Genomic DNA, 72,089 nt, shown 5'->3' on the forward strand with positions numbered 1-72,089 from the left:
GAGGAGATACTTTCAGTGTATTAAGAGGTACCTCAGGGGCTAGATATCTTAATAAACTAAATAAGAATTTAACATTTAAATTATAAATAATGAAGTTTCTTACTCATTAATGTTACAGGGAGAGGAGATTGTGCAACCCTCCCCTCAGCCTGTGGCATCCACCTCTGGGCTCACAATAAAACAAGGGGTAAAGATTTTATAATTTCTAGCAGTCCTATGTCTGCTTTTATAAAGCAATTATTTCCAAGAAAGCATAAGTGAATGATGAACCCAGTACACCAACATAACTGTAAAGTCTATCTGACTCATCTCTGTTGGTTGATAAACACCTCAATGTCCTATTAATACAGGTTGGAACCGACAATGTGAGGGTCCTTTATAAAAGAAATCTAGAGCTGGATAATCAGAAAATAGAGCTGGAAATCAAGAAACAAAAACTTGAGCTCAAGCAACTGGAATATTAGAAAACGGTAAATGTTTTATTAAGCATGATTGACACTGTATACTTCCCACTTATATGTTCCCAGGAACGGAAGAACTTTACAAAATAATAAAACACATCTTGTGATTGGTGTTTGTTTTTTTTTTTTTTTTTTTTGTTTGCGTTAGATAAGTGCGTGGCTTCATTTGGTCTTACTTACATACGGTTTAACAAGATTGCATATGTAACGTATTCCCTCAGCTGAGAATCTATATCGCTCATAAAAAGTATCGTCAGAAAACGCCAAAGAAACACTCCGGTCTGGATAGACTCTCTCCCTCCAAAGAACATCTCCAACAATTCGGGCAACTAAATCCGGTGGGGCCATCAAGGAGGATGATCAGTGAAAGGGTGGCGCTTTTTATAGTCGACTTTAAAATGAAACTCTGAACAAAAATTGGTCCGGACCAGATTATGTTTGCAGCATTAGTTGCCATGGTGATATAGACATCTTAAAAGAGAGCCACCTTTGTGACACTTCGTGTCACTTACACACTCATGTCGCTTCGTAGTACACTCTGGTCTCCAGCCTCAGTCGTAAATAGCACTTGCAGGTGCATTCACTGGCTCGTCAGCTGACCGCGTAAAAAATATGCATAAAGGCAAACAATCCAATGGTCTCTGGTTGTTTTAATGGTTGCTTAGTTTTTATTTGACTTTCAAATGTTCATGCAAGGTGGTTAGATAGTTAGAAGGGGTAAATTATAATAAAATATACACGCAGTGGAGGGTTAGTACACTACACTACTGAGTAAGTATACTCTTAACTCAAAATAACTGAATAATAAACTTTTTAACAACTAAATTGTTGATTGGGTGCATTTTGCGTATATGGATTAAATTTTAGTTTCCCTTCAAATTCGGTATTCAGTGACTGTCCAGGGACGTTGATTATATTATCTCCGACAGTACGTGAAGGCAACCTAGATATCTAACCTTAGCAAATCGCATCCAACGGAAACCAGCTCATCGAAAGGGTAGAGAAGACAAGATGGCGGAGTGAGTGGGCTGCGCTTTGTATAGACCGTTGTGACCCTTTAAGTTAGTCAAAAAAGGCAGAAAAAAACTTAAAACATTTGAGAGAGAACGATAGCATCGAAACTGTGATCGAAACTACACAGTTTGCCCCTCATCACAGAGGAGATACGGAGATTTTTTTTCCCGTGGCGGTCCTTGCGACAGCGTTAGCTTGATGCTAACGTTAGCCAGCGTTCGATACGACTAGGTGCTACTCCGAGGTAGCTGAGTGGTTGTCGAAGGCCGGAGGTTTTAAGGATTTAGTTGTGGATGTATACACTCTGTTGACACGGCGTTCCGTGTTTGTCGGATGAGGTTTTACTTTAACGCAGATTCGTCGTAGCCACACGCCTGTCATTAAAAGGAATACCGATCGGAAAAATATATTTCCCAACTTCACTGCCTCATTCGTTGTTGTTGAAAATCAAAATTTAGAGCACCAGCTAATCCACAAATACCCTCATCAACACCAAGTGGACACTCAGGTCTCTGTATGTTCTGCTGACAATCGTGCCAGTGTGCCACACAGAATTTCCTTAAGTGAATCGGGAGGAAATCATCTTTTGTGGATATTATGGCGAGCAGCAGTGGCTCCAAAGCCGAGTTCATAGTCGGTGGAAAATACAAGCTTGTCAGAAAAATCGGATCGGGATCTTTTGGCGACATTTATCTGGCCATCAACATCACAAATGGCGAGGTAATTTACACATACATCTAAAATGTCAGGCGTTCTTGAAGAATAGTTTTTATTTTTCACACGAGCACAGTCTGATTGTGAAGTACCTGAGGCATATTGCAACATAGCTATGTATGTATGTTAGCTAGTCTATAGCTATCAAGTCACTGTATTGATTTGCCTCAAGCTAATGCCCAATATGTACCAGGACTACAAGAAATTGCAAATAATACCGTTGAAGTGTTTTATTCATTTGTGCTATTTTTAGGAGGTAGCTGTAAAACTGGAGTCACAGAAAGCCAGACATCCACAGTTGCTATACGAAAGCAAGCTGTATAAAATCCTTCAAGGTGGCGTCGGGATCCCTCACATCAGGTAAGGGGTGACCTTTTGTACGTCGTGTTGTATTTCTGAGGGTGGTTTGACAAACTCATCAAGCTTAGTAGAGCCCTTGTCTTGGAAAATATGGTACTTCATCTCGAAGTGGCAGCAGGCCTGCTAAGCAGCCTTACACGAAGTCGATTCTACTGGATAAAATTTCCCTCAACCTGCAAAAATCGCACCACGTTTTCAAATTGATTTCGCTGTACTTTGTAACACAGTGTTCACACCTAATATACTTTTATCTTGCCTACCAGCTGGTGCGGCTGAGCAACTATGTCGTTGGAAATGGCCGCTCCTCTTTTGTTGTTAGTTCCCAACATGTCTTCCTCTACCCTGTTAGAAAATGGCGGCGGAACACAGAAGCGAAAACAACAATCTCAGCTCGATCGTATTGGTGTGTTTTCACCGCGCTATTCCACTCCAACATGTATGATCCGGCTTTACACTGTAACTGGCAACGCAAATTGTTGTATTGGACTACGAGTCGGGGGTTGGGTGTAGCCCCACATGTGAGAAGGATGGAGGCAGTTTCTAGAACCACAGAATATATACCTAATGTTAGAGTTGGTGTGCTGTTTCAGATTTGTTTTTGGGTTTTTTTGTTGGTTTTTTTGAATAACATTTATTATTCAGAAGTAGATTTATCTCTTCAGACCAACTGATGGTACTTTCCCCCATGACATTTAGACATCTGGTCAGTTATTGATTAATAGAAAGTGTATGCGCTTTAATTTAGGACAGTAATACTGACCACTAGCTGTGGAAAAGTGGAAGTACTGCAAGCAAATTGGTGTGGCTCTGTGCACACTAGAACAGGAAATTGTATATGAGAATGCATACATAATTTGTGCAGGTTCATTATGCAAAAAACTGATATGAATGAAGAAACTGTATGTTCATATATACTGTTTCTCTTGTGTGCTCATTTTCAATTTTTATTATCCACCAAGTCAACATAAAGTATAATTTCCTTAATCTTAATCAATTTTCAGTAATTGTCAGTCCCTTCACTGCTACAGACAACGTATGAAAGAAATCACTAAAATTTTGTCGAACCAATGCTTAAAGAAATCAACAATAATTTAAAATCTTTAATGGAATTGTAAAACACCTACATTTAGTTGCAACATGAACATTCTGCAGTGTGAAAATTACATATAGCATTTCTGGCGAACAATTTAATTTCAATATGGATATAGCAATTTGTACATCTTCTCTATGTATTTGAAAGATGACTCACAAATTACAGCAACATTACCACATTTTTAAGACATGGTTAAGACCTGATTGAAAGGATGGTGGTGAGAAAGAAGCAAAAATATGTTTGTTTGGTTTCTTTTTTTTTTTTTTTTTTTTTTTTTTTTTTATAAAGCTGGTTAATGTTGTGGACATGTATGATCATATACAGGACACAGTACACTAGGCTCTTAGCTGAATAGAAAATCAGGCATGGTAACTTGGTTGAATCCTTTCTACATGCATATCTCTTGAATGCCAGTTGTACAACTCTAAGTTGAGCATACTGAAGAGCACCAGTGCTAGTGACTTAATAGACTTGTTGTAGGGACCAGGAAATAAGTTGATTATTACTCTGATTCATAAGAGCAGGGTGTGATCAGGCAAGAACAAGAACACAATGAAAGATGTTCATAGTGTTTGTCTGAGATATTGGTGAGCACGTTGTTTTGCAGACCTGTATTCAAACACTGCCATTTGCCCTTTGTATTGCTGCTTGCTGGATAGAAAATGGCAAGCCTTTGTTCCTGACCACATTTCCTCTGAATCTACAATGATCTATCAGCTGATGCTTGGAAATCACTTGCGATTGTGGTTATTTGCCTCCTTTTTCCTTTGCAACTTCAAAGGCACAACATTTTTCATTCTTAATGTTGAACAAGAAGGGCCTGCTCATTGAATTTTTATAATGGGGTAGCTGGCTTCATGTTCCAGTAGTCTTGTTAGAACCTGCCAAACCTGATGATCCTGCTGCCCTACCTCCATGCTTACTTCAACCTCATAGTTTCTGCCATGTCCCCATGCTTGGTCTTAACTGAAGTGACAAGATTGTTTTAATGTAGTAAAGTGGTTAATATAATTATAATGCTATAATTTGCAGAATAATCTGTAGCCTGTGCATAAATTTGACTGAGGTTCCCATTCTGTGTTTGGAATCACTCACTTTGTAGTGTATCATGTAGTTTGCTCAGCAACACTGTCCAAATGCATATGATAAATATTATGGATGAGCAAACATACCACTGTCTGTATCTGCGTCCATATCTGTTCAACCATCTATATTATCTGTATTCATATTCAGAAGGGACGGGGTTCAAACCGGAAGTGGACGTGGTTTATACAAAAATTTTATTTTTAAGCCTGAAATTGATATGGGTTGTTATATTTATTGTAAGCCTCAATACATTTTTATTTAGAGCTTTGTACATAGAATAGAAAGAAGGGGGGGGGCAAATGAGTTTTTCATTGTACCATTTTTCTCCGGTAAAGGTAGTGTGTAAAACACTCATCTGACATGTTGAAATAATGCTTTAAGCAAACTACTGGACAGTGTCTATTTATTTCTTTATTTATTTATTTTTTTTAATTATGCCACCGATTGTGTTCCCGTCCAGTGGGCGTGGCTTTTGGAGTATAATGTGTCTCTGTCTCCATCACAGGATGCCCTGAGGAGGATTTTCCTTCAGCCCGAGCTCGGATATAGACTCGTATTATTTGTATTTATTCATATGGTACTCGTATTCGTCAAAATTGCTATATACGTACCGGAGGTTCATGAAAATAGCAGCTTGAAAATAATACTGAAAGCAAAGTCTGGCAAGTTATTTTGTAAAGCGTTTTGTAAGTAAGCAAGTGTTTTTACATAAAATTTAAGCACTGTGAACTGTGGCATGGTGTCTTTCTGCATTGGCTGTGACACTGTAAATCAGGAACATATATAATTGTCAAATCACTAGTATCAGTTAGTGCCATCTTGGCTGTGAAAATACACCCTCTTTAGGATAACTTCTTGCTTGTTTGCATTGACTACCTTAACCCAGAGTACTAGACAACAATATTGAATTGTCTCCAAGTGAGGCGGTGTAATAGAATACAATGACGTGTGTGTGTAAAACAAACAAAAAAAAGTCAATTGCAGCAGAGTTTATATAGTATACATCAGGGCACTTTAAATATACAGCAGGTCTTGACCAAACTTTATAAAATTATTTAAAGAGACCCAACAGATCCCTCCAATGAGCAAGCATTGGGCGACAGTGGTAGGGAAAAACTACCTTTAAGAGGCAGAAACCTCAGGCAGAACCGGTTAGGAGAGATGGGGGGGCCAAAGTCATGGGAATATATTTTTACGTGGTTAAGAATTCGTAAAAGATAGTTGAATACAATGTAAGATTTAAATTGCCACAATATAATCTTACATATCTGCATTAAACAATGAAACAGTGTTAATAAACTGTTTGAAATAAGCGTTCCATTGGCCGTAGGTCACATGGATTTTTTGTTTATTTATTTATTTATTTTTTGCAAGTATAGAAAATTATATTTATCTCAATTACTTATAATTCCTCATTAAAATGTTGTCCCTGTGCATTTTGTTAGCTTTTATCTCATCCTGTGGTTGTGATGCACACTAACTGACAAGAAAAAATTGCTTGATAAAGATTCTCAGTCAGCTGACAGTTCTTCAATAGATGATTAAACTCATCTACTCTCAAGGGGCTGCCCTTAGAGAAACTGCTTTACACTTCTGTGTGACGTCTAAAATGTTTTTGTGTTGAAATTGGCAACTCTATCCATCTCCACTGCTCTTTGCTTAGCTGCATGTTGTTGCTAAGTGTTGTAAATCCCTCTAAAAACCAACAATGGGCAGATACTGTTTCCAAAAATTAAAAGTTGGGCAAAATATCATTGTTTAAAAACTGAGTTACGATGTCAGTGCTTGTGTTAACATGGAGACTAGCTCTGAGCTAGAGAAGCTGGCCCCAACATCTTTACTGTGAGTTTGGATGTTTGACACTATTGATTTGACCTGTCCTCCTCAGGTCATGTACTGTGTTTAAATGTGGAGCAGTCCATGATACAGTCCTGACTGACATTCTCTAGTTTACCCTTTTTTTTTTTTCTCTCAGAACTTTTGTGAAATTAGATAATTGTTACGGTCTTAGTGCTTTAATTGTTTAACTACTATTTCTCTTGAATCAGCGATCTGATGGGTAGATCTGTTCTGATCATCCACTTCTGACTCTTATCCCAGGGTCTTAGGTCAGCTTATTCTGAGATGGCAATAACAACCGTATCCCCCTCCCTCCCCCTTTCTTTCCTTTTGATCAGAATGTTGTCGCTGGTCTCAGGGCTTCTTAGAGAATGCTTTACTGGTAGATGTTCTACATGGATTTACTACAGTCTCTCATTCCCCTCAGCACTGTTAACTTGTATCAATTAACTTTTGGGTGCAGAGGTACTGATTTAACAGTCTCTTGGGGTCTTTTAATAAACGACTTGCACAGTTCACTTTTTAATTTTGTTCATTTGCAACCAAACTAGTTTCAGTAAATGTACATAAAGTGAACAGATAAGTTTCTTTTTTCTCTCTCACTCTCTAAATACATGTTGGTTCAGAGAACCTGCATAAAAGGCAACCTCATTTCTTACTGTTGTCACCAGGTGGTATGGCCAAGAGAAGGACTACAATGTCCTAGTTATGGACCTGCTTGGACCCAGTTTGGAAGATCTGTTCAACTTCTGTTCTCGCCGCTTCACCATGAAGACGGTCCTTATGCTGGCAGATCAGGTAATGACACACACATATACCTATCTCTCTAATCTTCAGAAACAATGAACATTCCAGAGGGGGAGTGAAAGAGTCCCAAAAAAATTGTATGAATGGTATTTCATCTTCTTTCACCATTGCCTCACTTAACTACATGTATAAAGAATACCTGAGAAAAGTAAACCCTGCAAACCATGTAAATTGACAAATGCACTTTTAATGGGTTCACTCACTGTTTATATCTAAGCAATACACCACATCCTGGAGTGGTGTATTGCTTTTATAAAACAGGTACCAATAATGGAAATATGAAAAAGGAATACACAATCTATTTCACATTGTTTTATTTAATCAGAAATGCATATTATCCAATAAAAATACCCCACTGTGGGGGGAAAAAAATATGGCCACCTCACTGAAATTTTACCACAAACCTCTTTTCATCTTCAGATGATCAGCAGAATTGAGTACGTGCACACAAAGAACTTCATCCACAGAGACATCAAACCAGACAACTTTCTCATGGGCATTGGTCGTCATTGTAATAAGGTAAGACTTGTTTAGATCCTGACCATACTGTAAGCATGGTCTCTGAAGGTCTGAAGAGCTGTTGGCAGAAAGCTGCATGTCAAAATGGCCATGTTAACACTGTGGTCTTTGATTCAAGCTTACCCACAAATTTTGTCCCAATAATACTTACCTCCCATGGTGATGTCATTTGTATACCTGCCTCTTAAGAGTCTTTTCAAGGTGGTGAATTGACCCACCGCCTTTGCTGCTCAAGACAAAATTGGTAATTGGTTCTGGTCCATGGCATGTTGTAATCCTGCAAACTGTATCAAATGTTGCATGCTCACATTTCCAACTGAAGGCAAAGCAATGACGAACAATAAGGGCTATAACCTCATCTGCAAAATTGTCTTTGAGAAATGCTATAACTATAGCAGCTTAATAATAGCTCTTAGGGTACTGGACGATCTGGAAATTTGTGAATTCTCTTAAACGATCTCTTTGAATTCAGCTTTCATTTATATATATATATATTTTTTTTTTAACAGTCTTTGAAATTTTGAATGATCAATTCTGTGTCCTCCTTGAAGAGTTAATTTACATCAATTTGTTCCAGCAATGTTTATGACATAGGATTTGTGATGTCCTTTTGCATTTAGTGTGGTTCAAGTGTTTCACCTCTGTAGATGGCAAAACGATGTTTCCTTACATGTCAAAATAACCAACAGCGTAGTACTGAAGATATAATGTACGATGTACTAGACTCATTGTTGGGGAGATCAGCAAATATGAATTATTGCTCTTTCACAAATCCAAATAAAGCTACACTGGTGTTAGATAGATGTATTTCAAATCAATTAATCAGACCTGGTTTTGGTACCTCCACCCGAAATATGTCAGGCTAATGGCAACAAAAATATTGACATTTACCTGATATTATCATTAAAATCTATGGTCACTACATGATTGCAGTGATTGCATTTATGTAGGAACAAAATACCTGTTAAGTACTCTTAACAGCAGCGTGCAAAGCATTCACACTCTTTCACTATATTGCAGTCTATTGATAAAGCAATGATTATCAATCATAAAGTTTGTAACTGCATTAATAAATAAAAATTGATATCTCACAGAAGTATTCTGACAAGTTGCTGAAACTCCTGAAGTTTAGCTCAGGTTCCTCAGTGTCTATCATTTGAAATGTTACTGCATCTTATGTCAATCTCTATTAAACTCAGCTGTGCTGACCATTTGTGTATATCAGGTTTCACAGATGACGGTGCAAGTCAAAGTCAAAACCATGTGAGGAATGGCTACAAATCTCAACCACAGGATTGTGCTCAGATGTATTGAAGATTTCTTTGCGCTTATAGGCAGTTACTCTTGAAGGTGCTTTCAAGTAACACATTGTAAGCACAAAAGCTATCATATTTCAAAAACTCATGGTTTAGCAAAATTTTAAGCATTTGTTTGTCACAAAATGTAATTATAATAAAATATGACTGCTAAGGTGTTCTATGCTTCATGCCTATGAGGTATAACTGAACGAAAAGGTGGACTTTTTATCTACAGTTGAACTTTGTCTTACAGCGCTACAATAGCCTTAGTAAAGTGCTGCTGGGAAAAAATACAGGTAACTTTGCCATCCGCAGATTAGAATCTGAAACATGTCCACACAGTGCTTCTAAGATGTTTTAGTATCATAATTATTCATTCTGGACCGTGCTGCTGGCTATTGTCCTTTACTTTTGTAACTTAGCAACATTAACGTTAGTTGTTTTGATGATCAGCAGGGCTGAAGTTAAGCTGCAAACTTTAAAGCACCCTCTATTGGATCACATGGGAACCACTTCAAGTAGTGTGGTATGCGCGCAGAGACTGTGGATTACATGTCGAACAAGTTGTTACATTTTCAGTATGAACTTTGGACCCCATTTTCAAATGATGGTTCAAGTAAAAAGTGACATCGTAAGTAAGCATTGTCTCTGAAGATCAGTCTAAATCCAAAGTTAGTTTTAGAAAATGGACCCAACATCAATTATTTCTTATTATCCACTTTAGGGTGATTAGGTTAAAAAAAAAAAAAAAAAAAAAAGAACAGTTTAACTAGTTTTAACTTGTATTCTCAGTTGCTTTTTGTCAACTGAGAAGAGTTTGGTGTAAAAATTTAACATCTTACAGTGAGGCACTCTGCCGAGGTCCTGTTAGTGAGTTCCACATAATCGCCCCTCATCATGCCGATAATAGTTCTGATGTCACCCAAAGGTTGCAAAGTCCAGTTTCTTGGTCTTTGAATCTGTATGAAGATCACTGATACCTGTTTGACAAATCAACTTGTTTTTCTGTCGTTATGCCTTTTAATAGAATTGTGTTGATGCTCGGAACCAATTAAACCCATCATTGGATGAGGCTCTGAGTCTTAACTGTGTGCGCATTAATGTGAATGTGAGATTAGTTCGTGCAGCACTGTAGATGTTTTTTTTAGTTTTTTTTTTTGTTTTGTTTTTTTGTTTTGTTTTGTTTTGTTTGTTCTTGTTTTGTTTTTTTTTTAATAAGGGATAGAAAATAAAACTATTTGCAGAAACTGCAGAAACAGCACGTGTTTCGTGACAAGTGTCAGGCCCTATGTGTTGAATGGCATCAGCTCTGGCAATCCATATTCTAGAATGGCCTGATGGGCCCTGGTTGCTGAAAATTTACCCTTGTGAACAACTAAATGTAGACGGAGCTGACCTGTGTGTCAAGTGTGGTTTGACTGTGTATAAAGGATATATAGAGGTATATTGTTATAAGAAAGCTCTTCAAATGTCTTCCAGGTTTTGTGTAATAGGAAAGGGAACAGAGCTGGTTCTCTGAGTTGCATGCATGTAATGACACTAACAGATTGTGACAGTGTGGCTTACATGCAGTCTGCTGGTTTGGTTTACACAGCTCATGGCTCAAGTCTGAGGAAAGCATTACACTTGGTAACTTAACTATGGAATAGCACAGAACATACTATAAATTGCATGAAGGAACAAAGTTAAAATCATAGCACTTAGCACTGTAGTAGTCTTGAGTAAAGAAACAAGGGTTTTCCTCTAAGACACAAATGTCAAACTGAAGGCATGCTTGCCACATCTGGCCCAGGATACAATTACATTATATTATTATACGAGACCATTTCATTTGTCAAATTATTAATAACCTGGTAGTATGACTCGCCTGTAATGCTCATACTACTCATCCCATAATGCAGCACCACAGCAGCCGTGTCAAACAATAGGTTACCTGTGAACAGCCTAATTCCCTCTTCAATGAGAACACACCATTGGAAGTTTACAATTAACAGTTGATATTGGCATGGTTAAGCTAGCAGCAAAAAATGGTGAAACAAAAAATTTACTTTGAAAACAGAGGCTTTCAAAACGGAGGAACGCAGAGTATATATCAAATGATAGTGGAGCACTAATGTGGCCACAAGTTTTCGCTATATATTTTTATGGAGAACCCCCCCCCCCAACCTAGTCGCGATGTGGAACCCCTCCTCATGGTAGAACAAGGCCAAATATATATTTTTGGGTTTATTGTATACGAAATGGATGATTGTGAAAAGTATTTTTATTTTATTCTTTTTCGGATGTTAAAAATGTCTTAAAATGTTTAAAACGTACTTTTTCCGATAATATCCTATTAGTTGAAGATACCGATTAGTATTATATACCAAACTAAAGATGGGAAAACAGGCTTTCAAATACACAGAAACGTGGACATTAATGACTCAATGGCCAAGTTATTTGCATGTGAATTAGGGTAACCTATAACATTATGGTTTTGTTGAAACTTTTACTTACTTTTCATTTACTGCATACAATTTTTCAAAACTGTCCAAAATATAATATGTATTTGATAGAGAAATGTCTCAGCATTATTTTGATACTATACAACATCAATGTGACAGAACACAGTAAGGGTAATAAGCCATTGAACTGACCACATGATTTTTATAGGTTTTAATAGTTTTATTTGGATCCCCATTAGCTGCAGCAGCAACAAGAAATTACCAGCAAACCAAAAAAAGGTAGCATAGAAAAAATACAGGGGAAAAAATGGTGCTCCGCTGTCTCCCGACTTTCCACTTCCATTCCCACTAGAGTAAGGGGGATAGTCTCTGGGTAGGGCTGGGCAATAAAACGATAAATATCACAAAATAACTTTTCCTCGATAGAAATGTAAGACATGGTTGATAGACCAGTCATGCAGCTGGAAAAGAGTTACAGCCACGTCAGGCTAGGTTAGCATACACATAAAGAGAGTAGATGATGCAGCCAGCTTAAATGTTAATGTTAAATGTTTTGGCCACCAGTACGTTAGCAGTGGGAGTGAAATACATGAAAATGTTAACACGAGCAACAGCACCCCAGAAGAAGACACCCCAACAGACACAGCCCAAGACTCAAAACACGAGGACATTGTCGAGAAGAAAGGTCTGAGGAATTCGGTAGTGTGGGAATATTTTGGCTATTTAAAGCCTGCAAAGAAGCAGAGTAGTGTGCACTGCAAATTGTGTCAAGCTTTTGACTGGTCAGAATGGAGACTTTTCTATTTTGTATTACCTATTTTTGTAACTGACCAAAGAATTTGGTAGTTGGTTTGTGTTCTCCTGTAAGACTTGAAGCTTCTGACTGGTCAGAATTAAGATTTTAGTTTATTATATAATCATTTTATTTAATTGAAATACAATAAAGGTCTGTATTCCATATGTTCAATTTCTGACAGAAAATAAATAATTAAAACAATATTAATGTGGTAGCTTCACATCTCACATAGGAATAAAAAGGAACCTTTAAACTTGACAGAAATTATTTTATTTATATCGATTATTGATATCGGCTGATATGAAATATTGTGATAGGATTTTGTTCCATATCGCCCACCCCTATCTCCAGGATTCTGTCCCCTTTGCTGGTCTCACTTTTCGTATTTGATATACCCTTTGGCTTATTTAGGTGCTCCTCATTTGTGACAGTACAGGCAAAGCAGAATGGAAGCAGAACCTCACAATAAGAAACTTCGCTTGAACACAAAACAATGTATTCTTTGCTTCAAACTGCTGACGAAAGGCGGTGAGATTGTCAAGAACCCAACCCCGGCTAGATTGAGGACCATATTGACTCTAAGAAGCGCTAAGATGAAGTCTATTAGTTATTATCACCCCTTGAAGAAAAACTCTTGTCAAATGAGTTTCATGTTAGCTTCCACAAACTTTGCTGTGAAAAGCACACAAGCCCATCGCACACATACATGTTTAAAGAAACAGCAGATGAAGCTGGGCCATTGACAGAAAGAACAGGCCTGTTACAGTGACAATAGTAGATCTGATTCCTGTCCCTTTGATATATTGCGTTGCTTTGTGTGTGGGGAAAGGAAACACGAAGTCTAAAAAACTGACAGGTACTGGTACTGGGCAGACAACACGACAAGAGATTTTAGAAGTAGCAATGAGGACAAAGGATGATGCTTACCTGTTTGCATGACACATGGGTTAGCATACAAACAGGGAAATGTTCATACCAATACTATTTAAGGAGTAGTAGTAAGCTTTTGACTGCAAAGAAAACCTGCATTCCTTCAGCATGTCTTATGAGTCAGATACCAGTTGTGAATTTGGATGCAAAGAAATATCCCCATGCCAACTCATCTGAATCCAGCTGGAGATGGAATAGTGAAACATCATCACTAGAACTGGTGTATTATCTGAAGGATGCTGCTCCTGTGGAAGTGAGAGACTTAACATACAGTACATAAGTACTGCATGGACAATGGCTGCGATGCAAATATGTCAACGCTCAGCATTGGGTTTGCACTGTACAAACCACTGTTGCTGTCAGGGATTTGAAGGTGGCAGCAAACCTGGGTCAGCACATAGTGCGAGTGAGAGTGACTGTGATGATTCAGATTGATATCACCCCAAATTATCACCTTCAACAATAGTATATAAGTTTAAAAAAAAATGTTGTCTTGGTATTTTATGCATCTTGTGTGTTCCATGATGACTTTGAGTGAGGGGAAAGTTGAGAGAGAGCGCAGCACCATGTGGACACGGTTTGACACATCCAAGAAATGGCCACATATTTTCCAAACACCCCTTACAAGTTCAAGTGATAATTTCTCCAACTCTCATCAATAAAATTGATCTTGTATGGTATTCAAATAATACTAAAAATATTTTTTCACAACCCTCCATTTCGTATTCTAGAGACCCCACTGAAACTAAAGAATAAGGTTTGGCTTTGTTCTACTGTGGGGAAGGTTAACTCCCATTTATAGACCTCTTTAGGGAAAACCGCCACAGCATTATAAATTGTGGTTTGAATTTTGGCACTTTGTGCGATTGAGTTTGACAGTCCTGCTCTTATAGTTGACGAAATGTCAATGTGAAGAGTCTTAATCAGCCATCTTTTGACTGTTCAGTTGAACAGACTGGATTACTTCAAAAAGATAGAGAATGACACAAAAGAATATAACATACAAAGAAGTCACCTGTTTTCTTTTTTTTTTTTTTTTTTTTTTAATCAATATCCAACATGACTCATCATTAGAAAAATGTAATGGGACGCCCTGGAAATTCTCCTACAAGAGTACAGGGGCGAAGCTGCTACTTGGGGAGCTTTTTTTCCGACTCCTAGCCCCTGTCTGACTGTCATTCCCTCCTCCTCCCTCTAACTTTACTGTCTCTACTGCTGCCATTGTAATAAATTCAGATAACTAAATGAATCATAAATGTGCAAAGACTTTGAACAGTCAACCAGAAAAACTATTAAGTCATGCCTAGCTCTAAAGAAAATGCACCTGTGGCCATGACTTGATGTTTCTACTTCCCCTTGAAAGTAGCAACTCATCGTTTCTTGTGAGAACATCGCTGTGTTACATGTGTTTATATTGCAGCAAAAACACAAGGCATATTCTATATTTTTGGATAAGTATTCCCTGACATTCTATCTGGTGTTGGTTTTTACCAGATGTGATTGTGAATGTGATGCCATCAGATTAGGCTTGGGGCTCAGTATGTTTTTGGTCATGGTTTTATGAAACTTGTGTGGGCTGTGTGGTGTACAGCAAAATTTAAATACATAACTAAAGTTTGCTTTGGGATCTGTCCCTAATTACTGTGTACAAGGTCCTGAAGTTGGAGCTGCTGATGTTTGAGTTGCTTATTTCATAGCCTAGTATGTAATTTTTGTGTGTGTGTACACGTACATTTTATGTGATTTTTAAAATACTAAGCTCTGTACTGTCCTACCATATTATTCCATCTTTGGAGCCTTTGTCCGTTTAGAAAAGTAAGGAAAACTAGTTAAAGTTTTGGTGAGAGTTACTTCATCAGGTCACATTCACTGACACGCGTACACACACTAACTTTTTTCCAATAATAACCCAATTCAATGGCTTTAACACAGCATTTATACCTTTTTGGAGCAGACAATAAAAGTTTCTCATGTAAACAAGAGACAGGAACTATCCTTGTGTTGCGTGTGGTGCCCTGTAAACAGCTTGATTAAAATATCACCCTTAAAGACCTCTGAAAGCCTTAGTCAGATATTTAATATGAATTCTTTGTTTTGCTAGTGGAGAAAGGACAACCACTGGTTTCTACCTATCTGCTGTCCGCCTCCTGTCCCCTAGGTCTTTCCTGAGCCATGGTGTTGCCTGTCTGCGCTGGCCCTTGTCTCTGTCGGACATGATATACAAGTTTTAACATCTCCACATTTCCAGGGACACTTTTAGCCTCTTGTTGTACAAGGTTGATCGTTCCATGGTCATCTTGACAGAAGCAAATCAGATTTGTGGTTTCTTCTGACCTGATGGCCAGAATGGTCAACATCTATACCACAAAGATTTAAATGGATTTCTTCGCCTGTGTAGGTCCAGTCTTGGATGTACAGGAGGAGGTTTATCCTAGTTTTACAGGACACTTGTTAGTTGTATCAAGGGGAACAAACCCCATGGGTACAACCAGAAGTGCCTGTTGTACTCATGCTAACTGTGACTAAAGGTGGATAGAGGCTGTGTTTTGACCCCTGCCCCTCTACTGTCTGCCCTAGTGTTTAGACTCGTCAGTGGGGAAGAGGAAAAGAAGCTTGGCTGTTAGCTCTTCTCAGGACCCATCTTTCTCAGGATTAAACCAGGTGTGACCTTTACCACAACACCAGCTGCCTCACAACAGCAGTTGTTGCTTTGCAATCATATCTAACTACACTGGTTTGAAGTCAGTCAGACCACCAGCACCCATTTGCACTCATAATACCTAAGGCATGTACTCCTCCACCCAGTGTGCACTTTATTATAGTGGGAGTCAAAAACAAATTTTCACTGCATTGCCAAGGTCATAGCTACTGCCCTTATTTGTCAACAAAGTGTCCCTGTCCCTTTTCATTGAATGGCTTCTTTTCCGAATTAAAATGCCAGTTCCTGTCTCTTCGATGTGGCTTTTGCTCTAATTCAGTAATTCACATTTAAACTAAAATCAAATCTGATATCATTACTATAAGCTATTCCTTGGATGGTTAGGTTGCAGTCAAACTATGATTTTAAATTGTGGCACCTAGAAGTGATCTTGAGCGAAATCGTGGACAAATACTCTTTTGATAGCAATGTTATTAACAGCTTTAGAGAAAACCATTAATACTGATGATATTATCTCACATTGTACATTAACTTTTTGTAAAATATGTGAAAGCAGTCACACAAATATATAAGCATCCCATCTGGTTATCGAAAGAAAGATAAAAATGAAAATGCTCAGAATGGCTTGATTTCATTGGTTCAACAGTGTTTATTGGATAATGCCAGAATTTAGCTAATATAAAAAATTAACTAATTGTAATTCCTGCATAATCCTTGTTTTCTGCGTATGTCACTCAAGTTGCAGCATTAGTCCCACGGGGCTCCCTTTAGACAGCTGGTGAGCAGTAAGCACCTCAGCCCTCACTACCTGTGCTTTTTAAGTTTGGTGAAAATTGCGTGACAGACCTGATCACATCATTCTCCCTCAGACTCTTCTCAGGCTAATGTGAACACCACATGCTTTAAAAGGCTTTCAGGTTTGCTCTGACTACCTCCGATTTCACCACCCAATGTTTGATATATTTGTATTAGCCACAATCTGTCAAGAACCACTTGTTGTTTTTTTTGTTGTTGTTGTTGTTTTTTTACTATTATTTGCCTTTGTATTTTATTTTATTTTATTTTATTTTTATTTATTTATTTATTTATTTATTTATTTATTTTTATTTATTTTTTAATTGTAGTGCATGAATTGGTAATGGACCTCTCGGCAGCACCGTATATACTTCTCCGCTAGCCTGCATTTCAAAAAATTATTCTGGGCTTGAAACTAACTGCAGTTGTACCTTTTAATGTAAAGATAGGGGGCTGAAATTGTCTGAATTGTGAGTATTAAGACAGTTGTTAAAGGTAATGAGTTTGTCACTATAGTTATGTATTGCAGTGCTTGATGAGCACCTAAAACCTCTGAAATTCCGATGTGTCTGAACTGAACAGGATCAATGTTAGCTGTTAAAGCAGACTGTCTAGTGTGTTCACATGTGGTTGAGTTTTTGTGTGTGGAGATAGTGGGGTGTGCCACAGACATTTCATCTTACTGATTGGATCACAAATCACTTGTCTGGAAGTTGGATTGACCAGCTCACTGCTACTCTGATGGTCACTCCTGTTCTTTAATTTAATAATGGATGCCCTGGTGTCAAGATTTGTTTGAAGATCATAATGTGGACATATGTAGTGGACAACATGCCACAGCATGAAAATTTATTAGGACACGTGTATGTGAGATATATGTAAGATTATACCTTTTTGTCACTACATGTAGTTCCTGACCTTCCATTGACCAGTGACTTTGTTTTTAACAGCATCATAAAAAGCTGGAGGAAGGTGTTTGACGTTAATTTTAAAATGAGATTAAACTGATTCACTGCATATGATTGTTCTCTGAGCTTACACAGAAACACACTGCTGTTCACTGCTATACTTCTGTCAAAATTTAACAGCCTATATATCATGGACCAACATGCAACTGATGCAAATAATTTTTTGGTCTACTTGGAGGAGGGGGCATATATCCTGAGTGACTGTTGTTTAGATAATCACGTAACAGAGTTTGGGCAGTATTTAGTGTGCCTCCATGTGTTCATCTTGTGCATGATCACTAAGCATGCGTGAGTTGTTTGCTAAAATTAAACATGCAAGTTATGTGGAATTAAGGATGACATTTGTCATTTAAAAAAAGCACAATTCTCCACACAACACAACCTGCCAGATTTGAGTTTTTACTAAATAGCATAATTGACAGGGGGTCAGAACAACATGACTCGCTTTAGAGCACAGCTTCTGGAAAGCAGCTGCATAACTACCTAATGAGTCAACCAGTCACTTATTTAGTCGTACAAAAGGGCAGCATAGTGCTCAAACACCATTGAATTGTTTTGTTTTTTGTTTGTTTGGTTTGTTTTGGTATTTGTTTTTCCAGCTTTTAGACCATTTAAAAGGGTTTTTTGACTCAGTGTGGTATCAGCCTGATGACATATATTCTAGTAAAATGATAACAACAATGATAACCAGTCTGCAGCAGTCGCATCTGCAACTGGATTATTGTTACCATGATGTAAGAACTGCTGGCACACTGAAGGTATTAGGACATTACATTAATTTCTTCTACATGTTCATATTTCTGTATGGATTTCCTCCATAACTGCAGTTTCAACAGGATTTGCCACATTAATGTTTAATTCTTTAATGGCATTTGGATTTTGTCCATTTTCTCTTGTCATTAACACATAACTTCTATGTGTACTCTGACTCTCCTTTAGTTGTTCCTTATCGACTTTGGTTTGGCGAAGAAGTACCGAGACAACCGAACACGACAGCACATCCCCTACAGAGAAGACAAGAACCTGACTGGCACAGCACGTTATGCCTCAATCAATGCACACCTGGGCATTGAACAGAGGTCTGTGCACACACTCAGTACCTGATTCTCAATATGGCCTTCAAGTAGAGCAAATGTCATCTTGTTTTAGTTGTAGAAATGTTTCCAGTCGTCAAGCAATTGCATTGTTTCAGTAATGTTACAAACATTTCAACCAGCCTGTTGATCTGTTTTTCAGTTTCCATGACAGTAGTAAATTGGATATTTACTGTGACATTTAAAAACAAAATAATCCAGAAAGTCGTAGGTGATCAGGTTTTGTACTAAACAAATAACATTGTTGTCTTCAGTCGCCGGGATGACATGGAGTCACTAGGCTATGTGCTGATGTACTTCAACAGAACCAGTCTGCCGTGGCAGGGACTCAAGGTATGAAAGTTTAACTGACTGAATGGAATTTTTATTTTATTTAATTTTTTTTGTGCGTTGCATTGTGAAGTATATGGTTTATTTTTAAACATCATGGACACATTTTAAATACCACGGTCACACATGGTCCATGTAGATGTTTGAGTGTTAGTGTGTTTAGTAATCATTTCGCTATTTGTAAGGCTGCCACAAAGAAGCAGAAATATGAGAAGATCTCAGAGAAAAAGATGTCTACCCCCGTTGAGGTCCTCTGCAAGGTAAGAATACATTCAACTGGACCAGTGGTGCAGCTTGTCTTACTCCACCTCCACTCAACTCAGTGATATGAATACATATTTCCAGGGTTTCCCAGCAGAGTTTGCCATGTATCTGAACTACTGCCGTGGCTTACGCTTTGAGGAGGCTCCAGACTACATGTACCTGCGTCAATTGTTTCGTATCCTCTTCAGGTAAGCACACACAAATCAGGAAAAGGGTATTTGCAGTGACCAGTTGATTTATGTCTGTTTCCTGTGATGGACTGAACCCAAGGACAGGTTTGTCGATATGATAGACGCATTGTTTCTGTGTGTTTTAGGACTCTGAACCACCAGTATGACTACACGTTTGACTGGACCATGCTGAAACAGAAAGCAGCCCAACAGGGGGCCTCCGCCGGGGGCCAAGGCCAGCAGGCACAAACCCCCACAGGCAAGCAAACTGACAAACCCAAGCCTAACATGAAAGGTTAGTAGCAAACAGCCAAGCGACGTTTTTTACAGACACCAATTGCTCATATATTCATTCAGTATTGCTTTAGGACTATTAAATATGGTTTTATTCCTAATCCACACCCCAGTGGTCCTTTTTGGTTTTTTTTTTTTTTTGTTTGTTTGTTTGTTTGTTTGTTTTTTGGAAAGAAATAAAAAACCAAATTGGAAAGTAAAACAAAAAAGGTACTATTCCTGTTGGAATGATGAAGCCAAACAGCTTATAAGTTTGTGGAGGCACCTTAAAAGAGCAGAAAATCTAAAGAAAAGAATTGGATACAATTGGTCTGTCTTGCAGAAGCAAAGGCGTCCTTGGGGAATTTGACTACTAACTTTGCTGCCATGCTTTTCTGGTCCTTTTTGGGACTGTTCAAATGCAACTTGATGTAATCACTCCTGACTCTTCTACAAACTCTCTTTATTAACTTACCCTCTCAAAACTGGTTGTGCTTTTCCCTCCATACATAACTCCTTTAGTTCTGTTTAATTCTGACATGAATGACCCACACCTGCTGTCAAGCTGAAAGAGATTTGATGTGCTTCGTTAGGACCAATGGCTTCAGAAAATTGGCTGTTTGGACCTCGGCTCATATTATATCACTTCATGCAGAAGTTGTCAAAATCATTTACATTGAATCAGATGGATGGAAAATGTGGAAAATGAATGAATGTGGCAGAGTTGTTTAGTAATTGGTTGAGAAAGAATTTGACCTGATTTGACAGACAAAACTAAGTGGGAAACTTGATATAAAACAACCTTTTTCAAAGGTTCTGTAATGTGAATGAATGACAGACTTACAGAAACATGCTTTGATCACGTTGTTAATGCTACCTGGTATCAGCTTCTCTCTACACTATATTTAGGTTATTTTGTGGGTTACTGTTTCTGTCCCCATATCTAATTTTATGAAGTTTGGAATAATGGGCACCAAGGGCCAGGTTCTTCAAACTACAGCTAGCAGTTGTGGAAAATACAAGTGTGTGTGTTTTAATTTATGTATGTATGTATTTATTGAAAGACTGAATTCGCTCCTTAGCATAAACTCAGGTTGTACATTACCCAATATGTTTACAGACAGAAGAAAACTGACTGATGTCATATTCAGAAGAATATTTTCAAACCAGCAATTAACTGCATCTCAGTTGTTTACAAAATCAAACGTGTGGAACCAAAATTGTACTTGACCCATTGACAGATGCATTGATTTTTGCTATTAGAACACTGTTTGAGCAACCACCAACAAACTTGAAAATTGAAGTCAGTTTTTGCTGCAAATGGGACTTAATACCAGAGGCTGGTTCCATGTTTCTGTGAAACCATGTATTTTTTAATACTGCTTATCAGACAGGGTCAGGGGTTGTGAGGAAGAGGTATTTGGAGGCTGGAGCAGAATGTTGCTGACATTGAGCAAATACAAGCTCCCCTCTGGACAGGATGCCAATCTCTTAAATTTAAGGACGGTATAGATAGATATAAACAACCATTAACACTTGGATCTGTTGGGTCTCTTTAAATAATTTGAATTTGGTCTGGACCTGCTCTATATGTAAAGGGCCTTGATGTAAACTTCTTATGATTTGGTGCTATACAAATAAATCTGATTTGATTTAAAACCGTTGGCAACCCAACAACATCTTAACTTTACCATCTCTCTAAAACTGTCCTAAAATGAATGTAGACTGCCCTGATTCAAAGGTCTTTGAGTTATTGTAATCATATCAGAAACCAAAAGTGACTAAACCAAAGGCACTATAAGGCGCACTTAAAATCTTAAAATTTTCTCAAAAATCGGCAGTGCACCTTATGTATAATTCTTGTAGTGCTTACTGACCCTGAACCAATTTTTATGTGGTACACTGCGCTCAAAAATCTGTCAATGTTTCAGTGCGACTTTGGCGTTGCAACCCACATCCAACCAAGGACCAATATTAATACAACGTCCCTGTGTCAGTTGAAAATGCACCGGCTTCGTCGCTTACCAGACGATGTTAGATAACTAATTATGTAGTGCTGGCAACCAACCACCAAGCCAACACGAGGTTTTTAACGTAAACCCAATTTTCTAATCCATATCATAATCCAATTATAATGAAATGTTGGGATACAGTGTTGTTCCAATGTCATACTAACTTCAGGTGTTTGCTAGTGCTGGCAACAATAAACCAATCAAGGAACTGTACACTTACCTCTGCCACTTTCTGTAATACTGGTACGTACTGTGCTTCCCTTTTTTGTTTTATCATGCGCCTTATGGTCTGCAAAATACGGTATGTTACATTTCTTGCTTCAGCTTCTTATTTCAGCACTCAGGTACCCATACACTTGTGATTTTGCTGTTGCATACAAAGCTAAAACCTCACAAGTAGGCTTAAGAACCTCTCAGTGGCCAGGTAAGCTAAGTCATGGTATGAAAGGAGAGAAGAAATTTTGCTCTCGAGTCTGTCCTGTTTTTCCCTGAGTTAAACAGCTAAGTTATTTTCAGCGTGTGAGACAATTGAGGTGTGACAGGACTACTGGCAGCTATCCCTCCATATATAGTGAGATCCAGACAGACACATTTTATCATGAGCCATAAGCAGCATTGAACCCTGTAAGTTTAATTTGGATTTAAGTTGTTACTGAGAACTCAGACAAAACAGCTCCTTCCACTAGGCTACTCTGTTAGACATAAAATACTGGGTGGCAGCATCCCACTATACACCACCTGCTTGCAGGAGTTCACCTGTCACCCTACCATCTTCTGGCTCATTTAGACCACCATAGTTATAAGTAATGAGGTGACAGTTCTGCAGTCACGGAATATAAACCAAAACCATTTTTTTCCCCCTCAATAAAATCCTATTGAAACAGGTAGGGATTTGTGCACAAATCAAGTATCCATTTTATTAAAACACACACTATAGATCTACTTTTTAATGTCAACTGCATACATACCCGACAAATGAGTGGAGACAGTTTCACGCACACATGGCAAATATGATAACTGATGTTCTGAGGGTGAAAATGCCACCAGTTGAATACCTAAATGAGATTTTCAAGTAGGGTTGTACTTTGACATGGTTAAGTGTTTGTGTCGCTGTGGCAACGACTTTTCCCCATCCAGTCAATAATATCTGGCAGCACCCTGTAACTTTAAAAGATAAATGTCTTTAATTGCAGTTCTGACTGCAGCTTCCATAACCAATACCAAACACTTATTTTGACATTAGCCTCCAACACATTAATAAAACCTGGAAGGATAGTGGGGAACCATCATCTTCAAGGAAGAAACATGGTCAGAAAAAAATATTGAATGATCATGATTGGCAATCACTTGAACTTTCACTAAAGTGAAATCAAACATCAATTAGGCTGATTGGGGGGTAAAAAAGGCTTCAGTTTTATAAACTTAACATACAGATTGGATTCTGGAACAGTGGAAGAAGGTCGTGGTCTGCTGAGACCAGGTTTATCCTGTTCCAGAGTGATGGGCGCATCAAGGTAAGGAGAAAGGCAAATGAAGTGATGCAGTTATCGAGCCTACGTTATGTGCCCAAAGAATGAAGTCAGCTGAATACCTGAGTATACTGAATGACTAGGTTATTCCAGCAATGGATTTTTTTCTTTCCTGATGGCATGGGCATATTCCAAGATGACAATGGCAGGATTCATCGGGCTCAAATTGTGAAAGACTGGTTCAGGGAACATGACACATTTTCACACATGGATTGTGTGAAAACTGTAATCCCATTGAGAATCTTTGGAATGTCCTGGAGAACACTTTGCGCAGTGGTACAACTCTCCTATCGTCAGTGCAAATTCATGGCAAAAAATTAATGTAACTCTGGACACATAAATGTTATGACATTGCAGTTGCCGCCGCATGTTGTTTATTCTATGAGAAACTCGGTAATGGCTCATGATTAAAAACAATGAGTGACGGGAGTCTGACAAAATAATCAAAAAATAAATACCTGTGTGGTACCAGACTGAACTGTGCAGGCTTACTCTCTGTGTTTGGGACTTGTCATTGTGATCTCACAAGTATTCTGTGCTTGCTGGTCATCAGGGTTGACCTTGTACTTTGAACAGCCTCACAACCAGATATGTGGCACTGTGTGTGTTCTTGTGAGGGCCAGAGAGAGTATTATGTTAACTGTTACCATATCTCTGTGTCTGTAGGTTTTTGAAAGCTCTCTTCCCAGAGCTGAACTGCAGAAGCGATGGTGACCAGGGCCAACAAGTCTCTCTTCCTGGACAAGCGACAAAGAGAAAGTCTGTGTCTCTCCTTCCATAATCAATGTAATGGAAATGTATAGATTTACACACCTTTGTTAGCTGTGTTATCTATATATCCATCTGTGTATATATAATAAAAACTCCACTCAGAAAAGGAAAGGTTTTTTTTTTTGTTGGGTTTTTTTTTTTGTTTTGTTTTGTTTTTTTGTTTTTTTTTTTTTTTGATGTGGAGACTGTAACCCCCTGTCCTCCCCGACACACGCACAGACACACACAAACACGCACACACACACTCTCACACTCTCTTACACTCAGACACGTACCCCACCTTTTCCTTCCACCCCTTGCTCTGTCTATCATCCTATCAGTGTTGACTTTCTGTAAGGTTTCTTTGGAAACTGAAGTAAAGAAGGTAGTCACCTGACCCTCCATTTCTTCCCCAGTGGAAACATCTCTGCATCTTTCCATCTTCACTCTTTAATTATTTCATGCCCTTGTTTTACCCATCAAATGTTTAACCATGTAAACCTGAGAACTGCTCTCCCACATCTTTCTGAAATAACTGAATGATGCAACTCTGGATGTTATTTACTTTTTTTTTTTTTTTTTTTTCCCTCGTTTATTTTCGTTCCTATGGTGTTAAGAAGTTTGCCTCTTGACAATATAAGCAGTTGATGGCAACAGTCAATGGTAGAGTGGCTCGCTCCCTTTTTCTTTAGAGCTCTGAATTATTAAATCTGTTGTAAAATCTATGGTCTTCTCCAAAAATACCAATAAAAACATTACATAACACTTGGTCCTGGTACCGGTCTGTCACTGAAACACCTGCATCAATTATGTCTAATTTTTGTCTTAGAAGCTATTAGATATTTTGTCTGTTTAATTCATATTATCTGCTTCTGTCACACAGAATGCAGGACTGAGTATTTGACACTTACATTTGCTACTTAATTCTGTTAGCCCTACATCAGAACAGTTTTTCTGCCCTCAGTGGTAAATGTCACACTGCTGCTGCTCAGAAGACTTAAGACAACAAACCTCATAGGTCTCAAGTCTTTCCACTGAATGAGTGCAGGTCAGCTATCTCATACACAAAATGTGTGATTGTATGTGGGTAAACAGTAAAAAAGTATTATTAAACATGTATTCTCTAAAGTGTACAGAGGGTTGAAGTGAAACAAGCCAGATTCTATCTATTAAGTAATTTCTGAAGATCTAAAAAAGTTCATAAGAACGTTAACTGCAATTCCTCAATATTTTCTTAACAGTCTCAAATCTTACAAATTTCTTTATTTTTCTTATGAACTTCTTGAAAAACGTCACAAATTTATATGTTGTATCGTATGAGCCAACCTTTTAAAAGGACGTTTATCAATTAACGGTCAAATTTCTCAAAGCAGAAGCTTGAGCTAATTAATGTAAGAAAAAAAAATCTGCTTGGGAAAATAGAAAATATATGAATAACAGCTAAAAGTGGGCCCTGAGTTGGAAAATGTTGGGAACCACTTATTTTCAAAGGGCATATGGCAGGTTAAAGACCACTTTGAATCAATGTTTAGGAAAATAATATAGGAACAGTTTTTTTGGGGGGGGTGATTTTGGTAAATACATTAATTAGGCTTTTAGAGTCATTTTTGTGAGAAAATGTTACTTCCGCATCCAAAAAACCTAAAGCACAAGTGATGTAGGCAGCAGGAGAGCAGTGGATCTCAATCTCAGTTTGGACACAGAAGAAATGTTAAATGTGTACCACATTGGTCACGTTGGTCCAGAGCCTCATAACTACAAGCCTGTTATGTGCCCCAGACAGCAGGGAGACACCGGGAGAGAGTAAATGGTCAGAGGTATAATGCTGTACTACTGCCGCGGGAGAGATCCATGTTTTGTTTGATAGGTGCTTGTGTGGGAAATGTGAGGCCAATTAATTTCTCTGTTTAGTTATTTTACTCTCTTTATTCTTACTCTGTTTTATTTTCCATATTTGAATTAGGATTAAAAAAAAAATAATAATAAAGTCAGATTTATTTGTAAAGCGCCAAATCATAAAGCAAGTAATTACAGCAAGACACTTTACATATAGAGCAGGTCTAGACAAAACTCTTGATAAAATGATTTAGAGACCCAACAGATCCCCCAATGAGCAAGCACTTGGCAACAGTGGCAAGGAAAAACCTTTAAGAGGCAGAAATCTCGAGCAAAACCAGGCTGAGGGGGGTTGTAGTGTAACAGAGGGGGATATTCAAAATAGGTGTAGGCAGGAACATCATGCTGCATGAAGTTCATAGAGATGATGTATGGAGTTCATGAGGATAAGGGAGCAGCAGGCGTTGAAGGAACATGGGATGGCGATGCGCCTGCAGAATAAGAACAGGGACTGGGAGAGACAGAGACATCAGGATAATAAAGTACATAATAATGCTGATTTGTAAACCTCTAAATTTCTCCGGCAAAACCGGAGCCTGCTTCAGACAATTGAGCTGTGGAGGCTGTGTGCACCGAAGGTGCAGTGCGCACCTGGTGTCAGTCGCACCTGGGTATTGCTTCAGCATCCCATGTTGAACTGCATTAGACCACTTGATTGGTAATCCTCAGGTCTAAAGGGTCGTTTGTTGCAGCTGATGCAGCCGTGAAGTCCTGTCTCTTCAGTTGCACAAAATGCATCCAGACACGGAGGATAGCGCAATTTTTTTCCTGTTAGGAAACCTGTGGACTCGATATGGTGGAGTTTGTGCAACCTCCACAAACACAACTTACCATAATAATGATAAATGAATGCAATACATCACTACTGAAAACACACCGACTCTGACTCATAAATACCTACTCCCACACTGAGTGATGGCAGAGCTAAGCATGACTCCCTTTGCCTACGTCATATTACGCAGTGTTGAAAAAAAAAGTGTTTTTAGAGGCTTAGCTTAAAACCCACTTTTTGGACTAAATTTACACTCTTATGTCTTGAAAAGAAATTTAAAACCTCCATTAACTTTTCAATGGGTATTTTTTTGACATGATTATATATACATATTAAATAAATAACCCTTTAAGTCCCTTTAAGTCTCAAAAATTTTCGCAGGCCATCTCTGACCCCATAAACAAGTCAACTCAAGTCCCACTGGAAAGTCGTCCGGCTGAAAACAACAAAAGTTCCTATCTCTCATTTGCTTGTCACATGTCTAATACTTGAAGGAAGAACAAAACAAAAATAATGAAACATGTGATCATACATATTAACAGTCATAATTCACCTGGCTTCTTAAGTATAGTTCTATGCACTGTACATTATTTACGCAATTCTTGTTTCACATAATTCTTGGTTCGTTTGTGAAGGTAATTGGTTTCATGTATCTAATTTTACCGTCCATACTCAAGCCATGTTAGTAGGGTTGTTCAGGGATCATTGTCCCTTTAAATGTTTTCATGATGTCTGGCTCCATGCAGGTTTTGTTGTTGAACAGCACCATTTTTGTCTCTCGTTTTCCCAGTTGTCAAATAAACAACACACTTTTGTGTGCTCATAGTGAGAAATTGTAGTCTGTGATTGCTTCCAATTTTCACGTTTAATATCCTTTTAAAGGTAACTGGGTTTTAACATTCAGAACATTATTCTGTATATTTTTATCTAAATATAGAAATCACACACTACTTGATTCCCCACAAAAATCATACTTGTTTGGAGATGATTTGGCAGCCCACTTGCAGTACCTTCACAGCCCACATGTTGGGAATCGCTGGTCTAGAGGGTGGGCAAAAGTGGCCGAGGCTGTCTCAGTGGTGGGACTGATGCTGAGAGACGGTGTAGGTGTCAAGACAAAGTGGGCAGATTTGAAGTCGGAGATGAAAAAGAAGGGGCTGAGAGGAAACCATTGATGAACAAGACCAGTGGAGTTGAAAGCGCTGCGGGGTAACTAGGTGAATGGAAGAAGGAAAAGGAGGAGGCGGTGTCGCAGTTTGCTAGCTCAACAGAGCCCAGCAGATAAATCTCCTTGCCAAAGCTAACCCAAGGTTGAGGTGCCTCCTGGAAAACAACAAACAACCAACTTTTTCAACTGTCGTGAAATGACGCAGCTTACCGACAACATCCCCCACCCCTCCCCAGAACAACCCATTGGCAAATACCCCTACGCTGAACACCTCCCTCAACAGAAACAAAGCAACAAACCCACATCGTAGTAGTCCCCATACCCAGTGTTACAGTATTAATCTCGACTGGATGAGATTAAATGCATTAGAGGTTAACCTCTTCACTGGAGGTTGTCTTAAACTTATTAAAAATCTGTCCCCTAGAGTCTAACTCAACACTACATGGTGTGACTCACTTCACGTAGGGTAGCTGTTTTGCTCTGTCGTTTGATAACTCCACAAAAGCCACCGCTCTTTGCGACGGAAAGCTCTAAGAGGAAAACACCCTTCGAGTCTGCGAGAGTGGGGGTGGATGATGACTCATCGGCTGACAACCCGGTAACTGACCTTGGAACGAACACGACGACGAACCATATAATCAGCACAAAACCAGTAACATCAGCTGAAGGACAGGAGTACCAAGTCTGTAGCTGTGGCTGGTCCAAGGTAACATCCATCAGAGGCCTAAGAATACATCAAGGGCGGATAAAGAGCTTGAGGAATGTGAGACCAGGACCTTGCATTGATCATTATCTTCTGAGAGAAAGGTCAAGTCAGGCGAGTGAAGCTCAGCGGCCGGATTTAACCCACAGTCCACTGAGCATCAGCACCCCTGTGGCTGAAAGTAATTCAAGCACAACATCAAAGAACGGGGTACCAAGTTACTTGCAACCTGTTTTGGAGAAGAGCATTCGAGGGCACAGACCGCATGTAAAATGGCCGATGTCCAGCTGCAAGAAAGAGTGGGCAACAATTGATGCAGACCTGATCCTGGATGGAATCAAAGGAACAATGGAGAAGATACTGGAGAAAATGGGTGAGCTGATCTACTTCTATGGAGCAGAAAGGTTTGGAACAAAAGAGACAGGAAAGAAGGGCATGACACCAACAACCCCTACAAAGTCCAGAAGGCAGCAAGAAATCCAGCGCCTTGTCAGAAAGAGAAGGGATTTGAGAAAGCAATGGAAGAGAGCCTCAGCGGAGGAAAGAGTGGACATCGACCTCCTGCAAACAGACCTGAAGGGATGCCTGGGAATACTGCGAATACTAGAGCTGAAAACCTCAGGACTCGACGCAATAGGAAGGAAAGGGCGAGAACATCGTTTTACAAGGATCCCTTCAGATTTGCGAAAGAACTTTTCACAAAGGAAAAAAAACCCTAACCCTTAAGGTGCCAAAGGGGGACTTAGAGGACCACCTGAAAGACAAAAAAAAAAAAAAAAAAAAAAAAAATCACAGACAGCCATGACATGCCACCTATTCCTCAACCAGATTACCTGCTGGATGACAGTCCCCCAAAGTTGAGCAAAATCAAGGAAGCAGTGAGGATGGCAAGGTCAGCTTCAGGAGTTCCATACTGGCTGTATAAATACTCCCCAAACGTATTGCACTTTCTGTAGAGGCAAATGAAGGTGACGTGGACAAAGCAAACCATCCCAAAAGCGTGGCAAATAGCAGGAGGAGTGCTAATCCCCAAAGAGAAGGATGCCTCAAACATCAATCAATGCCAGCAGATCAACCTGTTGAATGTAGAAGGGAAGGTCTTCTTTAATGTTGTTGCTAAGAGGATGATCAGCTGAGGGAAGAAACCATCAAAGCCCTGGCATTGACAAGACCTTGCTTCCCGGCAAGATGTCACCCTACTCCAATACACCTGATTCAAATGATCAGCTCGTCATCAAGCTCTGCTGAAGTCTGATCAGGAGTCAGGTGTGTTGGAGCAGGAAACATCTAAAACAATGCAGGACAGTGGACCTCCAGGATCGGATCTGGACACCTCTGCTCTAAACCCACTCTAACCAAGTACTGATTATCTAATGGATTGTACTACCTAGTCCTATAAGCTCAACATAAAATAACGCACTGCAGCCAGGCAGTATTGTACATATATGTAGTGGAGTCTATTCTGCGTTGTGTCTCAGTAAATTGAGGACAGGACAACTACATGGATTCAGGCAAATTCTTTGCTACAGCCTTCTCCCACTTATCCATATCACAATATCCATCACATTCCCATACAATATTTTACATTTGTAGAATTACAACACACATTACTTTTAATAATTTTTTTATAAGAAACAGTGAAACAAAGATCGCTCCAATTATTATAACAACATTAACTGAGTGAAGAACTCTCTACAATTTTTTGCTGAATTCAGAGAAATAGAGACCGTCGCTATTCCAATGACGATCAACTCAAAACCACAACCCCTGAGTTTAGTGCAATTAGAAATAAAGAAAATTATTTGCTTTTACATTTTTAACAGCACAATAGCGCCAATAATATAAAGATGAGGAAGTTACCCACCCTTTCTGATGTGGACTTCACTGTCTTCAAAATAAAAGTTCTTGGAGCACATATTAGTTCCTATCCAAATAAAAACTGATAAGTCATAATCTAGGGTAACAACATCTCAATGCTACACACCGGTGGGGATTACACCACTTAATATTCAGTCAATTTACTGTACAGGATATCCACCTGAAGTCTGATGTCGAAGTAATTAATCTTTTTTCTCTCCCTGTTCTCCTCCTCTCTTAACAGCATACTATCCATCATGGCACATTCAATGAGACCCTGCTACTGCAGAAACCCAGGCTGTTCAAACAAAACCTCCCACGTCTTGGTTTTCAGTTTTCTTACTTCCCAGCTGATGCTGAGTTTCGTGCCTGTTGGGTGGGGGCAATTAAAAGAGATGAGGGGCCCAATTTTAAAATCCTTCATGGCAGCACGTCTCAGCATCAGCTGGGAAGTTGTGAAAACTAAGATGTGGGAAGATTTCTTATTTTTTGAACAGCCTGGGATTCTGCAGTATTTTTTAAATAAGTGCTTTATTTAGGCAAGATAGGCATAACAGCATCATCAAAACACTTAAGGAAACCATATATACATCAGTTAAGATACATATCACCAAAAAACCAGGGGAAACAAGTGATTATGACATAAAATAATGGAGGAAAAAGCAAAAACAAGAAAAAAATAAAAACACAAACAAAAATTAAACATTGCCAGAAATGTACATAAATACATTTCCATGATTGTTCTTAAAATGGCACTATTTTGAGCCTCAAAAATACAGTTCATTTTCATGGCTTTTTCATTTTTAATGTCTTATTGTTGCGTGAATAGTTCCAGACTAGGTTTGAATTCTGCAGTAGCTGGGTCTCATTGAGTGTGCATGCACAGCTTTACGTTACTTTCCCATGTCAAGGCAGCTACCTAATGGCAACCATGGCTAATGATACCAAAGGAAATGAAGATGATAAACACTACAAAAGAAATATTATAGTCTTGTTCTTAACTTTAAAAAATACAGTTTCATTGAGTGCTGTCTTAATTTCCCACATCTTCAGTTCAAAATGCTCAAACCGGATGCTGCTCCACAATACCGTTGTATGACCGTTTTGCGCCGCTTTAACGTTGGAGATGGAGTGTTGGCCTTGTTGCCTATGCTTGGATCTGCGCTGTTGGCCAGATTTTCGGGTCCTTATGAGGTTCGTGAACGCCTCAGCGAAACAGACTACGTCCTTGCTACCCCCGAAAGAAGGCGTAAAACTCTCGTATGTCATAACATGCTGAAGGCTTATATCACACGTGAACCAAACTCCGCTTCACCCGTAGTTCCCGTGCAATCAACACCTGCTGCAGTCAGTGCGCTAATTGTCACCGGACCTTATAACAGTTTGACTGATGAGGATGATTTAAAGACGCGTCAGTTATCCCATCAAACTCCTCGTCTGACAAACTCACAGATACTAAAAAAGTTAAGTTAAGCCACTTGACCTGCGCGCAACGGGGTGACATAACAGCATTAATCCATAGATACTCGTGCCTCTTTGATGTGCCAAATCGCACCACTATTTTGCAGCACGATATTGATGTGAAAGAGGCAAAACCCATCCGTCAACATCCTTACCGGGTTAACCCCGTGAAACGCAAACTAATGAAAGAACTATCTGCTAGGAAACGGTTTAGCTGTGCTAAGCTCCAGTTCCTGGAGTTCCCCATGTCTCGTGGAAGCAAAATCTGACGGGTCCCCCACGTTTTTATTACTGATTTCCGTAATGTTAATGCCGTAACTGTTCAAGACTCGCATCCTCTTCCTAAAATGGACAATTGTGTTGACACAATTGGGTCCGAAATTTGTCAGCAAGTTAGATTTGCTAAAAGGGTACTGGCAAGTCCCTCTAACTAACCCCATCTGAGATTTCTGCCTTCGTGATCCCCGATACCTTCTTGCAGTACAGTGATGGCTTTCGGCATGTGTGACGCTCCTGCGACCTTTCAACGGCTCGTTAATACTGTCCTGTCTGGACTGACTGGTTGTAACGCTGATTTGGATGATCTGATTGTGTACACCATGACGTGGGAGGAACATACTTCCATCCTAGAACAGGTGTTCACTCGCTTTGCGCGCGCGTCCTTAACGCTAAACCTAGCTAAATGTGATTTCGGCAAAGCCACTGTCACCTACCTCGGGAGACAGGTAGGCCAGGGTCAGGTAAAACCCCTAGCTGCGAAAGTAGCGGCTATAACTAATTTTCCGGTCCCAAAGACACGTAAGGCGCTCCGTAGCTTGCTTGGTATGGCCGGATATTATCGTAGCTTCTGCCGAAATTTTTCGTCTGTTGTTCAATCGTTAACTGCACTAACGAGCCCCAAAGCTGCCTTTGCCTGGTCCCCTACCTGTCAGAATGCTTTTGACAGAATTAAAGCATTGCTCAGCCACGCCCCCGTCCTCGCCACACCTGACTTCTCTCGTGCATTTAAACTCGAGGTGGATGCCTCTGCTGTGGGAGCCGGGGCGGTCCTGATGGAGTTGATCACCCAGTGTGTTACTTCTCACGTAAATTCAACCAAAACCAAGTGAAATATTCAGTCATGGAGAAAAACACTTGCTTTGTTGCGGTCACCCCAAAACATTGAAGTTTACGTGGGTTCCCGTCCTCTGCCAGTGGGGGTCTACACTGATCACAACCCACTCGTTTTCTTGAAGCGCATGTATAATCGCACTGATCATCCAGGATTATCACTTGGAGATTAGGCATAAAAAGGGTCAGATAATGTCGTAGCCAATGCGCTGTCCAGATCGGGGGGGAGTTTGAGTGTTGTTTTTGTACGACAAACAGGATTTGCTTCTTAAAGGGAGGAGTGTTACGGCCGCCGCTGTATTATTGAGGATCTGTCTCTCCCTGCTCCAGCAGTAGCCGTACTGCTGATCAGCTGGGCCCGCCTTCTGTCGCCACCCCCGGGTATAAAACAGCTGTCAGTTCTTTGTTCTGGACGAGCTGGGTTTCCCCATACTCTTATTCGCCGTCGCGCTGTGGCCATTTGCTTACGCTGCGTTTAAACAAAACCGATTCGGTAGATTCTGAGATCTACCTTCGTAGACATTTTGTGTACGCGTTAGTTGGTTTCGTCATTTCATATGTGCTGACTGTGGCCCTTCTTGTGTTCCCCGTTGGCCACCTTCTTTTGTTAACTGTTTACTTTCATTAATTATTTTTTTTTTAATTTTACCGCTTACCATCGGGTTTTTATGTTACTTCCTTTCCCCAAATGAGCTGGTCGTAACAAGGCATTTCCAGACAATTATCTTTTTGAGCAGTACATTCCATCATTTACATATACAAGAACCCTCCTGCTGCTGCCCAGCCATGCCCTGTTAAAAAGGATGAGAATATGTTAATTCTTCAGTGTAGGCTAAATGTCACACAATGTTAAGAATGGGAAGAGAACTATCAGTAACGTATCAAGATGTTGCCTCTAAAGTCTTTCTGGACCCCCCTCTGTAAAGGCAGCAGACAGTTTCCTTCAAGCTCTTCATCCTACATGAGTGATATGTTTCAGTATACTTAAACAAAATCTTTGGTGGATTGCCTACTTACAGTTAAAAGGTCAGCTGTGGCATGAAGGGACGCCACCAGGCAGATAGCAATCTGTTGGGAAAAATAAAAGACATGAAAGGGAAATAAATATTTTTATGAATAGGCTTTAAAACAGATATCTAGGCAGAGGCATATTACATTTTATAAAGGCACTTGTGTCTTGGGGGTGGACGCAGAGGATGAGCTCCCTCCAGGGATTCCCTCAGCCACAAGCCTTCTTACATTCTGCCTCCATTGGAGGTGGTGGTGCTGGGCCAGCAGCTGGCTTTTTGTTGGCTGAGTAGAAGACTGTTAGTTTAAATAAGCTTACTGTATTTTGTATTAAATTGACAGCTCTGAGATTGGCTCTGTTTTGTAGTGTATCTTATTCTACATGATGCCTCACAGTTTCTATTGCCTCCAAGGTTGGAATGCAGGTGAATAAGGAGGTCACATCGTATGACACCATGGTTTCATCTTGTTCTATTTTTAAGTCTTTGATGTTCACAAAGTCTAGCGAGTTTTGGATGTGATGTGGTGTGTTCCCAACCAAGGGGGCTAAGATGTTGGCTGCATGCTTAGCGATACTGTAAGTTACCAAGTTTATGCTGCTTACAATGGGTCTGAGTAAACCTCACACGACTCTCAACGATTGTCGTTCACATGTGAAAACAACAATGGCCAAGTGAAACCAGTACTTTCATAGGTACTTTGGTGAACACACTCAGAGGATAAATATCTGGGTCTTTCTCCACTGCCTTGATCAGACTAGTGCGGACTAGTAGACCAACTAACATTAATTGATGAAGCCCCTTGGATAAGAGGTGAAAAGTTGTGCTTGTTTGTCTCTATATCTCTATTTGTTGGCCCAATGATAGAATGGCAACCTATCCATGGTCTACCCTGCCCTGACCAGGAATTTGGCTGGGATTAGATCCACACATTATAAATAAAAATTGTTTAATGTTCTGACTTTACAAAATCCTGCTAAAAGTTTGAAAATGTATTTGCTTGACTTGGGCAAATTTCACTCAGAGCAAAGTTTCAGCACCCACCCCAGCTCTCCCTTCCCCACAAAAAAGCAGAAAAGCAGAAAAACAACAAAAAAAAAAAAAATTCAATAAAAATATACAAATAAAATCTGCTGTCAGTCCCAAACCCAAATAAGAAAAGACGAGGAGTAAGTGGGACTTTATGGTGACTGACCACAAATATTATTTGTAAAAAATTTTATCCTGTTCCTCTTTATCTTCATCTGTTCATGATTTGCTTTATCTTTGAAATTTTATTCAAACCTCTACATTTCCATGAGGTGAATTTTACCTTAAAACTTTCGGACATGAGTTATTCAGTTTTATTTTATAGTTTTTTGGAGAGAACACCTCCAAAAGGAGCATAAGAAGTGAATGAATGAATAAATAAATAAAGGAGGAAAAAATGCTTATGAAAAGATGGTCTGCACATGGGACCGCCTACCTCTCTCTAACTTACACTTTTTAAAAAAAAAAAAAAAAACCCTAACTGCTTGTATACAACACTAACCATCTAGTTCTTATTCTTGCACGATGCAACTTTATCAACCTGATACAAGGTTGTATTAGAGCGTGAGAAAGGGTGAACATCCCAGCACATCGGCATCATCTGACACACATGACACATGCACATCTGACTTGTAAAAGCTACATTAAGTAGCTGCTTTTAACTTAACGTGCATACTGAAGTATTTTGTTTCAGAGCATTTTCCACAGTTGTGTAAGTGTAAAGGCACACATACTTTCTATCCTTGGCAAATACACCATTTTGTTTTCATCATTACAAGGATAAGGACAAATGCACATTTGGCTAATCAGTCTCTTCCACATTATGGAAACATTGTAATTGTCTCCTGGCAATTGCCAGATGCTCTCAGGCATCTGTTTCTGTCATGCAGTGTGGCGCCTTCCTAACATCAGAATAATGAGGCTTTATCTGACCCAGTATGCCACCAAGCCCTCTGCTCAGACCACTGCTTTCTTAAAAGGAATGCTGCCGCCATTTGCTACCTTTGCAAATAAAGCCACTACAGTCCAGGCCATTTATGGTTCCCGGTTATTTCAAGCAGGTGCCAAAAATCAAAAATTGGTGCCCTCTAAATGTCTGAAAAATATCAGAGCATTCTCTTTCCTAAAAATCTTACAGTGCATTTTTGTTGTTGTATATGAAATAATGGGCAACACAGTGCTTGGCCCTGTTGCTCCTCAACAAGGTCATAGGTTCAGGTCCCAGGCCTGGGGCCTTTCTGTGTGGAGTTTGCGTGGGTTTCCTCTGGATACTCCAGTTTCATCCCACCATCCAAAGACATGCATTTTCAGGGTAATTGGTGAATTGGTCTAAATTGCCTATAGATGTAGATCTGTCTCTGTTTGAATGAATGAATATTTGAAATATATTTGAATATCCTGCACTGTTGGACTGATTAAATACAGCATGCATGAATTTATACAATGTTCACAACAAAGAAATTTGATGTAGAAGATGCAGAAATGTGGTCAAAACTCCTACATTTGTGCTTTCCATGCTACTATCTACTACCATGGCAACAACACATTCTGCTCATAACTTGTTGCAAATGACTGTGGTTATGAGTTTGGCCTTATTGTTTGAGGAGTGAATGTCAGATAAATGTTTTATTTATATCTTTGTGCTTTTAACTACACATTTTAATATAGAAAGTTGGGTTTCGTGCTTTGTTGCTGTTTGTTTCTTATCTCGAAACTCTGTAGACCATATATGCATGGACAAAATCTATATAACATACAATCATATTGGGAAAACACAACAACTCCAGACAGATAGATGTTGTTACTATTGGGATCCAGACATTAACTGTGCACTGTGGTACATACAATGTTAACAATTGAAGTGTACTGATGTGTCAGGGTCAGTCAATCTGTCTTTGTGTTAGGGCCAGTTTAGTTTGGTTGTTACTTCCTGTTTTATTTTGAAGTCCATGTATTATCCCTGTCATCCTGTAAAGTTTCCTGCCTGTGTGGTTGTCTCCCTTGCCCTAATGTGTTTCACTTGTGTGTTATGTGTTATTGTCTCCCTCCTCCTCGTGTTGTTAGTTTAGTTTGTGTTTTAAGTGTTGTTATCTGTTCACTCTTTGTCGGATCCTCCGTGTTCAGTCTAGTTCAGTCAGTCCTGTGTCAAGTTTTCATGTCACCGTTTGTATCAGTTTTGAGTTTTTGATTGCTATTAAAATATTGCTCTTCACCTTCACCCTGCTGCCTCCGGCTCCTGCATTTAGGTCCTCGCCCCTGTGTTTCCCGTAACATGATGAAAATCATATAAGCTTTTCTCTATTCCACATGAAGTCCAGAGTGTGTGTTCTCGACCACACCTCTCTGAAAAAATTTCACACTGTCTTACAACATGCTTTGGGCATTAGGTGTGGCTGATCAGTGTACGAATGACTGAGTCTGACGTGCCTTTACCTGCACACACCTTATCAGGACATACACTTGTGTGTGTGTGTGTGTGTGTGAGAGAGACATAGTTTCATGCATACAATTGTGTAACCACCAGAGAGCAGGATGTGCAAAATGCATTCCATTCATGTTCAGATATTTTTTTTTCCTCTGGATTAATTTATGCATGAGGAACAAGGCCACAGTAATGAAAAGACACTGTTTACTCAATGAGTCAGCATCAACACAGGAAGCTGTGTCATCTGCCTATCAGAATTAACTTGTGTAGAGCTTCAGAGTGGCAGTCTATTTCATGAGCAACTCAAAGGTCATATAACCTAAAATCTGAACTTCTTGGCAGTATGTGATATGTGAATAAATGACTCGAACAAAGTTATGAATGACGATCCCTTTTGTTAATTAGAAACATGTCTTCTATATTTAAATATCATATATTAAATTATCCACTTGGTTTTTATTTATAATTTGTATGATAATTTGATGAATGCTAAAGCTTCAGATCAGTGTGCAGAATGAAATTGCATCGTATCCCATTAGCGAAATCCCTGATGAAATAGTTCCCTCCCCTCTGCTATCAGTGATAGCAGAGGGGAGGGAGCTTCCTAGCTCCTCAGGAAACATTCTCTGCTTGTTTTTTTTGGTTGCGTTCCTCCAACACAAATGCATTGTATGCAGACACATCTAGGATGTTATAAACACCAAGTGACCATCTCCTGGTCACCTGGGCAGTCAGCTTATCTCAGTTGTGCACTCCTCCGTTGTTTTTATTATAGTGCAGAATAATCATGGGCTTTCTGGCCCTTCCTGATGACATAACCTTCAAGGTGTGTCATAGAAATAATGACTTTTTTAGTGACAATGGTACAAACATATCAATGTATGTCTTGATGTCACTTACTCACATCACAGAAAACATTGTGATCCCAGGAGTCATTTTGATGACATTTGCAGCAGCTGCTCTGCCATGTCAGGAGGTACTGAGCTCCAACAGCGACTTTTGGATTTGAATTTTTCTGCAAGAGCTGGAGCAGCTACAGCACCGATGGCCTCCTCACCAGACTGATCAGATGTGTCTGTGTCTTCTGGTTGATACTGTGCATCATCTTCCTCCTCCGAAACCACTAACCTAGTGACGCTAACAAGGAAAAACTACTGTATGCGCAATCACCTCACGTTTTACATTGTTTTTATTGTTTTACAATATTATAACTGGGTCAAAACCCACCCTAACAACACAAAGGTCATCATTTTCACCAGAGCTTTTTATAATACATTGCAGAGCTGCTTGAGGCATAACTCCAGGGCCAGGACAAAGCAATGTGTGCTCCCTGGCTGTGGAACAGAAACTGTTAGCTCTTTTATATCAGTGCATAAAACGTTGTTTAGCACAGCTTTCCAGTAAACTTTAAAAACTATTTCAATAATTCATTTTATTTTAGTAATTTTAGTAGTAATGCTGTTACATGGAGCAAATGTTGAACAATCATGGTGATATTGACAACATCCTCAAAACAGTTGTGTGAAACTGAGATGATTCTGATGAAGATCTGAGTATTGTTTCTATGCACAAAAATACAGCTACAGCTGTACCACCTTGTGGCCATATGTCAACTCTGCAGTTTCCTGTTGGCATGACAGCCTCACTCTAAATTTAATGAATCATAAAAATATGTGGTGTTTATTAAACTGGTCAGATCAATAATTTAGGCTGCTGCAACATCTCAACACTTTGTGAGTGACCCCAGACTGTATTTAAATGTGTCTATGCATTCATATTAGTGACTGGAATAAAATAAGACTTTGTTTCATTCATGCAGTGGTGTCTTTTACAAAAGTAAGTATTAAATCGTTCCCCATAGACTATTCTCTTCAATTCATAGCTTTCCTCTTGGTCCACTGTCTGATTGGATACGCACTACTGAAAGGCAGCGCTGTGCAAAGTATTTTACTTATTAGTTGTTACAGCTCTCAAAAACTTAACTGAGCTAGTAATTGAGTTACAGCATTGTAACTCGATAATGCTGAGTTATATATACTTTCCCTGGTATATTTCCCTATACCAGGGAAAGTAACTATCGTGTTACAAAAAAAATCATGTAGTTTTTTTTTTCTTTGTATTCAACTTCTTCAAATCAAATCAGATTTATTTGTATAGTGCCAAATCATAACAAAGTTACATCAAGGCACTTTACATATAGAGCAGGTCTAGACCAAACTCTTTATAAATTTATTTAAAGAGACCCAACAGATCCCCCGATGAGCAAGCACTTGGCAACAGTGGCAAGGAAAAACTTCCTTTAAGAGGCAGAAACCTCGAGCAGAACCAGGTTCGGGGGAGGCGGCCATCTGCCTCGACCGGTTGGGTTGAGAGTGAGAGAGAGACAGACAGACAGGCATTGGGGGGGGGGTGTGGGCAGGAACATGTTGTTGCATGAAGTTCATGGAGTTGAGCTGTAATACAGAAATCATGCTATATGGGACCAGCAGGCGTCGCAGGAACATGGGATGGAGATGAGTCACCACCTGCAGGATGAGCACAGGGAGAGAGAGGAGAGGAACTGGGAGAGACAGAGACTTTGGCAGAACATGGTTAGTAAATGCAGTATAAATGCTTAGAACTGGGTGAAACTGTTGGTTTTGTTTTTGTTTTTTTTTTTTTGGTTTTTTTTTTTCTTCTTTTCTTTCTTCTTCTTCTTCTTTCTTCTTGAATTATCTATAGTTAATATATATTATATTGTGATAGGATGTGGTAGGATGAGGAAAAACAAAGGAGGTTTATTTATTAATTCCGCAGCTCCAAAACCAAACTGAAACAAGGACAACTTCACACCTGACAGCCCGAGAACGTAAACCACGCCCTCAGCTCAGGCATAGCTCCCCCCAAACACCCAGAAGAAAATCAGTCTCTGGAGCCTGTGCGGAACGGCTGAGGCATCCGGCAGCCCTCCGCAACAGATATGCACATACGCAGAGTTCTAATGTTGCCGGATGCCGGAGCACGGCACATAAATTGAGCACAGAGCAGGTCGCGCAGGATGCAAAATCGTGCACAGACACAATAAATCATCCGGTGTATTTTCAAAATAAAATAACCAGTGTACATGGCGGATCGTATTTCACACATTGATAAGGTCATAAGGGGCGGGACAGACTTGAACTCAACAGGTCAGAGGCTTTCAAGCGTCATTTCACCCCATCAAGGGCGTAACTTTGAGATTTCCAACTGAGGATACTGGGCCCCCTTTATACTGTTCTCTCTCTTCCCCTCTTTGGTCCCCTGATCCTCCGTCACCTCCTCCTCTCTCCTGCCCAACTGCTGCACCTCCTCTGTCACCACCTTCACTCTCTCTCTCCTCATCTGTGCTTCCTCGTCTCCCTCTCTGTTCACCTGTCTCTCTCTCTCATGACCTGTGCCTCCTGGGTCATTTCCTTCTCTTTGGTCACCTGTTCGGCAATCACATTCTTAGTGATAGCTTAGTTAATGTTCAAATTAAATGACAAGTGACGTCAAAGCAGAACTTAAGAGAAAACATTCAGATATTTCCTAAAGCTTGTCAAGATTCATGAGATGAAGTCGCAGTACACTTCTCTCCCCCTCCTTCGTCACTGTAAGCCGCCCTCCTGCAGCAGGACTGGTACGAAACGTCACGTGGTAACCTTGTGTGTTGCGGTATGTTGCGGTCTAACACGTAAACTCCTCAAACACAGTCATTTGCAACAAGTTATGAGCAGAATGTGTTGTTGCCATGGTAGTAGATAGTAGCATGGAAAGCATGGAAAGAAAAATATACACGCACAACCACATGCGGTAACCATGTGACTGCGGTAACCAACGACAACAGCGTTGTCATGGTTACCGTAGAAACTCTGCTGCATTTAAAAATTCGAAACTGCTGGGGAAATGTAGCTTCTGTTATTTGGTCAGTAAAATAGCTTCACTACTGAAAAGATATTTGATGTGGAAAACAGCGACATTACGACCACACTACTAAGAAATGTAGTTAAACCAGTAACGCAGCTACGCAACACTGTGTATTGGAGCAAAGTCAGCAAAACAAAGGACTGACATTCGGTCCTACACAGTACATCCCTGACACCTACCGGCTTTACCTCACAGGACACTGCAATCTAACAACTAGCCTGCCAACTCCAGCCACAAATCATCACCAAACTTACCTCTTTTTTAATTAGGGGTAGGTGGCGACCAACAATGAAAAATGTTTGTCCTTTTTGTGCTCTTTTCATGCTTCCGCTGTCTCCATCCATGCCAAGCATACAGCAGGCAGAAAAGGCGGGTTGGGTAATACCAAGTATTCGGCGGGGGAAGGGGGGGAACATTACATTACATTGTTTCATTAGGATGAAACATGCTACTGTTTTGCTGGTAAATTATATTAATAAAGAAAATCAACAAGATATTCATGCAAGATAATGCATAATTTTATAAATTCAGAATGATGTGATAATATTATGTGTGTGTGTGTGTGGGGGGGGGGGGGTGTGTGTGTGTGGGGGGGGCTCAATGTGGCTCACATTGAGCCAATAAATTCAATCAAATAAAATAAGTAAATGATTCCCTGCCCCTGTGTGGTTCACCTGTGTCTTGTAAAGTTGACTGTGTATTTAAGTCCTGTTTTCTGTTTTGTCCTTGTCAGATCCTTGTCATCACTTTCAGATCATTGTCGTTTGTCGTCTTCACGTTGTCATTTGTCTTCTTCCATGTCCACAGCCTCTGTAACATTTTTCAAGTTTTTGGTTCTTCATGAAAAATATTATTTTTCACCTCACTCAACCTCCCTCAGCTGCTCCTGCATTTTGGTCCTCATTCCTCACATTCCCGTACCCACCCACAGATATTTAATGAAGCCTGTAGTACCTGTACCTGGTCTAAAATAAATAAATAAGTTTGTTAGGCAATGTACCATAAATAAAAACTATACACTCTTTGTGGTGCACACAATGCAGCTCCTCCTAGCGTGAGAGAGCTGGTGGTAACAAATGTTTTTATTAGCTCCATGATAGTAACATGCCCCATGTAATTGTTAGTAATGACATTCTACTGGAAACAGTAATTAGTTAGATTGCCCATTCCAGATTAAATGAATGCGATATATTTTAATGTTGTTATTCCCATCACTGGAATTGTGTGAAATAATGTAGTTTAAGCATCAACCTTCTGATGTTAGAAAGTTAGAAAGAAATTAAAGCCAGACTTAGTAGTAAGAACAAACTAAAACATGAGGGCTACTATATTTTTTTAGTTTGGTCCACATTCTACCGACTATCAGGGGGCGTAGGTTGGATTTATGGCATGTACTGCAGCCATCCAGCAGGAGGTGACTGACATGTTTTGCTTTCTGGAATCCATCTTTTTACCACAATTATCATTATGATTAGTATTCCTGCCAGAATATGCTTTTACACCAAAACCTGTGGCCTTGTTGAATTGTAGCACATTGTTTAGCACAAGTCCATTATATTTTTGACTTGATCAGTTGTGATCAATTTGTGTGTAGTTGTGTCTTAGGATTCTTCACCACTGAGAAATATCCCCTTCCAAAAGTTATTTCCATAATTGTTAGAGAAAAAAAGAAAAAGTAGTAAACTCATCCAGTATTTCACTTAAAACAAAGATGTTTTCTAATTTCCCATGATCTAATTTTATGAGCTCATAAATTTATCTGGTGACCCCCTTGGTGGGAACCAGTAGACAGTGGTGCGTAAATGTATTTGATGTAGTTGAAGCAGCTCCATTTGGAAGAGCTACAATGTAAAATCCCTCAAATCAATGAGCTAATTGCCAGAACATTAATAATTTTCTTCCTCATCCATAATGACTCAATTTCTATATTTCCACACATTAATGATAACAGACTTAAATATTTATTTTCATCTTTATTTAACATGAAACAATGAGCAGGCTCTGCTGTAGAAACTGAAAATATTATTTATTTTTTATAATTTATTTTATTACACACACCACACATTAGCATGACTGTGTAGTAACTGTAATACTATATTGTAATACTGGCTTGGAATTGTTGAATAGCCCCACCCCCAAGAACAGTATTTCCAGGAATCCCCCTTTCTGACAGGCCAAGGGATTCCTGGGAAAACTGGACCCCAGGAGAGAGGAGGCGGAATATGGTCACTGAAGTCCTCCTCTTTTGATATGATTTATCGTTATTACCACCATTATCGTTGTCCTCATTGTCATCCTCATCATACCAACCCCAGCAGACTAATTTCTCACACAGTGATACAGCTGTGAGTTCCACAACTCCCAGTTACAGATGAAAGCTATTAAACAGTCACATCTTCACTCTGTCTTTCCCCAGACAGTGTTATGTACAACATGGAGATATACCATTTCTCATTTACAGTGAACAAACCGTTATTCATTGCCTTTTAAACATATACATAACATTTACAACATATAGAAGAGCTACAGAGTGGGTGCTGGTGGCATAGTGGATAGAGCGTCCTATAAACAGGAGGCCACGCGATCCTTGTTGGTGATGCAAGTTCAATTCCAGCCAGTGTCATTTGCAACATGTCATACCTTGCTCTTTCTCTCTCCACTTTTCAAGTTGTCCTATCAAATTAATTAAAAAATAAAAAGAAATATAGTGTGGTGTTCGGTCAACCTGCATTGTAACAAAATGGCCAATTTTAGAATGGACTTTTTTTTTTTTTTAATATTATGATATGATAGCGTTGGATGGAGAACTGAGCAGACTGCCCCCCGTCAGTCTAATCAGGATTTTTCCTCAGATCATCTCCTCAGATTCTCATTTTAGTTTATCAGTCTCCATGACTGAAGTGAACCGGTGAAGTGAAGTGATCCCTGGGGAGCTGCTGCTGGATCATGCTCAGGTTGGTATTACTGTCCTCCGTCCCGAGCTACAGTGCTTCATCTCAGACTACCAACTGACCAGAGATGCAGCACTGCACCAGGGGCCACAGGAAAGAGCACAGTCAATTAGGTCAAACAGCTGATGTGAGATGTCTCTCTCAGGGGGAACTGGTCTTGTCATTACAGTAAATTCTAAGAATATTTTATTATTTAAAAATGAAACTTTATTTAATTTCACTCAACTTGTGTTACCACCTTTTAAAATGGGTGGATGTGGGGGTGGGGCTGTGGAAATAATACAAATATTACATGATAAGTCTACTTCTCAACTTCATACCATTCTACCATAACAGACAGAGCACCAGGCAACAGACATACACAAACCAATTCATGGTATCAGAGCTAGCGCTGTTTTGCCTTTTCTAATGGGATGCTTCTGAAAGCCTGTGAAATGAGAACTACTGACACCTGTTCAGTATGGGCAGGCTCTGTGATTCTGATTGAGGTCAGAGGTGAAACAGGGTTTTTCAACTGCTGAGTTACTCTTTACTAATACTTACAAATACTAACTGAGGTTGCAGGCCACAGATTTACCTACTTTTAAAAGTCATAGTAAATCTGATGGACTGGTAAAAATAAAATGTGCCACGAACAAGGGCCAGTATCACATAATGCTGGTGGTGTGGAGGATGCCGCTGAAATATATAATTTGTCAGTTATATGTGTTTCTTTACAGTGGAACCTGCTAGTGTGTCACCCAGGAGGACTGAAAAAGCTGAACGTTGACACTTCAATTAAGTTAACTTAACTATCTCAGCAAATCTCATTAAATTAAATTATCTGGAGGATAACAGGTTCTCTAGTTTTATTGGTGCAATCCTAGATGTGCAGACATTGATGTTAAACTTCTTACCTGGTGCAGACTGCTGTGTTCCATGTGTCCCTCCTTAGCAGTTACCATCTTTAAAGAAAAAAAACAGCAATTCACAGCTTGTGTGTTGTGCACCTATTTGGAACAGCTGTGTAATTAACATTCTAACAAGATCAACATCTACTGAGAAGTAACACTCTAGCAGTTTATAACCTCTGTGTTCAACCCCATTGGTCTGTACACGCAAGGACAGATGCAGGGAGAGGAGACGGGTGCTTTCCAGGAATGCTAACTCCATTGGACTGGAAACTCCCCATCTGTCCATGTAAGGCCAGAGCCGGCCCTCTTCTATGGATCATGGAAAATGGGATCACTGCTTTGGATAAACATTCCCTCTCCTAGTCTGTGATCACTCTCACTGATACCACCCCCCCCACCCCCCACCCCACACACACACACACACACACACACACACACACACACACACATGCACACAAATGCTCTGACACCCCTCCACCTTCTTCTAGCTGGCTTCATACATTCCCTTTTCTAGACACAGTGAAGAGAAACTCTCCTAAAAGGCAGCAGGGGGAGAGGATGCCTTCATCTCACCCAGCTGTTCTCCCACTGCTCAACAAATCCATATTAAGAAGAATGATTCTGTCTTTCGCACTCTCTCCCATACACACAAGCACACACACACACTCTTGTAGACCAAACTGACGAAAAGATATGTTCTCCCCTACCATTTCTGTATGTGTGTGTGAATCCCTCAGATTTCCTCATTTCTTCGAGAACAATTTTTACCAAGTTGTGTATGTGTGTTCTTAACATACAAATAAATTTTTGAGTGTGAAATAGTTGAGAGAACTGATTTTGTCTTGTGTGTGTCTATGTCAAGAATCCTAATCTGCCTTTTTTCCTTTTCAGGTGGCATACTCATGGCACTGAATGTCTCCAGCTAGATATGGACTGTTGAAGTATTGCACAAAATATTTATTAGTGGTCTGCTGTTTTCAGGCTGTTGGTTTTCAGAGTGGATTTCTGCAGCCTGATCCCATACAGGGTTAGGGTCTGCTGGTCACAACAACCAAAGCTACTGATGTCAGAAGAGATATAAAATATCTAAATACTGATTGCAGAATTTAAGTAAAAGTCTTCAGATGATGAATGAGAACATAAGGTTTGCTGTGATCAAGCAGAAACAGGATTGATGTCCAATTGTGGCTTTGGTGGAGGAACAAGGACCTGAAGACCAAGATGCATTTTCAAAATAACAAATTAATATAATTTAAAATAAATAACAACAAATTTTAACTTTCAGGTTCATATAATCTGAGAATGTGTATGCTATCACTGAAACTACAAAAATCCCTGACAACTTTGTCAGTAGTACAGTTTTTTACAGCCTGACACAAACCAGCAGTGTTGTGTATCTCTATGTGTGGCCCAGCTATGTGTGTGGAGTGCATGGAGTTTGTGCTACATTACTGGGATTACTAGAAGAACATCAGACTAAGGCACGAGGATCACATCTTTGAAAATCTGAATTTGAAGAAAGAATTGCACTGCGGAAAACTGCCTGACAGATTTTAAGATAATTTCCTTTTTTAAAATGAATGAAATAAAGTTGAATTTTAAAGATATTATGGACTCAGTCAAGTCAGTTTTCATAGTATGTTTACCAGACCAAAGTGGTCACTTGCCCATGCATTTGTGTGTGTGTGTGTTGGTGGGGGTGTGGGGCTGTATGTGGGTGCGTGAGTGTGTGTGTTTGAGTGTATGTTTAGACAGGCTATGATAACAGGGAGAACCATCTCTCTCTAGTTGAGCCAAACATTACCTAATATGGTCTTTTTTTCCTTTCTCCTTGGCTCTGTAAATCACACAGGAAGCATTCTCTCAATTTTGCTCTGTCTGTCACACTACTAAATCTCTCATTCTCACACACACACGCGCGTGCGCTCATAAACACATAGCGAGTGGTGCATGTACTGTGTAAAATGTTATTAATTCTCAATCAAATAGATGAAGTCAGATTTAGTAATGCAGTCAATTAAAATGTTTGTGTTGTCAGAGTGAAGTCCAGATAACGAAACAGGGTGAAAAAGAAACAAAGTACAACGCATAAAAGTCACTGTAAAGTGTATCCTTTCAATTACCAAAAATGGTAATGAACTGAGCAGTGAGTCAAAAACTGGAGTTTAAAAAAGTGGTTACAGGAGCCATCTGGTGGAATTCAGGGTGCAGCATGGGACCTCTCAGAGGGAACATAGGAGTTAGGGGGCCAAGGGAACCTGTCACTGTCACTGCCCGAGGGTAAAGGTTCCCATACGGGTGTTCTGGGGCCCCTCAGGGCTTCAACAATTGAAAAAATTCTTAATTAATAAAAAAAAAAAAAAAAAAAAAAACTCACAAGGTGATGAAGACAAAATTAATGATGTTGATGAAATTCATATAATTGCCTCTGATAACAGTAACTGTGCAACATCCACCAACTGTACTGAGGGATCGCAGGCCACCAGAAAGACCGGGACACTGGTAACAGTGTCCTGGACCCGGGAGAAATGTGGCTGCTGTTGATTTTAAGATAGCTCAACAACTCCTATCCTTGTCATCAGAATGTAAAAGTTCAGTCCAGACGAAAACAGAAAAGGCCATTTGTCCCTCCATTCCTGCCTCCCTCTTATTCTCCCATGTGAAATTGACCCGGGCATTTATGGTCTCTTATTCCCTGGGGAAGCTGTTATGAGTATGTGTACGTAGGGGTTATGTGAAAATCCTTCTAACCCAGTGCTCTTTAGATTTTTGACTGCTGGGTAAATAAATATAGCATTTCCGCCTCTCCTCCCTCTGGACACTTTCTCATGTCCGTCTACAGTCATCAGAGGGCCAGCAGCTCCTGGCTGCTGGAATGTGGGAGGAAAAACTATTAGCTGAACTTTGGGAATGGGGACCTCCTTTTTACATGTTGATACATTACCATTAACCTTTAACTCACTAGTCGGCCTGTCAGTATGAGGAGTGAATGAGGAGAATTGAGGAGGAAATCAAGACTCCATCCAAATAGATAGCACAGTTACATAAACCGTCAGCTACCTGCATAGGCTAGGATGTAAAAATGATGAATACACTTTGAGAGACCGAACAGGACCATTGCTTAGACCAGTATCTGTCCAGTCCTGTTGAAATAAAGGCATGTATTTTAAATTTAAAACCATCCAAGTGAGGACATGTCTAGCATGTCTTTTATAAAAACCCACTCTAATCCTGGTCCTAACCACTTTAGAGGTTAGTTTGAAGTGTATTTGCTCTTACCCGATCCTCGCCTTCTGCACTTCCTGGTTCCCCTCTTTCAGAATTTGTCTTGAACAGAAAGTTGGACCTCTGGAGGAACACACATGGGTTAGCGAGTCAGACAACATGGCCTACACAAAACCACTGCTGCTTTTACATGCACATACAGAGGTTCACATATGCTCACTATGTTGTAAATCTGGTTCCAGTCATTGACATTGGCCTTCAATTTAAGATTGTAGTCATATCCGCCATACTTCATCAGATTATGTTTTTACCATTTAAGGGTAACAGCAGACCCAACTATACCTCACCCACTCAGAGAACATAGATTCCGATTAGGGATTAGATTAGGTTTCTTTGTGATCAGTTTTTTTTGGAATTGAATGGTAAGAGTTACGCTAAAATGCTGCAATTCACACACATACACACACACACACACATATTTTTGTGCAACTGATATGTATCATCTAATGACCCCTACAACTTAGCCATTTAACCACTGTAACTGCGAATGACAGTGTGCTTGAGGTTCTGTGTGTATAACCCCTAACCCTAACCCTGCATATGGGTGAGGGAGATAATGAACATATATTACCAACAAGCAAATAAAAAGAAATCCCACTTCCAGTGTGGGTCGGTTCAAATTTAGTAACAAGTGACATGTTGGTGTAACATGGAGAAATTGTGATGCAGCATTAAAGTCCTGGTCTTCAGTGTCAGTACAGCAGCCACACTCCTTCAACCACTCAGGACAAACAGTCTCTGCAAACCTTTGATGCACACACAGTCTTCTGAACAACTTAGAGTTTCTGAAAGTGAACTACAGCATTTTAGATTTTTATATTCATTGTTTTTATGATCCTACACATTTGGTTGGTTTCACACGGGTCAGCCACCTCAAAGCCCAGTCAGCTAAATTCACTTCATGTTGCGCTATAAAAGACTGGTTTCAATAAAACTTGGCTGCAATCTTTCGCAGTGTACTGTGTCAGTATACAAGACATGAGGCAGAGATGTGATCTGAGGTCATGTTATCCGTAAATGTGGCAAAAGATTAGTCATATATCACTTCATTACAGTAAAGCATTTACTTCAAGCTGTATTGTGATTAGCTGGCCCTACCCACTGGCTGTAGCTGAGGTCACATTATCTAAACTTCTGGAAATCTCAGGCAGAGTTGACGTTGTAATTCTGTGCTAACTTTTCTTGTGAATATGAGAAATCTTTAAGATTAAAACTTAGAAAGAAATAAACCATTCTCTGAGAAATCATCATCAAAACATCTCATAAATTACTTGTAGTAATGACACATATGTCTCTTTGTTCGTACCTTAGTTGAATGCTGCAGGTCAGATGTCTCACTGCTGGACCTATGAGGTTTCCATCTGTTGTCATCACCACTGGCTGCTCACTTAATGTCAGTGGCATTGTCTCTGTTTCTGCACTCACCAAATTGCAGCTGCTGATGAACTGGGGACACCCAGCTTAAGCTCTCTCAATCTCTTTCTGACAGTTTTAAAATGGGAGATAAAGTTTGTATCAGTCTGAAATAATGTTGCTCATCAGTGTCGGGCACCTTCTGCTCTTTGTGTGTGACTGTCTTATGAAGCAGATGGACTGCAAAGAAATGCATTCCTCTGTTACCTTGTATGGTCACTGGGGGAGGGCCTTGCACCAGGGAATGCCCCCTTCAGACATGACTGATCAGCTGATGCCAGAGGACTCCAGAAACCACAAGTAGTGAAATGTGGACTCTGCCTGGAAGAAAAGGAGGGACAGAGAATAGAAGAGAAACCAGGGTAAAAGAAAGGGGGAAGAGGTAGGCAAGGAACAAGAGAAATTAGGGGGGAGGGTTACATAAAGAATAGAGGGAGGAAGGGAAGAACACAAGAGGAGAGCAGAGAGAAGGAAAGGGGAGGGTGTGTGTGTGTGTGTGTGTGTGTGTGTGTGTGTGTGTGTGTGTGTAAGGGGGAGATTGTATGTTTTCCTCTTGATGAAAAAAAGCATTAGACAATTTTCATATTTCTTCTAAATTTGGACTTTTTCTTCATCAAGCAGCTAACTGAGCAGCAAAATGAGATACCATGTGGAAGCTATTACACTTTTAGGAAGCTGGAGAGAGAGGGAGAGAGAGACAGAGCAGGAAAAGAGTAATTTGGAGTTATTTTGAGTTTGACTGCTTTCTTCATCTCAAACACTCTCAAAAACAGACAGACATTTGTACTTTAGGTTTACAGAAGCCAATCTGAGGTCTGTGGGATGTGTTAATGAAAAGAAAATTCAAAGTGATAAAAAAGGCACTTCTCAGTACCATAGTCACTTTCATTTTATTCATTTAGATTGTGTCTTTTTCCTCCATTGTTAACAACTCACTGTATGGAGAGACAGGAAGCAGGGGGAGAGGTACATGTTCCACAGCGAAGGTCTCCAGCAGCGAGGACATTGTGGTTCTGTATTATTAATCCAAGCCATCAGGCATTGGGGGGAGAGCACAATTAGGGAGGTGGAGTCAGTCAGGAACCAGGAAGTCAGGCATTTGGTGATTCTTGAATTCATATGAGAGAAAGTTCACTGAATGGTCAATGTCAAACCCATTCTTTCAACGATACTGCTCCTTCACCAACTCCACTGGTATTTGATTTTTAATGTTTGGAGCTGCAAACAAACAAGAGTTACCTTCTCAATTATTTCTATGTTTCTGGCATATGGTACTTATGACTTAGCCCTCAGTGTACTTCCCTGTGACCCACAACCTTAGCTAGATGCATCATTGTAGCCTTGACATTTTAATCAACAAGACCCTCAGCTGCTTAATGTGACAGCCCCAAGAGTCACACCATTATCCAAACATAAGTAATACAATAGCAATACAATAATAGCTCAGGCAAACCTTAGCTAAACGTTTTATTAGGCACTGGAATGTGGTTCGAGCATGGCGCAACGCAAATGTCATGACAGTGTACAAATTAATAAAAGTCCGGATTTCATTTACTCTTGGTGTCAGTGGTACTTGCAAGTGGGTCTTCAAAGGTTTTAGCTGTGTCACAAACATTCCTTAGCTCAAAAACCCAATGGTCAATATGTGACATCAAGAAATGGTCCTGAAATCTGTAGTGTCCATCAGAAGCATTATATTTAGCAACCAGCATACACAGTAATGATTCAGGTTCTATTATACAATGTTAGATCATGTACACTTCTCAAGAGAGATACAAGAGAAGCACTGCTTATGCTGCACAAGATAAGTTAACAACGTAATTTGTGAAAACTGTGAAAACTGAAAATTAAAAGTGGCCAATATTTCAATTCAATATTGAGATTACTGTAACAGGTTTAGGGGTTGGAAAACAAAAACTATGCACTTAGTTTTTATCAGGCAGATCTGCTGTTTGACACGCTCCTCTGCACCTCAGTCAGAGCAGTTCTCTGCCGAGAATAGAATAGAGTCTCTGTCTATATCTAGGTCTAAAGAAACTTTGTCTGTCCCCCAACCACCTAAATTTAGAAAAATTGCTAAACCTAAATTGGCTGCAATATTTCAGTCAAGCTTATTAATCAGCCCTAAACCAAAATCTGGCTTTATCTTTGTATCAGAGTTAGTACTCAGTACAGATAAAATCATTATACTGGTTAAAGTCTCCAATGACATTCTAATGGCTTCAGACAATGGATCAGCCTCCATACTTCTCCTCTCAGTGCTGCATTCGACACCATAGATCATAATATTTTACTACGTTTACTGTCCTAGTAGGCCACTCCGCTCTCTAGATGGAGGTTTTAGTGCTGTTGCCCAGCATCAAGTTTGCGGGTTTTCTGCATGGAGTTTGCATGTTCTCCCCGTGCTTGCATGGGTTTCCTCCCACTGTCCAAAGACATGCAAGTTTGGGTTAAATGGTGACTCAAAATTGCCCGTAGGTATGAGTCTGGTTGTGAGTGGTTGTCTGTCTCTATGATTGTTGGACATCTTGGTTTAGAATGGCTTTTTCTGCACTGAAAAACTACAATTTACTATCATTTACTGGCTGCAATAGAAAGTGCAGCAATAATGCTACAACATTTGTTGACATTTTAACAGTTTGTGGTGGAAGATAATAGTGACATACTTCACTCAAGAACAATGCATCTGAAATCATGTGGAAGGCCTACTCGTGTGAGGATCAAGCCTGAACTTCCTACAGGCCCTTCTCATGGAACCCATAGCTCCACAAATCCAGGTTGACAAAAGGCTGTGTAAGTAGTTGTGAAGCTTTGTCATTGTGGTCAGACTGGTTAGCAAATGTCCTTAAAGGTTGAAATCCAGAAAAATAAAAGGCAAGCTGCAAGCAGCCTTCACCCTTTGGCAAGATCTTATTATGTCAATAATTTTTTGTTATATTTTATTCGCCCTCTTTTACCTTTTCACGATGCTCAGCTGTACACAATAAAGTTAAAAAAACAAATCACTGTACATAATAGTATTCTCTGAAAATACAGCAATCAGTCTTTTTGCCCTCTCCGATTCTGTTGCTGTATATGATAATTCAGTGTATGAAATTAATACAGTAAAATACAGATTTTAATGTGAATCAAAGGTTTACAGTGCAACATATAGGACATTCGGTGGTCAAGCGCAGGCAGACTCTCTGTGAGGTGTAGGCAATTTTGGAAGGATGACATCTCTACAAATTTAGTTGTACGACTGCAGCTCTGCCTCCTGGTTTCAACCCTGGCTCTGCCACCTCCTTGCTTCCTGTTATACCAGACTTTCCACACTAGCACCACTTTACTGCCTGACCTGTAGGGTGGGGCAGACTAGAGAACACAGTGGGGCAAAAAGAACATAAAGTCAGACACGAGTCCTGCATACAAAATTTATGTCTTATGTGGTAGAGCTATAATGGCTATTTTCTGGCTTTCAGTGTCTAACAGGGTAACCATAAAGGCTGCACAGTAAGTTCCCCCTGCATTAATTCCAGTTTACTTCAAGAAATTTTGGTCAAGTTTAATTGTAGTATGTTGCTGTCACTTCATTCAAATCTGAATAGCTGCTGCCTGTTAAATAGCTGGCGCTTTAGTTCTTCAAATCGTCCACTCTCGAAAGTATAATCTTTAGTTCTGCACAGTGATCTGTTCTGTCTCTTGCGTCTTAATAAGGTAATGTTTGGAGATTGTTCACTGTTTATAGCAGCTGACAAGACACAGCTATTAGTGATGGCAGCTGAGCAGAGACACACACACACACGTACACACTTACTGTACCCTTCTCTTTGCACATGTACAATGATTATGCATAAATCTGTGTCTGCTGTGTGGAACAGTCTGCATACTGTTCCCTCATATGGAGACAAGTCTGACAAACTAATATGTGATGAACATGAAACCACATCCATCAGTGGATCCATCTCTTTAACAGAATATTATGAATCTGGTTCTTTTGCCCTGGGTCATTGGGGCAACAGTCTAAGCAGAGAAGTCCAGATTTCCCTTTCCCAAGATATCTCCTTTAGGTGTTCTGGAGGCATCATCAGGCATTCACAGGCCAGCCGAGAGACATAGTCAGTCTAGATCTGGGCTGTCAAGCTCAAATTCACAGCCGGCCAAAACTGAAAACTGGGATGAAGTCGCGGGCCAAACTCAATATTTATTGAAAAATGGACTGCAACTGTGCATCTTTTCCCTTCTCTCCAGATATGTAATATTGAACCTTTTCATATGGAAACAACTTTGGTTTTGCGTAAACACTGAATCTGGAACAACCAAAGCTTAATATTATTAACACATGAGAAATTAAATTTGAAATAAAACACATATCAGTTGTATTTGTTTCCTATTATGTATCTCTCCATTTGTAGCCTTTCACGTTCCTATTTAATGTAAATCTTTTTTTAACAGGCCAACAACAAAACAACAAAAAACCAAAAATATTAATAATTTCCTTCATTGAAAATTTTACTATTAACAGTCCTTGCCTTGGAGTAGAAAAAGTGCATGAAGACAACATTCATTCAGTTATCAGGCTCCTCTTCTATGGAACCAACTCCCAGCATCGGTCCGGGGGGCGGACTCTTTAGTAATTTTCAAGACCAGGCTTAAAACTTTCCTGTATGACAGAGCTTATAGTTAAAAAGTTAAAGTCCTCTACTCTTTAGCTATGCTGCTGTAGGCCTAGGCTGCTGGGGGAAGGACTGAGCATCCCCCCCGCATGCACTGACAATAACCATGCTTCATCCCTGTTTCAGCATGTGTACTGCATTTACTAACCATGTTCTCCCAAAGTCTCTGTCTCTCCTAGCTCCTCTCCTCTCCTCTCCTCTCCTCTCAAATCAGATTTATTTGTATAGCGCCAAATCATAACAAAGTTACATCAAGGCACTTTACATATAGAGCAGGTCTAGACCAAACTCTTTATAAATTTATTTAAAGAGACCCAACAGATCCCCCGATGAGCAAGCACTTGGCAACAGTGGCAAGGAAAAACTTCCTTGCCACTCCATCCCATGTTCCTACAACACCTGCTGCTCCCATATCTTCATGAATTCTATACTGCAGTTCATCTCCATGAACTTCATGCAGCATCATGTTTCTGCCTACACCTGTTTGAATATCCCCCTCTCCTGTTCTCATTCTCACCCTACACTACACCCTCCCACCCCCATGCCTCTCTCGCTCTCTCTCTCTCTCTCCCACTCTCAACCCAGCCGGTCGAGGCAGATTGTCACCCCCCCGAGCCTGGTTCTGCTCGAGGTTTCTGCCTCTTAAAGGAAGTTTTTCTTTGCCACTGTCACCAAGTGCTTGCTCATCGGGGGATCTGTTGGGTCTCTTTAAATTATTTTATAAAGAGTGTGGTCTGGACCTGCTCTATATGTAAATGGTCTTGATGTAACTTTGTTATGATTTGATGCTATACAAATAAATCTGATTTGATTTAATTTAGAGGGAAGGTTGTCTTAAACAGAGAAACCCCAATACCTCTACCAAAAAAACATACCAGTGGAATAAATCTTATCAGAGATCAATAGAAGCACATTTTATATCACTTTTACATACTTGCTACATAGCCAATCTATGCATGTTGAAAAACCTCTGTAGTCTTTATTCATCCCCCTTCCTATGATGCTTATGTTAAGTGTTATATGGTTATTACATGTTTATTCTGAGCAAATACTCTGACATCACCACCTCTTCATCAGCAAAATGCTCTTACAAAATCCTGACAATACACAGTGAGAAACTGTTGTGTGAAAGAGTGCAAGGTCCTTAAAGGAAGTCCAGTGTAGCAGCAGGAAGCTTTGGGCAGTTTCATTCTGTTTACATTCACTGACAGCAGAACACTAGTCAGTTTCACTTGAACAGACTGTATGTGAGTGTGTGTGTGTGTGCGTGCGTGAGAGAAAGTTTGTGTGTGTGTCTATGTGTGTCAGAGAGACCACAGAGACCACAGAGAGTGTTACTCCATCTTGCTGTACTCCAACTTGTCAAAGCAGGAAGAGCAGAGATCAGTGGAGCCAGAATTAGAACAATGTGTATAGGTAGACCTGCTCCATTTCTGCAACAGCCACATCATGAGTGGTGGGTTAACGCAGGTTGGACTCTAAATGCTCCACAATAACATTTTAGTTTAGACAGACTTGACAACTGAAAATTGCAAAATCTCCAGCTGATATCTTCATTTGAAATAATCCCAGATAACAATTGAACTTTACTGCATGAATGAAATGGCAATAAATTCCAGGCTGGTTCCTTATGGGTTTTAAATAAGTTGTGATGTGTCAGATGAGATCAATATTTGGATTCCACTCACTGTAGGCAGAGTGAAAGATAACAACTTTAGTACCAGTGTGTTTTTTTGGGGGGGTTGGGTTGCCTTTATTGTGATAGCCACTGCCACGTAACATATCTCTGTGTAACATATATTGCAATTGCCTTGAGCTATTTCAAATCAACAATTCAAGAATTTCTATGAAGCCAAGATGTTCAGACAAGATAAAAACAACATGCTATGGAGGGCTGGGTAATGGATGGGGAGGCACTGGGGTTCTCTCTGGGGTTAGCACCTCTTGTGCTCCTGCACACTAGGTGGTTGGCCTAGGGAGCCTGGGAGTACTTGAGCCAATCCCAGCTCACATTGGGCAAAGGCAGGGTACCCCCAGACAGGTTGCTACTCCATCACAGAGCCAACATACAGAGACAAACAGAGATGAACAACCACTCAGTCACACTCAGACCTTGGACAATTTTGAATCACCAAATAACCTAAACATACATGTCTTTGGATTGTGGAAGGAAACCCATGCAAGCACAAGAAGAACATGCAAACTTTGCACAGAAAGGCCCCAGGACTGGGAAGCAACCCGCAACTTTCATGCTGTGGGACAACATCACTAATCACTATGTATCAAGTACGGACCATGTGAACACAATGGAGGAGTCAGGGATTATGCAGGCTCAGTTGTCATTTATTCAGAAGCAGGGTCAAAACCAGACAATCGGGCAGAGATACACAGGTCCAGCAGGCAAAACTCAGGCAACAATAAACAAACAAGGGTCCCACAACAGGGAAACACTCGGGATAGAAAAGGCTGGAACACTTCTGGGGAACCAAAAAGACGATCTGGCACAGGGGGAATAGCGAGCACAACTTATATACACGAGGTAGAGGGAGACAGTGAGACACAGTTGAAACACATAAGTATGGGAAAAGCAATCACACAGGCCGAACTAGACAGAGGACAAGACAGGAGTATGAAACAGACTTCAAAATAAAACAGGAAGTGATGAAAAGGGGACAGAACATTGAACTCATGAAATAACAGGCACTAGACACTATGCGGTCCCCACGCTATGCTGCTATGTGGCTCATCTTTCCAATGGCCTGAGCATGTGGCAGGAAAAGCACAGAATCCTTCACTCCAATAGTTCCTACCAGCACCACCTAGTTCTCTTCCCCTGTCCATCCTGCTGGATCATGTCTGTCCTTTGTCCCCCTATATATTCACCATGGTGTAGCACTGCCTTCCCTGCCTCAAAAAAGACATTTGACTCAATAAAAAAAAAAAAAAAAAAAAAAAACCCAAACAAACTACCTTCCAGGGAGAAATGGTGATAGTCACATAGATATAATCTAAAAATATAAAAATAATAAATGATTAGACTAAAAGTGTATCAATCTCATAAAAAGTTGCGATACCTTGGTGTGTTAAACTATGAGGACAAATGTAGACAAAAAATAAAATTAAAAATACCAAACCAAGACAAGTTTTAAAACTGGGAATTGAAAGTTTTCCTTACTCCGTTCCTCTCAAGAGCTAATAATTTCTATGGTGCTGCCTTAGCAGTTAATCTGGCCTTGGAGATAGCCAAACTGAGAGTTACAAAGGAAAACAGAAGAGGAGAGAGATTAAATTTCTAGACAGATTTACAGACAGATTATAAAAATTGCTCTGGACTGCAGGCCTGAAAGTGAAGCAAATGTGTAAATTACTGTAAAGGAGCTACTCCACTAGATGCAAAATTGTGAGCAATTCAGTAAATCAAGAACTGACTAAACTATAAATGTTAAAGAAATTTGTAATAATGTTAAATTATATATTTAACCAGAAATTTTGAGATTGCCCCAGGGATGTTGCCAGGGTGGGCGGAGGAGGCTGTCTCTGTCAGGTCCTCAGGTTATTTATTTGTATGGAATGTGAAATGTAATTAAGATGAGCTAAATGATGAGAAATCAAATACAAATGTTAAAGAAACCAAAGTATGAGTGCCAGCTGGGATACAGACTTAAATGCAGCTGTCACACACTCCTCCCTTTCAAAAGTCCTCAATGGAACAGCGAGAGAGATAGTCTGCAGTGGAGTTTTTGCCAACTGTGAACCGGAATGGATGCATGGCAACCTACGTACTGTCAAAAGTAAAATCAAATCAAATCAAATCAAATCAGATTTATTTGTATAGCGCCAAATCATAACAAAGTTACATCAAGACACTTTACGTATAGAGCAGGTCTAGACCAAACTCTTTATAAATTTATTTAAAGAGACCCAACAGATCCCCCTGCCTACACCCCCCCCCCCCCCCCATGCCTATCTCACTCTCTCTTTCTCTCTCTCTCTCCCACTCTCAACCCAACCGGTCGAGGCAGATGGCCGCCTCCCCCGAACCTGGTTCTGCTCGAGGTTTCTGCCTCTTAAAGGAAGTTTTTCCTTGCCACTGTTGCCAAGTGCTTGCTCATCGGGGGATCTGTTGGGTCTCTTTAAATAAATTTATAAAGAGTTTGGTCTAGACCTGCTCTATATGTAAAGTGCCTTGATATAACTTTGTTATGATTTGGCGCTATACAAATAAATCTGATTTGATTTGATTTGATTTGAACATGTTGCTGCATGAAGTTCATGGAGTTGAGCTGTAGTACAGAATTCATGAAATATTATGGGACCAGCAGGTGTTGCAGGAACATGGGATGGCGATGAGTCACCACCTGCAGGATGAGGACAGGGAGAGAGAGGAGAGGAGCTGGGAGAGACAGAGACTTTGGCAGAACATGGTTAGTAAATGCAGTATAAATACTTAGAACTGGGTGAAACTGTGTTTTTTAAGAAGGATGGTTCTTATGAACGCATGCAAGGGGGGAGGAAAGGAGAGAGAGGGAGGGAGAGAGAAAGAGGGAGAGGGGGAGAGAGGGTAACAGAGAGAGACAGAGAGAGAGAGAGAGAGAGAGAGAGAAGCTCAGTCCTTCCCCCAGTAGCCTAGGCCTACAGCAGCATAGCTAAAGAGTAGAGGACTTTAACTTTTTAACTATAAGCTCTGTCATACAGGAAAGTTTTAAGCCTGGTCTTGAAAGTTACTAAAGAGTCCGCCCCCCGGACCGATGCTGGAAGTTGGTTCCATAGAAGAGGAGCCTGATAACTGAAAGATCTGCCTCCAGATTTACTCTTGGAGACTCTAGGAACCACAAGTAAACCTCCATCTAGAGAGCGGAGTCCCCTGCTAGGACAGTAAGGAACTATGAGCTCTCTGAGATACGATGGAGCTTGGCCATTAAGAGCTTTATATGTTAACAGAAGGATTTTGAATTCTACTCTATATTTTACTGGCAGCCAATGAAGAGCAGCTAACACGGGAGAGATGTGATCTCTTTTCCTAGTTCCTGTTAATATTCGTGCAGCAGCGTTCTGAATTAACTGAAGGCCTTTTAGAGATTTGTTTGGACATCCAGATAGTAATGAGTTACAGTAGTCCAGCCTAGAAGTTACAAATGCATGGACTAGTTTTTCTGCATCATCCTGAGAAAGGATGTTTCTGATTTTCCTAATGTTTCTCAGGTGGAAGAAAGCTGCCCAACTAACTTGTTTTATGTGAGGGACACATGTCCTGGTCAAAAATTACTCCAAGGCTTCTTACAGTGGAGCTGGAAGCCAAAGTGATGCCATCCACACTGATGAGATGATTAGATAGTATTTTTCTGAGGTGCTTAGGACCGAGTACAATAACTTCAGTTTTGTCAGAGTTGAGAAGTAAAAAATTTCCAGTCATCCAGATTTTTGTGTCTTCAAGACATGCCTGCAGTCTGCAGTCTGAGTGACTTCATTTGGCTTCATTGATAGGTACAGCTGAGTATCGTCTGCATAGCAGTGGAAGTTGATGCTGTGTTTCTGTCAGGTTTAAGCCACCTAGAACATTATTAAACACACAGGGAAGAAAGACAAAGGACAATAGCTCTCATTTTTACTTGCAAGGAGAACAGACAGAGATATGTTCAGTTACATTCTGTACCTGCTCTGATGTATCTCCCCTGTTCTCCCATCTTTATTTCCTTAGGGTGGTCCCTAGTTACATGACGTTGCAGCTCTAAAGGGTGGGGAACACACAGCTGCAACGTAGTGGATAGATGCTTATTGTATAATCATATTCAAGGTACACCTCTGAAACATGACACACCAAAAACTTTGAGAAACTAGTTCATAACCGAAGTAATCTGGTTTCCGTCTCCTCCGTGTCTTCATGTTCCTCTTCGAAGGTCGTTGCTTATCTTCCGGAGGTATGATCTCAGCTCCTGTGAGAAAAACACAAGTTTCTGCATTCCTGCAGGGTTAGTAAAAGTTGAACAATACTGTGATAATCATTTTATGTACATTTATTCTAACAGTTTCCTGATAATGTTGCCTAGAGGAAGCAGATAAAGCGTAAAGAGGATTGGTCCAAGTACCGAACCCTGCGGGACTCCATGACTGACTACAGTACATGAGGAGGAGCTGTTGTTTACATGAACAAACTGATGTCTATATATATATAAAACAAAATGAGTATGATGTATGAAACAAAATCCAATGTGTTGTCATTTTTTTGGAAACCAAACTGTGAGTGCCAGCTTGGATACAGACTTTAACGTAGCTGTGTGGCTGCAAGTATGGCCATCACAGTCTTGTTTGTCACATTCTGTTTTATTTTGAAGTCCTGTGCTGTCTTGTGATTGTTTTACATCCTATTTTCTTCCAACCTTGATTTCTTTCCCTTCCTGTGTCTCGTTTCCCTTGTGTATATATACCCGGTGTTTTCCCCCATGTCCATGTCAGATTGTTTGCATTACTTGAGTAGCTTTCCTGTGTTATTTTCCTTGTGTATTGATCTCCAGCATTTGACCAGTTTTGTCTCTCTCGTGCCTCCCTTTTTGGCGAGCATTTCTGTACCTTTGCCTGTGTTTTGATCTCCTGGTTTTGACCCTCACCTGTTTTTTGGACTCCCAATCCTGCCCTGTGTTTTTTGTGCTGCCGCTTATTCTTACGGCCTGCCCATGTACCAAAATTGGACTGTTAATAAACTACTTCCCGCTACTCACTGCCGTAAGGGGGAGTTTCCAGATCTCTCTGCTGTGCCATCCTGTTATTCTGACTTAAAACAGGTATTCAACAAAGCCAAGGCCACCTCACTCCCACCACACTGTCTCCACAACTGGCACAACTGTTCCATAGAGCTTCTCCCTGGCACTTCACCCCCTTGTGGTCACCTGTACTCCCTGCTAGTGCCTGAGCGCCAAGTCATGGAGGAGTATATCGTAGGGGCCCTCAAGACTGGGATCATCCTGCCTTGCAGATCGCCAGTGGGGGCAGGATTTTTCTTTGTGGGGAAAAAGGACAAATATCTCCGTCCCTGCATTGACTACTGTGGACTGAACAGCATTACCATCAAGAACAGGTACCCTCTCCCACTCATCTCTTCTGGCTTTGAGCTCCTCCAGGGGGCCAAAGCCTTCACTAAATTAGATGTATGCAACGCTTACCACCTGGTCCATATCAGGGAGTGGGACAAATGGAAAACAACATTTAACACCTCCACCACTATAAATCTATGAGTCATGCCTTTTGGACTCACCAACACTCTGGCTGTGTTCCAGGGCCTGGTAAATGATGTTTCAGAGAGTGCCTGAACAAGTTTGCTTTCATCTATTTAGATTATATTCAGATTTTCTCTTCTGACATTGAGTCATATCAGAGGCATGTTTGTCAGGTCCTAGAATTACTATTAGCCAACAAACTATTTGTCAAAGATGAAAAATGTGAATTTCATGCCTCCACTGTGTCCTTTCTGGAGTTTGTGGTATCAGAGGGGAAGTTCAGCATGGATCCAGAGAAGGTGTGGGCAGTCCAGGTGTGGCCCACATCCTCATCCAGAAGAGAGGTTCAGCCATTCCTGGGGTTTGCAAATTGTTTATCTATGGAAGTTTATCTATAATTTTAGCCGCTTTGCTTCTCCTCTACATGTACTAACCTCCTCCAAGGTACAGTTCTGCTGGTCCCCACCAGGCCGAGGCTGCATTCCACCGTCTCAAGAAACGCTTCATCACGGCCCCATTCTGACCCCTCCAAGCAACAGTTCCTAGTGGAGGTGGACACCTCCGGCCTGGGGGTAGGAGCGGTGCTTTCCCAACGGTCCAAGGACAACAAGCTCCACCCCCGTGCCTTCCTCTCCTACAGGTTTACCCTTCCAGAGAGGAACTACAATGTTGGACATCAGGACAGCCAAAGGCTGAACCCTTGACAAGCCAGGTGGCCCTTTTCTTTTCTCAGATTAATTTCATCATCTCCTACTGCCCTGGTTCCAAGAATGTTAAGCCTGATGCTCTATCCAGACTGTTCAAGGGAGAACCCCTTCCTAGAGACTCAGAGACCATATTACCTGAGACCTGTGTTGTGGGGGGTGTCACCTGGGGTATAGAGGAACAGGTTAAGAAAGCTAACCAAGGGAGCTCATGTCACGGGTTTGTTGAGTCTTTGGTTTCCCCAGGAATTTCCTGTCTGACCGTGGTCCGCAGCTTGTGGCACAATTCTCGAGGGCATTCTGCCAGGTTATCGACACAACTGTCAGTCTGACCTCTGGCCACCACCCTCAGACCAATGGGCAGACAGAACAGTTGAACCACGAGTTGGAGAAGGGACTCCACTGCCTCACCTCCCAGAACCCTACAACACGCTCCCCTGCACTTCCTCGGACATGTCCCCATTCCAGTGCGTGTGTGGGTATCAGCCACCTCTGTTCCCCACCCTGGACAAAGAGGTCAGAGTCCTATCCGCCTTGGCCATGGTTGGCTGCTGTTGATGGATGTGGTCCCAGGTATGGCAGAACCTCCTCCAGAAAGTCTAGGAAGCTGCCCCCCCGCTTAGGCCCATTCCCCATTTCTAGGGTGAATAACCCTGTGTCTGTGAGACTCAACCTCCCCAGGTGTCACTGCGTTGTTGAGGGTTGTGGTGAAAAGAGGACCCAAATGCAGGAGCCAGACTTTAATAGCAAAAGAACCAAAAACTACAAAATAATGGAGAGGCAGGCAAGCAGACCAAACAGAACTACAGGGACCATGAGGAACCATGAACATAACCAAGAGACAAAATGTGAACAAGGGGCACAGTGAGACACAGGCCAAGGGACAGGCAGAGCGACAACATCACCAGTGACAAGAGACAAGGATCTGACATGGGCTAAACAGAAGACAGGACTTAAATACAGTGACTAGACAAGCCTAAGGTTAACCACATTAGGGCAGGGAACGCAATCAACAGGCGAGAACAACCAGGAAGTAAAGCAATGGGCAACACGACAGAACCTAGACTTCAAAATAAAACAGGAAGTGACACAGACCAAACACACTAGACAGGACTCAAAACATGACAAAACCATGAAACTCAGACCTTGAACAGTGAAACTAAAACCAAATCGAAACTCAAACCCCGACAGTGAAACCAAAACCATGACACCAGGTCCCTTCTGTCAGGCCCTAGGGTTATTGTCTTGTCACTTCCTGTTTTATTTTGAAGTCCTATGCTATCTTTTGATCGTAGTTGTGACCTAATGACATTCACCTGTGTCTCGTTTCTCTTGTGTATGTATACTCGATGTCTTCCCCCGTGTCCTCGTCAGATTGTCAGCATCCTTTATTAGTAGCTTTCTGGTCTTATTTTTCTTGTGTATTGCTCGCCACTGTTTGACCAGATTTGTGTCTCTCTTGTGCCTTTGCCTGTGTTTTTTGATCTCCCAGTTTTGGACTTCTGATCCTGCCTGGTGTTTTTGTACTGCCTGCCTGTGTACCCAGCCTGGGGGCTATTGCACAAAAGTAGGATCGAGAAATCCAGGATAACTGAGAAAGCGTGGCTTCGCCTAATCTGGTCGGCGCATTTGAGCTACATTGGTTGCACGTATGCCGGGTCAGGATGAAACGGCCCGGCTGAGTCAAGCCAGGTGAACGTTCGCTGCATTCTTAAATAGACCACGGGATTGATCACAGAATCACCGATGAATCATGCCTCGTATTTCACAGCCACTGAGCAAGAGCTGCTAATGAAATTTTTGTAAAACCCACAATTACGACAAAAGGCAACACCATTGCCATAATCAAAGAACAGGACAAAGCCTGGCAGACTGTGGCGAACCGGCTTAATGCGCAAGTAGTCCGAAAATGTACAACTATTAAACAGTGCTGCACTGGAACTCTCATAAAGGAGTTACCGTAATTTCAGGATTCCAAACCTTTTTCCACACGCTTTGAACCCTGTGGCTGATCTATGGATTTTTAAGGGTAACGAGCTCCATGCTGCCAATATATTGAGCAATGAAATTACCAAACAGGTCACAGTGGACCAATGAAATTGTTCGAATTCAATGAAACGAACCCACACTAAATTCTTCAGATCAGTCATTTATTTTGCGTTTCATGCACACACCCTTATCATGGAAAACACACGAAGCATTACATTGCATGTGATGCAGCTTTCAAGTGAAAGTCGATCGATCTGGCGAAAAGGTGAAACTTTCTGTGTAATATAATTCCTGCCCTATGCCATTTCCTCCCATATTCCCGACGCCTGCAGTTTATAAAGAAGTGCGGTCTATATATGTGTCTCTTTAAATTTAGCGGGTGCGGCTTATATTCAGGTACTCTCTATAGTCCAGTTACTGTATTTTGTAAAAGAGTCCTTGTTAATTAATTATGTTTTTGAAGGAGGTCATTTAAAGGCGTTATTTTTCATGTCCAGTAATCAACAGTTGTTCACTTTACTGTAAGTGTGGCAAGTAGAAGTGTATATTACTCAAGAAATGTAGAGTACAATTAAGGGCAGACAATTGTCCACAATGTGTGTTAATGATATTTATTTAATCAGTTTTTTGTTTTTTTTGTTTGTTTGTATAGTTTTTTGTGTCCATGCCAAGATTTCACCCCAGCAAAGGAGCTGGCACTCAACTTGAATAAAAGCATGCAAGTGAACGAGGGGATCCAGGGAGGGACAGTCACAGGCTGTGTCCCAGCAACAAACTCTGGCTGCTTCATAAAAGTTACATACTGTAGTACTGTACATGGAACACAATCAACTAAATGTATTATACTGTCTGACTTTGGATTTCCATGCAGTGTCTGGCAACACAGTCACACTTTAGGAGCCACCAGGAGATCTGGTTAGGAAATTTTATTGCAATCACAGGCCTGGCATGTCTTGTCAAATCTTAACACACGTTTGTCTTTGTTGCGTGTTTCTCTCAGGGAGAAGGTGCCTCTGCAGCTGGGGAAGGCAAATCTTTTTACCTTGGGAAGGCACATCTGCAGATGAGGAGACTGTCACTGGACTCCAGGTTTGAGGTATCGTGTCAATTTTGTAGAAATATCTCTTATTTAATCTATAATGGATATGAAGTCAGTGATTTGGTGCTAATAGAAAATAATGTGTAACAGGACCCGAATACTGCACAGCTTAATAAGCAGCCTGGTAACATTGTGAGTATTCGATAAAGTAAATCTACATTATGTACAAATTCTGTTGTGCTAATTGCCATTCCTTTTACAGAATTCAAAAACTGTCAGACGTCTGTACATCATTAATCTACGCAAATAGATAGAATTTGCAGACTTAAAAAGTAAGCAAAACAAGTGAAATGGAATTGGACATTGAAGTAAAACGAAGGACCCTCAGAAAACTGGACCCTGAAATCCAGAAACTGGAAAGAGAAGTGAATATTTCAGTGCGCACTGTAACCATAACTGTCATAGTGTATTACTATTTGTTCCTTATGCATTCTGTTCCAGACAAATGAGGATTCTAAAAAAAATAATAATGAAAAATCCACTAGAAAACATTTTGGTGTCCCCTTTTTCAGGAATGTGTACTCCACCATTGATTTAGTGAAGTTGAATGTAAAAGAGACATATGCACATAAAAGAGGCTTTAAAAAAAAAAAAAAAAAAACTAAGAAGAACTGAGTGATATATTGCTCCCTGACCAGTCAGCCATTGGAAAATTGATCATTTCCCCAGTCTACATTGTCAGCCATTTGGGGGGCCCTCTCCTTTCTGAGGCCTGCACTGTTATATAGCACTGTGCATGCTATTATGATATTGCAGGCTCTGTCTGGGGAAACCCTGAGGTGGTGCAGGCACTAAATCCTTGATTTCAGAAGGCCAAAGGGCATCTCAATTCAGGCCCTGGCTTTTCCGTGTGCCTGTTTGTAGGCCTGCTGTGGTGGGGTTTGGGGGTCCGCAAGGGGAGTCAATACAAAAGGCCTCATGGTATGCCTGATACCATTTGTCTCCCAGTAGCACACCAGACAATTCACCTGATGAAATAAAACATACTTTAGAAAACTACACAGCAGAGTTAGACACTGATTTTGACATTGCTCACAAAAATTGTCTCTGGTAGACTAGCCCTTCATTTTACCTGCAATCTTGTAGAACTCCTTAATGTAGAGGGGTCTTCTGTGGCGAGGGAAGGTGACACTGCGCCAGTGTAACATGTTTTATGGTGCAGCAAAATTTCCCTTTTTATTGAGGTTCTCTGCATCCCCAACAGAATAGAGGAAACTCCCACTTGCAAAGACAGACCAGCTGCGGCACAGTGAGTGTGCAGCTTCGTGCTGTCCGGTGCTCTATTTTGGGCCCCAGCAGCCAACTTAATACCTCAAGCCATCAGCCGAAAATCTGTACCTCTCAAACAGATAATCATCTTCCTTTCCCAGAACAAATTCTAACACATAATTGAAGATTAGTGCTTCCTAATCATCTAGAACATCCTTTAAAAATGGGCATGCCATTATGAAAAGGTGAAAGGGAGTTGGACCTATATATATACCCCATTGCCCTCGTCATATACTTAATTGAAACCACCTCTGCTACTTTATCAGCCCCCTGTTTTTATTGTCATTAAAAGCAATAATACACATTTATCAACCCTTGGATGGCAATTTGACAACCAGTCTTCATTAGCATAGCATTACAACAATCAAACTGATAGTTATAATACCTTATGACTGAATATAAAAAGACTGTTGCAATTAAACAATAAACATAGATCAATGATGGGACAAAATATCAGATTTTTTCAATGCAGGATAATTAAAATGATGCAACATATGTGTATATATATATAGTCACTCGATTCATAATAATAAAAAAACAGTCCAACTTGCGGATGCCACAGCCGCATTTCCATCCGCAAACTGGGACAACAGTCCTCTGCCCCACTCAAGAAAAACAAAACAAAAAACAAAAAAACCAATGTGACCGCCTGGTGAGGGGTATACTACAAAGGAAACTCAACAGAGCCAGGCTTTCTTTGGGTGAGCTGGCTCGACAAAACCGAAAACTCGAACCAGAGATAACGAATATCACAACAGTGATATCAGCTTGATTTGTCGACCCAGGCTCGACTCATCAGGCTCTGTGTGTGTTCACATAAAAAGGGGCGTTTGGGCGTCATTTGAAACTATTTCCGCAGAAAAATTTAACAATTACATGCCGCATATTTCAGCCAAGACGAGCAGATTATGATAATGGAGAGCTATGAAGAGTGAACCAATGTCTGATAAGCAGTTAAAAGCAACACTTTTGCTGCAAACAAGGCAAGACAGAAAGCCTGGAAAAAAAATTGCAGATTATGTAAGTTAATATAGCCGATATATATTATATATTTTTATAACTTTAATTCCTTCCTTCATTGTCTCACAATGAAGGATACATGGAAATCACTTTGATTAGGGCCAAATCAAAGTGAGATTTATTTGATTTGTCTTATTTGTGATGAATAATTTTATAAAGAATTTGGTCTAGACCTGCTCTATGTGTAAAGTGCCTTGATGTAACCTTGTTATGATTTGGCGCGATACAAATAAATCTGATTTGATTTGATCTGATTTTGATAAAGTCTAAGCTATTTTCTAAATGCTGTTCTATTAGTTGTAGCGCCAGCAGTTAATATTATCTTAAGCAAACAAAAAGAAAAATGAAAGGAGAAAGACTGGAGGGGCTAGCTCCAGCAGATTACACAGCCTCAGAGGAGCTGGCCTTTGCAAACAGTGAAGGACGGCTGATCATGGAGGGGATACAAGGAGCTCTTCAATCAGACCCTGGAGCTGGCAGCTCCCAGCAGCTATTCTTTGTCCAGGGTATGTATAAGTGCTTTGGCGGTAAAATACTAAATGCATATTTATTGTTTCTCAGATGAGAAAAGTCTTAATCTAATTTACAGTTGAAGGAGACACTGTAGTGTTGCTCAACCTGCGCGTTTTATAGCCGACTTTCAGCCGAAATTCTGAACAAAAACTGCTCCAGACCAGGTTATGTTCGCAGCATAATATAGCCCGCTTAAAAGAGAGCCACCTTCGTGACACGGAAAAGTCTGGTTTTAAACTCAACATAGCTCACTAACGCATTAATCTCGCTTCTTAGTACACCCCTGTGATATACCAGAAAAAAAAAGAAGGCCGGATAACTCTCACCCGATGCCTACTTTTTCCGATCCACCTGCATCAGATGGAGGGAGATTTCAGAGTACCGGGGGAAAACTCATCTGGTTTACCATCCAGCTGTCTCCGTATCACGTTTCGTTCATTAACCCTTGTGCGGTCTTAACATTCTGTATAATCCCCTTTTCCTGTGGGCAAAAAATGACCCATCTTCACCAAAGCCCTAAAATAAAGCAGATTCATTGAATTTTAAATCCAATATGTATTTTGTATGATGAAACATCCTGTTATTTATCAAATCAACTCAATTCTATAATTTTTTTTTTCTAACAGTGAAACATTCACCATTGAATATGATTATTATTTTTTCTTTCTTTCTTTTTTATTTTACCACAATCCAACTGTCATAATAGTTTTCTTTTATACAGTAAAGGTTTATTATTACTATTATATCAATGTGAATGAATTACTATTGAATTAATTTTATTGAAAGGGAAAATAACAATCAACAGTTTATTCTTCGTTAATATTCTTTCGGAAGTGAATTATCAAATACATCTCTTGTCTAATAACAAAACAGCAAAAGGTTGCTTAACATTGAACATGAGCACATGTGGGACAGTGTGTGCAAACGTGAGAATGGGCTTTGCAGACGTATTTCTCACACTTGCAGCACACAACTTTTGTCTTGCAGTCCTTCTTCCAGGGGCAGAAATTGCATCTTTTTCTCTTGCCTGACCCAGCTGCAGCCTCAGGTGGCTCAGGACAAGATTCAGCTCCCTGAGCAGCTCTCATAATTGCTGCAGAGGCTTCTGTGCAGGGGAGGCACTCCCTTCTTGCGATGCATGGGGTGATGAGCCTTTCCCAACTGCTCCAGGAAGATCCTCCTCCTGTTCTTCCTCTCAGCCATGCAGGTTGGGTGGATCGTCTGCCAAAACACAAAGGCATTGTATGATGAGACATCAAGGATGTTGTGGAAGATGACCAGGGGCCAGCGTGCAGTCATACTTCTGCAGCTGTACGCTCTAATAACCTTGTCAAGGTTGTCCACACCCCCTTTAGTGAAGTTGTAGTCCAGGATGATGGCTGGCTTATTGTCTTCACAATCAGTGATTTCAGCTGACCTGTGCAGTGTACTCAGCAGGACCACGTTCTTGTTCTTTCTTGGGAGGTTTTTGGGGGTGAAGGCAAACTTTGTCTAGAAGACCACTCTCCGTCTTGATGCGAGGAGTGCAGGGGGGAGTTCAGGCTTGTTTTTCTGAACAGTGCCAACCATGGTAATTTTCCTTTTCAGGAGCTGCTGGCCAAGTTCCTAGGAGGTGAAAAAGTTGTCACGTGACGTTGTGCCCCCTCAGTCCAACTGTCATATCAAGTACAACACGCATCCCCTGGTTCTTCTCTGGTGCTCCACTGGGCAGCTTCTCAGTGTAGACTTGCATATTCCATGCATAGCTGGATTTTGCATCACAGGCCACCTGTATTTTGATGCCATATTTTACTGGCTTGCTTGGCATATACTGCTGGAAAGGACAGCAACCTGATAAAAAAAAAAAAAAGACAAAGATTACAGTTAATAGTGAGTTTGAGTATCTCAGAAAAAAATCACATGAATCAACAAAGTAAAAATATAAATTTCAGGTAAGTAACATTACGAAAATAAAAATGTACCTTTGAATGGAACCAACTGCTCATCTACTGTGACTTCAGGTCCAGGGTTGTAAAGGTATGGCAGACGCTCAACCCACTTGTCCCAGACGTCTCTGATGGCTGCCAGTTTGTCCGTCACACGCCTTGCTGGTCAACACAGTTGACCCCAGTTGTCAAATCTTAGCATTCTTGAAAAACCATGGAAGACTTTCAGCAGCATTGTTGCAGGAAAAATTGCCCTTCCACTCTCTGCATCCCAGAGACTAGATGTAGCCTCACCACAAAGCCTATAGACACCTGCTAAGATCAAAAACCCTATGCAGCCACGCAGGTCAGTCTGATCCATATTTTTTTAATTGTCTCCATATTTACAGGAACCCTCCAAATTTGTCATTTCCAGTATGATCTTTTCAATGGCTGGTGTAATGAACAGGAGGAAAGTGGAGGAGATGTCCTTGGCATGGGGAGCAGAATATCTTTTTGGCCCTGGGGTCATCCAAGTGATGTTTTGTGCTGCAGCTTATCCTGGGGTGCCATCTGTGTTTGATGAGGACCATGCTATTTTACTGTTCTTGGATAAAAATGTCTCTCTGTCAGCTTGGGTCAATTCTTCTTCATCTGAAGAGGCTTCATGGTCTGTGTTTTATTCCTCCTCATCTTCTTCTTCCACATCATAGTGTATGTGTGTCTGTGTGCGTGTTAGAGAGAGTTTGTGTATGTGGCCTTTGAACTGTTTTCTGTCATGTAAATGCTTTTATAACACACAGGTCCAAAATGACCCATAAAGCAATCTTAGGGCCCTCATGAGCCCATATGGAAATGTAAACACTTTTTTAAATGCTGGGGTCCCTTTAAGGAAAATTTTTTGTTGAAAAAAAGAGTTTGATATATATATATATATATATATGTAGGAGCCACATTTGTTTATTTGTCTGTCTTCGGGTGTTGGGTCAGGTCTTCACAGGTAGCAGTATACCATTTTTCTATATAAGCACGGGTGCTGGTGATGGAGGAGGAGTTTGGAGGTGGAAGGTCATGCGGTTTTTACCGCTCATGCAGCCGGTTTCTTTTGTTTGGTTTTCATCATTATCCCAACGTTATTTATTTTTGCATCCGTATAATAACTTATCTTTTTTTTTTTCTGATCAATAAACGGGAACATCACCCAAAAGTGGAAACGTATGGACATTGTTTCAATAGAGAGCGCGTAGGAAAACAGTTTCCCACCTCACCATGAACGACTAAAGGAGGACAGGATAGTTGCTATTATATATATATATAGCTGTAGCTGTCAGCCCACCTGCACCAGCACTCTCCTCCACTTCCCGCGTGCCACATCTTGCCTTTATAACTTTCAGCCCTTGCTCCCATACTGACCTTTTCATTTACAGGGGATTATTACCACATTCTCCATTTGTAACTTTGGTGTAAGGTGACGTCATGAACCAAACGATGCAGCGGGAGTGAAACTTACTTGGTCATGGATGCACAAATACACAGTCAGGCAGGATGATTTATATACATTAATAAGTCCAAATAGACGATGCAACACTAAAGCCATGCAGGAGGGCAGACAACTTACACTGTGAG

The 72,089-nt window shown here is 40.4% G+C and overlaps 1 protein-coding gene and 2 long non-coding RNA genes across 7 annotated transcripts in view; 1 reads left to right on the forward strand and 2 right to left on the reverse strand.

The window, feature by feature from the left end:
- Nucleotides 1–1,456: 1,456 nt before the first annotated feature.
- On the forward strand, nt 1,457–24,375 carry csnk1a1 (casein kinase 1, alpha 1). 4 transcript variants are annotated; one of them, XM_029512514.1, is made up of 11 exons: nt 1,457–2,195; nt 2,443–2,549; nt 7,239–7,365; nt 7,795–7,893; nt 15,939–16,022; nt 18,723–18,862; nt 19,132–19,210; nt 19,393–19,467; nt 19,553–19,659; nt 19,788–19,936; nt 24,122–24,375. In XM_029512514.1, exons 1-11 carry the CDS (start codon nt 2,073–2,075, stop codon nt 24,127–24,129), a joined length of 1,098 nt encoding a protein of 365 aa, XP_029368374.1. In that variant the 5' UTR covers nt 1,457–2,072; the 3' UTR covers nt 24,130–24,375. The 4 variants fall into 4 exon arrangements, with proteins under 4 accessions (XP_029368374.1, XP_029368376.1, XP_029368377.1 ...); XM_029512516.1 differs by having other exon boundaries at nt 19,788–19,900; XM_029512517.1 differs by lacking the exon at nt 15,939–16,022 and having other exon boundaries at nt 24,122–24,374.
- Nucleotides 24,376–43,564: 19,189 nt separating this feature from the next.
- On the reverse strand, nt 43,565–50,231 carry LOC115049909 (uncharacterized). The gene is made up of 3 exons (XR_003841158.1): nt 49,993–50,231; nt 48,681–48,749; nt 43,565–45,452 (listed from the first exon to the last, which is right to left on the reverse strand). It is a non-coding gene; the product is annotated as an uncharacterized LOC115049909 (long non-coding RNA).
- Nucleotides 50,232–69,351: 19,120 nt separating this feature from the next.
- The window catches only part of LOC115049908 (uncharacterized), a 4,408-nt gene continuing 1,670 nt past the window's right edge, over nt 69,352–72,089 (reverse strand). Inside the window, exons 2-5 of one of the 2 annotated variants that reach the window (XR_003841157.1) lie at nt 72,082–72,089; nt 70,521–71,187; nt 69,886–70,389; nt 69,352–69,780 (exon numbers count right to left, since the gene is read on the reverse strand). The exon at nt 72,082–72,089 is cut by the window's right edge and continues 1,438 nt beyond it. This is a non-coding gene — a long non-coding RNA (uncharacterized LOC115049908). Of the gene's footprint in view, nt 69,781–69,885; nt 70,390–70,520 lie in introns of both variants that reach the window. The other variant, XR_003841156.1, reaches the window with a different exon arrangement.

This window comes from Echeneis naucrates, chromosome 10 (assembly GCF_900963305.1).
Source record: "Echeneis naucrates chromosome 10, fEcheNa1.1, whole genome shotgun sequence".
Taxonomy (NCBI): Eukaryota; Metazoa; Chordata; class Actinopteri; order Carangiformes; family Echeneidae; genus Echeneis; species Echeneis naucrates.

Bases quoted from the DNA above. Each gene is read 5' to 3' on its own strand.
- csnk1a1 (XM_029512514.1), top strand. From the start codon at position 2,073: ATGGCGAGCAGCAGTGGCTCCAAAGCCGAGTTCATAGTCGGTGGAAAA. The intron at 16,023-18,722 runs GTGTGACCTTTA...ACTCTCCTTTAG, and splicing joins CTTTCTCAGGATTAAACCAG to TTGTTCCTTATCGACTTTGG. The intron at 19,211-19,392 runs GTATGAAAGTTT...GCTATTTGTAAG, and splicing joins TGCCGTGGCAGGGACTCAAG to GCTGCCACAAAGAAGCAGAA.